Source organism: Amphiura filiformis, chromosome 1, assembly GCF_039555335.1.
Source record: "Amphiura filiformis chromosome 1, Afil_fr2py, whole genome shotgun sequence".
Classification (NCBI taxonomy): Eukaryota; Metazoa; Echinodermata; class Ophiuroidea; order Amphilepidida; family Amphiuridae; genus Amphiura; species Amphiura filiformis.
Window position 1 is genome coordinate 95,103,033 of NC_092628.1, and position 56,109 is coordinate 95,159,141.

The following is a 56,109-nucleotide window of genomic DNA, read 5'->3' on the forward strand; positions in this document are numbered from 1 at the left end:
ACCTGAGCAATGATACTCTTCTCTGTGAATCGAGTTTACGATTTTGGAACAACCATGCAATTATGGACACTATTGTTTATCTTGGATAATTTTGTGATGGAATCATTCCGAGGATATATATCGTTGATTCGCAGCAGAAGGACCAAAATCAGGTACGAAAAGGTACGAAAATTTTAAATGTACTACAACACATTTTACCTAGGCCTATTATTGTCCTTGAACTTTGTCGGCAAAAAACAAAACAAACTTCGCCGCCTTCGACGCGAAATAAAAGCCACCTCAACTTCCAGTCCCCTTCCGAAATCAAATGGAGCGTCCCTAACATTGTAATATTTAATTACCGTAAAATGGGGGTAACTTCGGTAAGCGGGGTAACTTTGGTCGTTCAAATATATCTTTTAAATGGTCATATTTCCGTACAGCAATATTGTTTTTAGTCATATTTGGTCTCAATTTGTTAAGAAATATATTTGGAAGAAGTCGCTCATGTCCAATTTCTTTGAAAGTTACGAAAATATTGGCATTTTTGACCAAAAATGAGCATTTTTTACATTTTTTTCAGACAAAATAAAAATCGATATTTGTGAGCAAGGATGCGTGCTTGCTTAATTTTGCATGGGGACAAATGTCACAAAAACAAAACCTTGCCCATATACAGCGAAGATCAATTTTTTCATTTTCTTTTCTTCATGGAATGTAATACTCTGACCAAAGTTGCCCCAAATGCGGGGTAACTTTGGTCAGGCTATTTTCAACCCCTATATAGGGCACCCTTTCAAAATTATTCAAAAATCTTTTTCAACTTCAAGGTGTAGAAGGGAACCCTAACGTCATAAAAAAGAGATAATTAGAAATATATTTGGTTTTGTTTGGAAGCAGTGGTTTAAAAACTCTGAAAAGTGCCCAAAGTTACCCGTTTTACGGTATCGGATAGGCCTACTGATCGATGTAAGTAAATATTCAAGCATGCCAAAATACCATCAGATGAAACATCAGATATACTAATGACAAATAAAAAATTATACAGAAAATAGACCTACTGTGGCTTTTATCATTATTAAACATGCCCGAAGAGAACGATTTGAAAATAAACAGATTCATAGGCCTAAATACATTGATACAGAATGTGTATTATGTATATGTAGCAATGTTGCCCAAAATATGACAAATTATATGTAGGGCCTAAGCCACTGAAAACGTATAAAAATATAAAGAAGGAAAAAAATGTTATAAAAAACAGTAAGCGTAGAAAGAAAGGTCCAAATAAATAAAAGTAAAGGCCTACGAAGTAAAGCCTAAGTGAGGGTAAAAACACATCTTGCATAATAAGTACAACGTACTTAGCCAACAATTTAACCTGCCCGTTTTGATCTTGACTTACTTTTCACAGATTGCATTGTAAGGGCTCGGATAGCGACGTTTTTACGTATTTTGTTTGTGGCACCTAAGAGCAAATCAGACACATCCTTCTGATATCAAATAATTTAGATTCGCGATACATATTACAATACACATTTTAAGGCAAATTATTAAAAATTGATATTTTTGAAATTTAAACAGTCCTCAAAGTAAATTGTATAAATCTAACGATATGCAGTAAATATTAGGAAGTTGGGTTGAACAGCCGTCAATCATATGAAAATTGTGACCTTCATTATTAAAGATATAGATTTTTTCCTCAAAACACTAAAAAAAAGTAGGTCTTTTTGGAAACAAATGTTTAGGTTCTATATGAAAGGTCAAATTTTCAATTGAGTCGGCTTTTCATCCCAGCTACATAGGCCTATAGTTTAATTACATATCATTAGATTTATAAAGTTTACTTCGAGGACTGTTAAATTTGGACAAATATAAAAAATATGAAATTTTAATAATTTGTATTACATCGCGAATTTCACAAAATCAAAATTATTATTATTAGGTATGTCACAGTGGCTGCACAATAATTCTGTCATACTGTGCACGCATACATAACAGTGAATCAAAAAGCGCGCGGATCAAAGTTGGCCAATTTTTTAAAACATACATGTCAAAAAAAACGATTTCCTCGTTATGTTTCATTGATCACAATAATTTGTCTTTTTAATATATGATAGGTGAAACATTTCCTAAATCACTATCAACTCCGCCGAAATTAAACACTGCCTAGTTTAAGAGTTAAGACCTGTTTTATGAATTTTTTTAGATCGTCCATAAATCAATAAATATAGGTCTCTCGAAATAGAGGACCTAGTACCACCGCGGTGCACCGGTCTGAAATACCAGTGTTTGTTATCATGTATTTTTTTCCTTGGACAATGAGTGAAACACTTCCCTATACCAATTGAAAACTCGGTGCACTTAGGCAATTAACTGCAGTTTCTTTATTCAACATCACAGCAGGTTCATATTTGACAAAATCATGCTGTATGGATAAAACATAAATAAAACATTGAAAAAAGTAAAAATTACATATGCCTAATTAACATAAGAATGGCATAAATATATAATTCGATGTAATTAGCTAATTTGCATAATTAATGACTTTTTGTGTATTTTTTGTTACCAAATGAAAGAACTTTGGGTACTTATGTGTGCAAAAAAAACCGCATCCTCATATCATGTACGGTTCTCTGTTGGCATTATTTTTGCATATTAATTCCGTTTTTTAAAGTTGCAAATCTTTTAAAAACTAGATTGTCTCAGCAGCAGGGGACATTAGGCTGTCATGTGCATCTAGGTGTAGAGGCTTATCCTCTTATTCCCACTTGAGCATTCTCAAGTACACTTAAAGTTTTTTGGTCTCCTGGTCAATTCAGTTTTAATGTAGGGGTTGTTGTTATGTTGTTATAGCAACAAGCTCAGTTTTTCTGTCCAGTCAGCTGTCACTTTAGTGGTGTGCAGCCATTCAGGTCTCCTGTCTTATTTTTTCATTCCTTTGTTATGTCCATAGTTCTCCTAGTGATGCACTTGCAATTGTTCCTTCGATCTTGATGGACCAAAAATCCCACCCACCCTCCCAAAAGCTGGAAGGGTGAATCAGTTAACTAAATATGGTTAAAGATACTCCAATAAAATGGTATGTCCAATTATGCTGCTTTATGCTTAAAATAGAGGCTTTGTATGGAATTTCTTCAAATCTTGAAGAATATCATTAGTAGATTGTCTCCACTTTCTACTGCGTTTTATAGAAGGGGAATGAATGCTTTGTATGGAGTTTCTTCAAAACCTGAAGAATCTCGTCAGTAGATTGTCTCCACTTTCTACTGCGTTTTTATAGAGGGTGGGGGAGTTTCTTCGAAACCTGAAGAATCTCGTCAGTAGATTGTCTCCACTTTCTACTGCGTTTTATGGTATTGATTGGTTTTATTGGGCTATCGAATGCTTTGTATGGAGTTTCTTCAAATCCTGAAGAATCTCGTCAGTAGATTGTCTCCACTTTCTACTGCGTTTTATGGTATTGGTTGGTTTTATTGGGCTATTGATTGCTTTGAATGGAGTTTCTTCAAAACCTGAAGAATCTCGTCAGTAGATTGTCTCCACTTTCTACTGCGTTTTATGGTATTGAATGGTTTTATTGGGCTATTGAAAGCTTTGTATGGAGTTTCTTCAAAACCTGAAGAATCTCGTCAGTAGATTGTCTCCACTTTCTACTGCGTTTTATGGTATTTGTTGGTTTTATTGGGCTATTGATTGCTTTGAATGGAGTTTCTTCAAAACCTGAAGAATCTCATAAGTAGATTGTCTCCACTTTCTACTGCGTTTTTATAGAGGGTGGTGGAGTTTCTTCAAAACCTGAAGAATCTCGTCAGTAGATTGTCTCCACTTTCTACTGCGTTTTTAGTGAGGGTGGTGGAGTTTCTTCAAAACCTGAAGAATCTTGTCAGTAGATTGTCTCCACTTTCTACTGCGTTTTATAGTGGGCTATTGGTTGCCTTCATGCTTTTCTCCCTTTCTACTGCGTTTTATACCAGGGTTATAAATGCTTTGTTGCTTATTTGGAGTATCTTTATTTACTTGGTTGTAAATAACCGTGGATTTAATATATTATATATCAGTAAATGGTTTAAGCATTGATGCCAGATCTGGCTGAATACAAAATGTTCGTTTGCTAGTGTTGGCATTGTTTATTCTTTTGGAGATTTCTAATTATTTAATTGCGGTTAAAAATGCTGTTTTCCAATCCAATCCTCTGTTTGATCCAAAGATGTATCTGTTTAAGATATGCTTAAGATTTGCTTAAGATGAAATTGGTTAAATGTGATTCAGAAGTCAACTTTTGTTTGTCCAGCCTGTATGGTTGGCTTGTACACATTTTCCAATAATTTGTGTGTTTATTGATTTATATGAAGATAATCAATAATTCCAAATGCTTGCTGCAATTAATTATCTCAATGTATATAATTTGTTTAATTGATATGAAATCTGTTATTATCTCAATATAGTCTTAATTTCTATGAGATTGTGAAATTATTATAAATAAGCTTATGTGTATTAAATGGTCCTCATGATCGTGGGGCAATGCGGAGTCTATTCTTTGCGTTGTTGTGCTTTCCTGCTGTCTCGAGACAATTAGCTGGACTAAGCTTTTATTTATCTGCAGATTGGTCAAAATGGCTAAAATTGTATATTTGGTGGATTTATTACATTTATTCGAGGAGAGATTTTTTAATCTTGTTTTCTTTAACGAAGTCCGGAAAGATATGCAATTAATCTGTGATACTTAAATCAATGCTACCTTTTCAAGTAAGTGTCCGAATAAGCATTACGAGTCGGAGAGAGTACCATTTTGGCATTTATGGCAATTTGTGGCAGGTTTTCACCCGATTTCCGGGTATCTTCAAGTTGACGTTACATCACTTTGCATTATCCGATTTCAATTCTGTTTTTTGTTTTTTGAAGCATTCATAACGATGATTCAATTAAAAGCGTCAAATAACATGTTTCTGCTGCGCTTATTTTTGGGGTGATATACCTATTATTATTATTAGATATAGGGACAATCCTCGTATTCAGCATGCAATTCGATATGTCTGATGTGCTCTCAGGTCCCATGACAATACTGTGCAAATGTTGCTATCCGCTTCCTCAATTTATTGTATTAATGAAAATCATTTTCTTCTTGTTTTTCGTATCATTGTTTTGCATGAATGAAGTGATGATAACAATACCGCACTTTTCGCAAATACTTGCTTTTCAAAAGTGCAATTGATATTAACATTACATTCGTAAATGCCAGTACTTTTTCCCTGAAAAGTATTTGCTTTTCAGAGAAAAGAGAAAGGCATTTACGAATGGCGTGTTATTGTGATCATCGCTCCATTCGTGGAAAATAATGGAGCGGTAAAACAATAGCGCGACGTCATAGGTGTGTATTAAATTCAATTAAGCAAAGACAAATTATCGTCACAACAATATAAGATTGAAATGGGTTGTGTTCAAATTTATATACATCATCATGTTAAAACTGTCATTCAAATGTTCATGAAAGTGTTCCAAATTAGTGTTAAAATGTTTTATGCATTAGAGTTGCCTTTTAGAGGTATGGTGGACACAATAGGATGGCGCTGCACAAAGTGGGTAAAGTCTTTTGAATTTGGCAGGTCTGGAATTTTGCGGGTTTTACCCATATTGCATACTGCCCTCCTATTGTGTACGCCGCGCCATGTTTCCAAAAGGCCAATTAAGTCTTACTCAAAAGTGTTTATAATAACATAAAGACCTCACATGTTCTCTAATAAACTTATTTATATGTGTAAGTTTTCCTAAAGTATTCCAAAGTCTAAATTTTTTGAAATATCTGGAAAAAAATCTGACAAATCCCAGAAATTGAGGAGGGAGGGGGTGAGAACCAAAACAGCAATTTTATACGGCCTTATTTTCGCGCTGGATTCAAATCAACACATAGCTTTTTTTAAATTCAGGGTTTTTACTTTAAATGTGTTGTTAATATTGAACGAAATTGGGCGAATGGGGTATCAAAATGCGTGTACATCACCTGCCTTATGTTAAAATATTGTGAATACAGTATGATTAATAATTCCGAAGGTAAAGACGTATTTGTCACGGCTGCGTGACTTTTTGTGCAGTCTTTTATAGCTCAATCCACACTTTTTGTGAGCATTAAAGACACCTTATCGCGGAAGTAAGAAACATCAAGCTAAAAACTCGGATTAAATAAAAACAACACGTATTCATAAAATGAAAACATTTTGACGTTTTTATAACATTTATACACCACTCTCAAGTTAATATACTTTTCCAATTTTGGGAAGCATGAACATGATGAAGACGGAAATAAAAAATCTTCATACACACATAATTGTATTTATATATTTGCATATGTTTCTTTGGTTAAACATCAATTAATAACGCCAAGCTGCAATGTCTCGGCATTTAGCTCCCTTTATAAGCTTTTATAGCTTTTATGTTTGCTCCCGAGTAGCTCAATAAATATGCTACCTGTACCTGAAATACATTTTGGTATAAAGCACCCCTGGTTTGAAAATGGCTTTGCCTATAATAGCTGATGCACGTGATTTATCATAAGTTTATCGAACTTGGTCTCCTGGTATCAGATATCGATATAAAACCAACCTATAGTTCGCTGATCTGCCCTTTTGGCTTCTAGTGGAGGCATACACAGCACCAATCATTCAATTTCTTAGATAATTCCGATATATTTATCAAAATGGTGGACAGATTTTGTGGAAAGTACAAGCTCGAAAAGAGCGAGAACTTCGATGAATTCATGAAAGCATTAGGTAAGTCGTTATACAGTATTCTACCGCTTCTGCATCTCCATCATTATCCAATCTTTTATACATGTTACTTTGGTATTCATAATGTTATTTGTGATGTGAAATATTCCCGGGGAAATATTTTAAATTTCTCATTCTCAGTATAAAGTACAAAAGTATCATGCTTAGCCTAATTGCTGCTTTTGAGGGTTTTGGAGGCATGGAATCATGTATACCACACCACAGATCCTGGAACGAACGAAGGATGACAGCGAGTCGGTCATGATTGAATAATTTCAAGTCTTACTAAACCATGCTACCATCACGTCACGGCTACCCATGCTGTGCCCAATTTATCTGTTATGCATTTTATGAATGATCAAGTTCAACGTCATGTTCAGTATGGTCTAGACATGCTTATTAAGGGTATAGAAAGCTATAGAAGCTTATAGACGAGGTATTGTTGGTCGAAGCAACCAAAAAATCGATTATTATTATCTAGATCAATATATTATTGAAAAATGACATCTTGATGTTTTGCAAAAGTTCATTCTACAAATCCTATACTTTGAAAACTTGCTTAATTTATTGTTGTTAATGAGTTATGTATGTTTTACAAAAGTGTTGTTGTTTCAGCCCACTTTACAACATAACTCAAGAACCACAGTACATACAAAAGTATATCTGTGATATTTGAATTCTTTTAAATGCTCGCTATGTAAATGAGTTATGCAGTTTTTGCCAAAGCTCACTACCATTCGCAAGATGATGTGAACTACCAAATCGCAACAGTTCAAAATAGTTATAACCTTAAAATAGCATGGTATAGCAGTATCACTGTAATATAGCTTATATCTGCTTATATCGTTATACCATACATTGTTTTCAACATGTCCAAAGAGGACATATATTTTCACTATCAAAAAGCAATGAGCACAGATAGGCCCTAGTCTTGACAATCATAATTTAAAAAAAAATTGCAACCCAAGTTTATAAATATGCCATACCCTATACCGCTCACATGCATGCATTTTTTTCTTATATTTATCCATCTTGAAGCTGCATAATTGATAATGATATAGCAAAATGGTAATAGACATAAATACTCAGCCAAATAATTATATTTTCCTTCAAACACAAAACTCGGTCGTATAAACCTGAATAAGGAGCAACATTCTTTAGGGTTTTGGGGTCAAGAAGAATAGTTGAACTCATGGTGACATAGAAAGCTTTAGAAAATCTCATTTTGACCTGTGCCTCAACTTACTCCCAAGTTGTTACTGCTGTGCACAGCAAGGCACTTTATTGGTTTTAATAATAATAACAACGATGTTTTAAAATACAGGGTGTCCCAGAAAAAATTACCGAGTGAATAAAATTGAGTGTAAGTCGAGAAATAGACATCAGAATCAAAAACTTCAAAATGTGGGGCATAGCCTATTTTATTGTGCATCACATACGAAAAGTTTATTTGATTCGATTGACTGGTTGCGAAGATATTAACGATTACATAATGCGCGCATCAATGCAGTTCATTCCAAGTTTGATCAACAGGCGCTTTTTCATATTCGCTCACCGCTTCCTAAAGTTTGTGTATCTTATTAAATTTAGTCCACATAATCTATTTTATAATCCGACGGTGTTATGTTTTCCATGCTTCACTGAAGATAAATAACAATTTGTCCGAGAAAACTTCGATTTCTGTAATTGGAAGCTTTCCATCTTCAATTCTTTATGTTGTGCAAATATGTTATATTTTAACTTTTCAAAGAACATTTGAGCCAAGAATGACAATAATCAACTGCTTACAGTTTTACGTGTGATTTTTTGATACTATACAACATTAATGTTTTGCATTACAATTTCTTGGAAATATTCCAAAAACATTAATGTGTGTGAGAAATGTTTTAATCCAGCTGGAATTCTTTTTACAATAATTCTTTATGCAACATTTATATCAACATTAACGAAAAAAAGTACCGAGCATCATGTTACATGCAAGCTTTCATTTTCAATATCGTGCAGGTTTTAAAATTTGAACAAAACCTAATCAGATGTTTTGAAAGAAACAGATTGTTTAAAAAGAACGAAAAGGATTTCATCGAACAAAATATGAAGCCCAAATGACAGTGTTAACCACTAGTGCGCATGGTGTTGAATGATCTTTCTTTCAAACTTGGAATGAAGTGAATTGAGGCATGTGTTATGTAATCGCTCATTTCTTCGCAATCAGTCAACCGATTCCAGTAAAATTAGCGTATAAGATGCAAAATAAGATGAGCTACACGCTGATGTTTAGAGTTTTGGATTCTGATGTCTATTTCTCGACTTACGTCCAAATTCATTCGCCCGGTAATTTTTTCTGGGACACCCTGTATGCCCAAAACGTCTTTGGCTGGGCATATAAATATGGGCACATACACGGACATTTTGAAGCATTATGTAAATGTTTGCTTTTGCCATCAAACATGAATTTATATGAACGATTTCTTGCTTTCATTAGCATTTAATAGATATACTATAGATATTTTATTGCTTTTCAATGTTATCAAACAACAAATAAACCCAAGTATATTCATGTTGGCATATTTACATATACTCATGTTTTCATATCAATAATGAATTAACATTCACCCTTTATCAATAGCCTCATCATCAGGATCTACAATACATTTTCTTCAGTCATTCCAGTAATTTCGTTTCCATTTTCTTCTTTTAACTTTTCACATCTTTATTTTTTATTCTTTTTGTTTAGATAAGATATTGCATCGATTGAAAACACATTTTCCCAATTATGGACTCTTTTCCAAGTGTAAAAATACTTTATGCTATGATAATGAAAATGTAGCCGGACGTCTAATTTAGCATTATATGTGTTTAGTTTCCTTTCTCATGTAGATATATTGTATCAATGAAATTATTAATAGTGTGGTATCAGATTAAACATTCTAGATGATCAAAAAGGTGCCCATTTTTTTCTATTATTTTTTTACCCAATACCGTCTCACAGTCATAATCTGATGAAGTCGGGCGCATGAGAGAACTGCTTACAAATTAATTTTACAATAATACTACCCATCTTCTCATTGCAGGTGTAAACATAGCCCTCCGTAAAATCGGGCAGGTTACCAAGCCTCAAATGACCATCTCGCAAGAAGGGGACCAGGTTACCTTCTTCTCAGAGTCTTCCTTCAAGAACATCAAAGTCACATTCAAACTTGGGGAGGACTTCAATGACACTTCACCTGACGGCAGGAAAGTTATTGTAAGTATTGAACAACGTGTAAGCATTTCAAAACAACATCAGGAAAATATCATTCCCATGACACTAAGGAAAATATGCTATTGATTGATTGATATATACTGTATGTGTGGGTCGGGGTGTGTACTGTAGGCCTATGTGAGAGGGATTTATAGGCCAAAAAATAGGGGACTGATGTGTGTGCAAAAATTGGCACATTTGTTCTTGTAAATCGTTTTGAAAGGAGACACAGGATCTGGAAAAAGGACACTGTTATCAGCTTTGTGAGAAGAGAAAACACGTAATAATTTAGTCTGCACGAAGTGGTTTTTGGAGTGTGGGGTTATAAAGCTAATTAATATATATTTGTTTATATTAAATCACAGAATAACATAACTTTGGACGGTAACAAATTAATCCAGATAGAGAAACCAGCAGCAGGGGAATCGGGCAAAGAGGTTACATACGTCAGGGATATCGATGCCAATGGCGACTTAGTAGTAGTAAGTAATATACGCAGTCTTAATATATTTTGATCCTATTTCCCCGCATATAGTTCATATTTTGTGTGTTTTGAGTCGTGAAACGCACATAAATACTCTTGTTCCATACGACAACAGCTATCATGCCTACCTGTTAAGTCTAATATAAACTTGTTTGTGCCTAAAGTTTCATTAAAAAAACCGACTGTAAACTGTTACGTATAAGTAAAAATGATTATAGTTCCATTAAAAATGTGATACTTTGCGAAGCGATCCTTAAAAAGTCATGAATTTATTAATCATAGGAGACGCTGAATGAGGAAAACAAGCATAATGCCAAATAAAATAAAAAACATGTTTCACGTCCGGGTTTTTAAAAAAAAAGGAGGAAGAGGGGTCTTTTTATTTTCTATTTTTATCACAAAATCGGTGTAAATACCCATAATTACAGCTGTTTAGCGGTATACAATAAATATGCCTGGAAAAAGGAGGAGGCCTCTTTTTATTTGTTGTTCTGAGAGGTAGCCCCCCCCCTCTAATCACAAAACCTTACAAAAGTGTTTCTTGTATATTAGCAAGGCTATAGAAAGCATCTCTAATTCCAAGACATATTTTTTGAAAAGTTATATAACCGAATTTCAAAAAATAAAAATATAATTGATGAAACCTCAAAAAAGGTAGCGGGAGGGGACATGAAACATGTTTATTTTTTTATTTGGCCGAAATTGTTGTATTTTGGCTGTTCAGACCATTACGGGATTTTTATTTTCACGTTTTAGAACAACCTCTCAACATGCTCAATAAGTTATAAGTTAAATCTGAGATATATTCGTCTGCAGGTTAAATACAAAACTTGCTGTGATTAAAATGCAGTACGGAATAAAATACAAAAGCTTTGTATATACCATGCGCACAACATAAATTTATCCAAATAAAAACTTTTTTTGAGGGGGTATCCTTAGTTTGTAGTTTGCGAATATCCGCGAATGCTCAATCATAAAAATAAAGAAAATTCTAATTTATTAAGACATTTTCTTAATATTTTGCTTTTATTTTCTCCAGGTCTGTACAACTGAAGGTATCACATGCACAAGACTCTACAAGAAGGTTTAAATCGAAGTGCATTCTGCCAAAGCACAAAATATTGCCAAATTTGTAAATAAGAACATTTATGAAGTGAACGACTGAGTATTCATGAACGAGTACTAGTATATCTGACTATCTGAGCTTGATCGACTATTTAAAGTCTAAAGATTGGTGGAAAGATAAAACAATCGGTAAAATAAGGTTTCAGTTGATGACATGACTTGTTTGCAAATTGATACTATAAAGCATTATCATATATAAACATGAAGACACAATTATAACGCATCGTTATCTTATCTCTATTTGATATTGCTAACGGTCCAGTGGCGTACCGTATACTTTTCCAATGCTATTTATCTTGTGACTGAATTATGGCCATGTATGCAAGTTCAACTTAAGAAAACGTGTCTTAAAATCCACCTAAATGTCTTTATTACGTCATACACTGTTGAAGACATGTCTGCATTAGAGACATAAACAAGACGCTATTATATTTTTGCAGTAGCAACTCAAAACAAAAGGGAATTTATGTTATTTGTCCCCTTACAGGTGGTTTGCAAACAGCAATAATTGAAACCTTATTTTTTTGACTGACATTAAGACAGTATTGCTCTATTTTTCTATCATATAACGTGACAATCAACATAAATGCATCAAGTATGTAACAAAAGAAGGAACTAATTGTACAATTTTGAATTGTTGTGAAATTGTAATATACAAAATGTAGGTGACTAATTATGGTGTATAGTAATTAGGCTTAGCCTAAAGGATATATATGGCCTATAGCTCACTGAGTATTCTGTTATTCTATATAAATTTATATTAAATGCTCTTAATTAGTGTATGACAAAATCCACAGAATACTGTGCGAATATCATAATCAGCCTGCAGTTCAAGGGGAGGGTGTCACATGCATTTGTGGGTTAAATATCGGCAGACTTAGGTTCTCGAGCAAGCAAGCTATTTTACTTTCAAAGTTATTTTGTATTAAGTAGACATGGTAGTTTAGTTTTAGAGTGCAATAAATATTGCAGCTGTAGCGAAAATTACAAAAAATACATCTCAATTGTGTCTAATTTGTTTGTCTGATTGGACCATATAGGAAAATACCCGTGGTGGCGCCAGGGAAGGGTATGAGGTTAGTCCTACACCCCTTTAATCTTGTGCTTTGAAACAAGAAGTCGGCAAAATTTCGGATCCCACCCGGGGGGGGGGGGCACTCAACTTTAGAAGTGACGGGTATGTGCCTACCGGCGTCGCGAAGGGGCCTATCGGGTACAAAGCGTTATTCTAAAAAGGGGGGTCATTGGGTACAACCAAAATCAAAAAGGGGGTCCTTGGGTGTAATATTTTGAAAAAAGGGGTCATTGAGTATAAGATTTAAAAAAAAAGGGTCATCGGGTAGAAAAGTTTGAAAAAATGGAGCAAAATTTTGAAAGTTTCGGCATAGTTTGGAAAAATGGAGCAAAATTGGACAATTTTGCATTGTTTTGTTGCAATTTTGATGATGCTATTCTAGAAAATCTAGAAAAAAGGGGGTCATTGGGTAGCCGCAACTATAAAAAAAAAGGGGGTCATCGGGTATAGGCGACTTCAAAAGAGGGGCCTATTGACAGGCACATACCGTCACTTCCAAAGTTGAGTGCCCCCCGATCCCACCAACAAAATCTTACCCCCACTGCCCCACAAAAAAACCAAAAAAAAACTGCCACGCCACTGGCAAATATACGCCATAAGCATGATAAGTAACGCAATGACGTCAACGATGATACGCAATGAGGTCAACGATGATGTGAACGATGATGATCAGGACCGTAACGCAGGATTTATTGGTACTCTAAAAAAAATGGCACCTTTTTCATCTGAAAAGTGCGCATGCATAGATTTTTGTGTGAAAAGTAGACATGCACCCCAGAAAAAGGCCGTTTTGGACTTATGGAACGTCTATTTAAAAAAAAGGACATTTCGTCAACTTTTCTCCCACTTTTGGACCCTTTAATGAAAAAAAAATAGCAAGAAGTAGGCCTTTCTGTCGCCCTCCTGCGCATTTGATACTGAACAAAGCAATACAGTGACCCAATCAAGTTAAAGGGGTTGTTTCTTGTTTAAAGGTGGGTGGGCAGATATTTTCATTTTTTGTATCTCACATTGAGGCCCGTACCTGTAGAGCTTTCTTCTGATGCTAAAATCTCCATGTTTATATGATACAGTGGGGATGGGGTTGTTGATCTGATCATACCCCTTTAATAAGAAAAAAACCAGTAAATAGCAAGAAGTAGGCCTTTCTGTCGCCCTCCTGCGCATGATGAAACATCAGCAGCTATTAATATTTGGTTGTCAATTTCACAAGACTACACGTAGATATCATTTGGATGTCCTTATAGAGACACGTGGAAGTATTTGTATTACTCCGTAGTCTACATCCCTGGTAGTCTAGACTCTGTGTGAACTGCTACATACGCCCCCTTTTTATCACCAATTATCGCAATCTCACCACCATTTGCCGATTTTTTATCATTAATTTATCAGGATCTCACGACCTTTTGCGCTTTTGAATAAATAGAATTGCTGGAAAACAAACGATCGTTACAAACGAAGATTGATACAATGTAGTCCCAACAAACTATAGGCCTACAAAAGACAAAAAAATCATATGTGCCATGCTCACTCACCAAGGCCTATAAAATGTGAGCAAAGTTAGGATCGGAGAAAAGTATCAATTTGCATCAATATGTAGGGAATAGATTTATTTACTTATGTATACAATTTTACACACTAATAGTGTCAAAAGCATCCATCAAATGACTTCGATTGGGCCTTTATTTTGCAAAATGGTCCAACTTTTGAGCTCTTTTGAGAGGGGACATGCCCCCCCCCCCTCAGACACCCCAGCGTATGGATAAACAAGTGACCTTTTTTGCCAACCATACACTTCATGTTTTAAGCAATAACTAAAATAATTAGGCACAAATGGCTTCAATTGGGCCTTCATTTTGCAAATTTTCACCCCCCCTGCGTATGTAAAAAAAAAAATATTTATTCATATGCATTTTCTTTAATTGTTTAATTACTTATTTACTTGATTTATTTCTTGTCATTTACTTTAACTTGTTTTAAATTTAATCGCCTTGTCTCCCAATTCATTCAAACGCAGCTATAAAGATTATCTGATTTCTTTATACTCATAAATTTATTGCTTCATAAATGCCCTGTATCATAACATTCTATTTTGTACTGTATAAAGTTAATGCATTTTTTTTTTATCAATCGACTTTTGTTTATATGTTATTGCCATTGCCAACGTCATTGTCTGTCTGCACTAGTCCTGTCAGTCTGCCGTTTTTCACCCCGTCCTTGTCTGTTGTCTGTAGGCGTCTTTTGTTTTTGCACCGAGGGCAATCATGTCTTACGAGCTTTGCTCTTGTGATTGTCCTACCATCCTTTTCTTGAATATTTTGTTATTGTATATAATATGATGGTGAAATAAACTTGAACTTGAATGTATAAAGAATTTTCGGCTTGTTCAAACTACAATAATATTAATGCCAAAATGGTCACCAAGTTGTCCACTTCTCAGGGGAAACATGGAAACATCATCCTTCGAAAACCGCCTGCTGCTTCTCGGCCATTTGATACATTTTCTACATCGTTTTTTCAAATCCCCCCACTGCTCTAGATCCATCACTGGGCCGCATAGTCTCTTTCTGAACAAATTTCGGCGAGGACAAAAATGGAAGCACATTTCTGACATTAAGCAATTCACTATATTCAGTATAATATTATATTATTACTAGTTTATTACAAATCACAACTGCCTTATAATTATGTGGTATAAAAATAAACCTAAAATTTACAAAAATGCTTTATATTACTCCAATAATGAGGGTGCACCAGAAGCAAATTTAATAACAACCTAAAAATATCTGCTCCTTTGATACTTATGAATACCATAAGCCACTACTTTTACTGGATGAGAAGCCTTTTCCAGATTTTTTTTTTTGTGAGCCAAAACTGAACAAAGCAATACAGTGAACCAATCAAGTTAAAGGAGTTGTTTCTTGTTTAAAGGTGGGTGGGCAGATATTTTCATTTTTTGTACCTCACATTGAGGCCCGTACCTGTAGAGTTTTCTTCTGATGCTGAAATCTCCATGTTTATATGATACAGTGGGGGATGGGGTTGTTGATCTGATCATACCCCTTTAATAAGATGAAAAAAAAATTCCTAGGTAGGTTGCACACCTTTCATTTTTACTACACAGCAAATATCCCAGCAAACACACGTTTCACAATAAAAATTAAATGTCTGGTTATATAAAGGGTATAAAAACGTTTGAATAATATTCATAAAACATTTTTGAAAACCAGATGCAAAACAATCTATTGACAACTGTTGACAATATTTTACAAAAATGTTTGCCCAAAATATTTTACAATAACGTTTTAAAAATGTATTCATGACCTTTATATAACCCAACATTTAAATATTATTAAAATGTTTTGCCGGGGTACCACATTTTCTACATGTATTTCTCTATTGAAAAAATCCAGTAAATTTTTTTTTTTTTACAAAGAAAAAGACTGATAAATTGTTTTTTGCTGTTGCCTGGAAAGCAACTTTTTACATTACAACCAACAAAGTGGTCAAATAATTTGTTTTTCTGAAATAATCATATAATACTTGTCCAATTTTGATGGAATTTTAACCTTACTGTTTTAAATGATAATCCTGAACTTGGCAACAACCCCATCTGGGTTGGATTAATACCTCAGTCTGGTCTATAATGTAAATCTAGCATCCTTTACTAAATCAGGTCTGCAAGCAAATCTGAAATTAGCTGCACGTTTCTACAAACTTTGTTGATGTTTTAAAGCAATGGTTTTTAACACAAGTCCCCACAAAGATAAATGGCAGCCAGTCAAAAACAAATCACTGACCATCTAGGATTTGAACATGGGACCTGTTTGTTCTTTTGTTTTTTGGGGCAGTGTGTGGGTTGATCAGCCCCATAGTTTTGTGGTGCAAGTGTAGTCTAGTGCAAGACGAACCTGAAGATAAAGGCAGAGATGATCTATGCACATAAAAAACCAGAAAACCAGCAAACTTCACACGGGCAAAATCGCAACAGAGGGCTCCTGCTGTCCACTAATCCCAACTACAAGAACTTATACAATAAGTAACACCCTGGGTGCCTCCACTGGAGCAGAGCTAATGTGAGCATCAAAAAACACCATAGCAAATTCAATTCAAAGCCCATATTTGTAATCATGGCACATCCTGATCGGTGGTACACTGGTACTGGTAACTCAACACACTTCTTCTGGTCCAGTTGTTCTTACACCTAGGGAAAAAAAGAAACAATCAAATATAAAATTTCACTTTCTTTCAAAGACACTTTTCAAAATGTATGAACAGTGGTGTACCTAGCCAAATGAACACCACAAGTCCACAACAATGTGTTGATTTTATTCTGCTATTTTGAGACAAGGGGGTAAATCTTCCCCTGTCTGGTACACCACTGGGTATTGACCTGGGTGTATAGATAGAAATACTGTGCTCTTCTCATAATAGTATGCATTTTCCCAAGACTTTCTTGCAATCATAATTTGATTTTAAGATGGGTGTATGTACCTCTTTGTTGCACACAGCTCCACTTATATGCACAACACTAGCCAAACAGTTATGAGGTGAAAAACACATTTATGTGATTGTGAGCTCATTTTTTTTAAAATGATAAGCTTAAACTTACATCAATTTCATCATATGGCGGTGGGGGTAGGTAGGGTTGAGACCAGGCACCAGATTTCTCTGTGAAAACAATCAAAATACATTGTTATGATTTTTGCAAAGTGATGAATAATAATTGACTATAAACCATCCCTACCTAACATGTGAAGGCAGTTCGTCCAGTATGAGCAAAGTACAGAATTTCTCTGGTAAAAGTCGGTAACATTGCCCTCTGTTGATCAATACAGACAGTTTACACTTGGATTCCATTCTGCAATATGTTGTGATCACAATAATTATGATATATTATTATTGATGTTATCATAAATTAGGACTTCTATACTGCACTTATTGAAGAGATCTTCCACCTGAAATCTTGAAAATCATATTAGCCAAGGAGGGCGGGGGAGGATGAATTGGAAATGCGTGATTAACCTTCTTACTGCCTCTCACAAAGCGGCATCATTTACATTTGTGACACGATCTGGTCCACGGGGGCCAAAGGTGGCAAATTTGAAATTGAGATAACGGTAAAAATATGGAGTAAAAAACAATAAAATACATAAGAAAATTGACATCAAAAAACTTCATAACTTAAGAACCAAGTATGCTAGACCTTTGGTGTTTTCAGTAAATGATAGCCTATTGTATGTATAATGTAATAATTACAATAACTCAATTGTCAAAAATGCCTCCTTTGGCCCCCATGGACCAGATAGTGTCACATTTACATTTGCCGATCGAATTACCACATTTGTCTTCTTCCAATGGCAGCATTTTCTTTTTCTTTCTGCTTCTGTCAAATTTTTATTGTTTGAAACAATTTGCTCATAATTTTTTTAACTTTCATCACATCAAAATGTGCTAAATAGTTTGCAATTTTTCAATGTAAATGGCACAAAATGTACAATATTTCACAAAGCTCTAGTTAGGAACTCCTAATCCAATATTTTATTATTAAATGCTCATTTCCAATTGCCTCTTTTGACTATTTTCTTCTGAGAAAACCATTTTTAAAGCCTGATATTAAGTGCATTTGATGTATAAAATAAAATCTCCCAGTGTATTTAACCAATAGTAAATAAGTTTCTCTGCCACATTTATAATTTGAACAAGAGTTAGATGAAATGAAGTAAATCAAGTAATAAAAGGTATCATACTGTAGGAAATATTTCACATACAAATCTTACCATTGTTATGTCCTGCAAACCCTCCTATGACTTGTATCATCTCATGATCCTCATTAACCATATTACTATGGTTACTGGAAACTCCTTGGTTACCGGATCCTCCTTGGTTAAGGCTATAGTAGGCCTGGTTGTCATAGTGACCCAGACCATCATCATAATCATCTGAATAAGTCCTGACTCTATCTACCTGATTCTTGGGAAGCTTGACGAAATCCATACGACGGAGATACTTGGCTAATTTGACAGCAAATATGAGGCTGACTGTCATCCAAAATACAATCCATCCAAGGGAAAACCAAAGTGTGTTCTGTAACATTAAGAACAAATTATACTGGTTTTCTTTAATGAACAGGTGATTATTACATTTACAATAAACTGAAAGGTTTCATGTTGATGGTATTTTTACCTGGGTTTGGTCATTTTCCAAGCCATCTGACAAAAATATTACATTGTCATTTAAATATTTCCAGTTGAGTTGTAGAAACAGATACATTCTACAGCAGATATGGATTTCTTATAAGAATTATCACTTCAGGAATGTTTTTGATGCAATGTTGGATTTAGAGGTGACAGAAGTAACTGAATGCTGAAGAGTACACCAAGCAAATACTGTGTCATATGCAGTAAGCAAGTGAATTCATGAGGTGTACTTCGTTTATATGCATGCTGCAATGAGAGTGCCCAATTTAGCCATATGACCCTTCAATTTATGATGTGTGGTTCTTCATTTTGCTATTATAAACATAATATTGATTGAGTCTGTAAAGCTTATGTAGGATAAAATCATCTCTCTGGCAGGTCATTCCTATAGTTTGATCAATTCGTAATAGGCTGGAAATGTTAGGCTTTTACCACTACGCAAGAAGACCCATGTTAAGAGTGCTATTAGTTGACCCGCCTAATATATATACTTTGTGTGTTAAAGAAAGTAGACAAAGTATAGGACTTGAATCAATCATTTGTGATGCTTCTGGCTAGATGTTAAAAGCTGATCAAAGTATAGCTTACATCATAATTAATAATGGTTCAGCTCTTTCAAGTACAATGAAATTGTGCATTTAAAAAGCTGATAACTGATATTTTCAAAAAACACATAACCATAACATTTACACCATTCAACCAAGTGTTAACTTACCAAAGATTCCAAGTCATAATGACACATAAGATTGATAGTTGCATCGTAGATGGCTCGTATTGGATAACATCTACCAAAGTCATCTAGCAACTGAAAAGTAATATATGATGATATTAATAATATGTGCATTGAAGACAAATAGGGACATACAAAATTAAACTGTGATAACATTCAACTTCTTGCCTGCACCAGTTTTTCCTCGTAGAACCAAAAGCTCTGATTTCATTTAATCAATATTACTTACCATGCAAAATATTGCATGTGAATATGCCAAATAAATCCTATTCAGAAAGTAGAAAATATAGCACAAACTATCTTCAACTTTTGACTTCAAGAACAAGACAGAAAGAAAGGGCCATTCAATGTGGAGGCACATTTGGGTCCTTATGGATCTAGGCTCAAACAAAATGCTCAAGCCAATCTAAAAAGCCTATAAGCATCCTGGCCTATGTGAAAAGAAAGAAATTTTATTGCAAATATAGAACAAAGAAAAGATGCTCACTCCTAACAAATCATGTTAACAATTTTACTGTTAGAATGAACACACAAAATGTCATACTTACCTGGTCTATTGCTACATCAACAAACTGCTCCATGTATCCGATGACAACATCCAGATAACTTGACAAAGACGTATCCAATACCTCCTCTAAGGCTTTGGTATCGTTCAAATTAGACTCTACCACAATCCCAGCTTTGCCAGTTTCATTAACAGCCAACTCTAATTGTGGTATAAGTGCTTGTAAGTGTTGTGAGTTGGAAAGCATGGATGCCTGCGATGAGACAAACATTTAAATAGCAAATATATTTTGGGGTAAAAATATCATATTAAAATGTACTTACAAATGTATGTATTCTTTGGATATTTAAGATAATAACAAAGGCAACTTAATTCTGCAAATGCATGATATGGAAAGGGGGAAAATGCTTCACAAAAAAAATCAAACACAAGCAAACCATATCAGAAAAAAAAAAGGAAATCTTCTTGAATGGCATTCAACGGAATAGAATATAATGAGTTGATTATTTTATTCCAGAAGCAATGGCTGGCATTAACAGTGGCCATTGTCTTGGTATCTCACAATCCATCAATGTATTTTTTAATACATTCATTCAGGGAGATCAAGCTCCCTTGTGCCCGTGTAAGACATTTTTTATGTGTAGCACAGGGTTGTGGCTATCCCAATTTGAGTATAGGCTAATTGTACTTTTCAGTTGGAGTGCTGGCTCAGAGCACAATCATTTTAGCAACTGCGAGGGTTCAGGGAATAAGCTACAGGGGTATCACTCCCATAAAAATAGGGTTTTTTTGCTTTTTAAGATGAAAAAATCATTTATTTAAAAAAAATTATAATTAATTTCTTTTTGGTGCCAGTTACACCCAACAAGTGTAGCTACAACCTTGGTGTAGTAAGTGTGATTTTGACATGTATCCTATGTGCCCACAAAGTGGTACATTATTGACTAATTTAAAGCTTTATTTGCTTTCCTTAAAAACAAGTATAATATATGGAAATGTTAAACTTACTCGCCTCATATTATCAAAATGACACATTTGTAGTGCAATATGTTGTACAGGGAGTACAGTGGCCAAGCGGAACAGGCTCTGACTCGTAATCGGAAGGTTGCAGGTTCGAGCCCAGGCGATGCCATCGTGTTGTGCCCTTGAGTAAGGCACTTGATCTCAAATACTCTTCTCCACTCAGGTGTACAAATGGTACCGCCATTCTTAAATACTGGGAAGGTAATCGACTCGCTGTGGAGGAGGTGTGGCGATCCCCTCACAGCAACATTTCCCAGTGGAGTCTGGCCTTATCGCTAACAAAAGAGAGATGGGCACTCCGTCCTGTAAATACAGGTTTGACTCCTTTACCTTTATGTTGCTAAATATGCCATCTAAATGGGATATGATTGATGTGTACCAAAAAGGCCAATACTTATAGTATTACTTGAATAATACAAATGGCATACTTGTTTTGGTTCTATTCTGACTGTCTGACATGCTGATTCACACACTGCTTGATTGCATAATATCTAAATAGTCACGCACATTCCATACTCACCATAGTATTCTCCATAACCTGCACAGTATTTTGCTGAATTTGTCTCAAATCCGATGCCACTTGCCTAAGATCATCTGCCACAAGAGCCTAAAATCAAGCAAACAGATACAAAAAAAACTGTATAAATAAAGTGTTGTTTTCTTCATTCTCTGATTTCTTTTTATGTAACAAGCCTTTGTGTCTTCAATAATGGGATGAATATGGGATCAAACAGCAAATAAGGCTGATGTCCGTAATTGTAGTTCTGATTTCATGATTTGATGAGTTGACATTTTACATCATTTTCTTCACATAAACTGCTCAACAGCTGTACAACTATGTAGCCTATGCATTTAAGATGATATAAATGGTGAAAAATATGGGGACATTCTGTGAGAACATGAATTTACCAAAAAATATGGCTGTTGGTGATAGCAGTCAGTGAAATCAGTGATAAATGAATGTTGCTGTTGAAATTAATCAATAAAGACCTTTGGGTGACAAATTAAATTGTTAAATAAGGGGTCTTTGTGTGAGAGCGGTGTTGAAAATGGGGCCCTTAACATCCCTTCTGAAATGAAAGTAACCCCCACCCCGGATTTAGGACTGACAATTCCTGTGGTAATGCATATGATGGGCAAACGTCACTTTCTAGATAGGACCACTGTCCTGTACCCATCATGCATGAGCTACTCTAACTATTATGAACATATATATTTTCCTGAACATATTTGAAAGAAATGTAAACTTTTCTTACATTGTTGTCTGCAGTTGTCTCCAGCTCTCTTGAATATGCATTCAGATCATCTGTTGTCACATTTTCTTGTAACTAAAAAGCAAAAATGGAACAAGTTATAAACACTGAATCAGTTGAAACTGAACTTATTAAGTCAGATATCAAAGATCGATTGATTAAAAAATGCAGACTGCCAGATTTTCTTTTTCATGTATCTTTGGACATAATTACTAGGGTTTAAAAAACAAAAACACATAATATAAATAAAAGTAACTGTCAAACCAAAACCTCTAATTACAACCTCTGTAGCAGTTGAGATTGGATTAATAATTTCCTCTCTCTTGGCTCAAAGGCTAACAGTAAAATTGTTGGGAGTGGCCTTCTTTTCCTTGTTCTTTATTTGCAATAAAGTTTCTTTCTTTTCACATAGGCCAGGATACTTTAGCTTTTTACCTTGGCTTGGGCATTGTGCTTGAGCCTGGTCCCATAAGGACCAAGTGTGCCTCTACACTGTCATGAGTGACCATTTAAACAAAAATAAATACAGAATTGAAGACCTCATAACTAAAAGACGGTTAAGTCAGATTGAGTGCATTTCAAGATAAATGGTAAAGAAGGTTGCTATGGCCATGTAGTTTCAATGCAAGGAGATGGTTTGTCCATGCAGTTTCAATACTTATTCTACTATGAAATTAGCATAAAAGGTGTATATAGCCCCATTGTAGCAGAAACAAACACTAACTCATTTTTCATGATTTTGTGACTTAGTTCTGAGGTCTTCAATTGTTTTTATCATGTTCATTCTCATATAACTTACCAGTGTTTCCATGACAACAAAATCAACCTGATCCAACTGAATCTGATCTACAGAATATTGAAGCAATGGTCCTAGATTATCTGGTACTAAATCACTCAAATCAACATCCCCTATGTCTATCTCATCTATCAGTTTAGCTGTCTGGTTTTTAACTTCAGAAATGATCTAAATATGAACAAATTATCATACCATTCATTATTTTGAACTAATGTAGAAAAGTACATGCACATTGGAAATCACAACAGCAGAAAGCAAGTTGAAAAATTTGCTCAAATTTGGCATTACAATGTATTAAAATCAAACAAAAATTTCACACAGAACAATTTTAATGACCTCAACATATTTTCACACTGCAACAATTGCTGAATGCTGAGACCTTATCATCACTTGCATGCCACAAGATACAAGCATGTACCATTGATCCCGGGCATTGATCATCTTCCTAGCAACTCAGTAAGTTAATATCTTGTAAGATTTCATTCAGTTCTCACCTTTTTCAAATCATTGACATCAATAACATTCTCCAATTGTAATGCACTGTAGATAGAAGAATTCTGCTCACAGTCTTCCAGAATAGATGTAGACGTTAGAGGGATAGAAGAATTGCCCAGGATGAGATCCCCTAGCCAGTAGCCTTCTGATAGCAAGTCTGGTTGGTCTATTGTCTGCAAACAAAAGAAAGAGATGAACATGATATTGATGTACGGTTCAGCCTAACTCAAACATGAGGTTTGTTAACTTGAAAATTCAATTTCCTGTGTGATTATAGATAGAGATTTATGTGCAAAATAAGCTAATTGTTGTAGTCCAGGCCCTAGCTAGAACCCGGCCTACACCGGATAGGGTAGAGATTTTGACACTTGATTTGGGTTATTGGACCTTTGAGGTTAAGAATCACGGAGGTGCTTTTATAAAGCGGCTGCGAATTCGAGAGTTCCAAGATGGCATGCGTGCCATTTTGAAAATTTTAAATTTTAGTTTTCACTCAATATTCATGTGTAATACATCATTCTATAGGTTTTTGCATACAAGGAATCAATTTCTGACATTATCTTTATGATTGAAGGTCAGTATAACATGTTTACATTCTAGGGGGTGGGCGTAGGTTGCCAAAAGATGGGGTTTTCATTAAAATGCATTTAGAATTCAATATTTTAACTTATTTGATGTTAAAAATAACCATGGGATGCTGATATTATGGTGACAACAAAGCATAAGTCGTCTATGTCATATCTATCATCTCCTGGATATGTTTAAAAATCAAAATGGCTGCCAAAATGGCCGCCAAAATAGTCTTTTTTTCATTAAAATGTGTTACAGGAGTATTATAAAGTACCAGATTTACAATGAAATGGTGCCAAACATTGTGTTCTTTTGTATTCAAAGTATCCCTCTGGTAAAGGGGTAACAATATGACATCGGCATCAATTAATATTATCTCTTATGGGCATGTAAACATTCAAAATGGCCGCCAAAATGGCTGCAAAACATGATTTTTTCATTAAAATGGTATTTAAAACAGCATTTTAATAGATGTTGTGTTAAATATTTCCATGGAACGCTGATATAATGTTAAAGGGATATTTCTATCCCAATTTCTTCCTGCTCATGTGTTTTTACATTCATAAAAGAATCTTAGATCCTAAATTTCATGCAAATCGGACATTCCGTTGGTGAATTATGGACTATAACATACCGTATATTTCAATGGTCCATAGGATTGTGTGTTATACTTTCGTTGGCGACAGAATAAAATTCAAAATCGAACATGTTGGCCGGTTTCTCTGGCAAGGGAATATATTTGCAAGATTCCTCTTGCACATGATCATTATGCACCTAGTATATAAGGGGTCCCGTTGGTATGAGCATGCCCGGCAGAATCATTTTACGACAGAATGTTAACCATATGCCATGAAGCTGAAAAATGACATCTCCTGTAAAAACTGGTATCTTGAAAGTTGGTGTAACAGTCATTTAAAAGAATATAATATACTCTTTTAAATGACTGTTACACCAACATCCAAAATATTATTTTGGTGGCCAAGTTGAATTTTAAACATGCCCAATTACCCATAAGTCCATGCTGTTTTCCTATTACTGCTATGCTATAATGATTATGTGGGAAAATACTCTCCTTTTATGGCACCATCGCCTTGAAAACCAGATACCTAGTGTCGCTGTAACAGATTTTGATGAAAAAATAATATTTTGGTGGCCATTTTGGGAGTCACTTTTATTTCTTTGAACTTACCCATGGGATAATTTTGAATGACATATTTTACGTTACCCTTCTGCCACAAAGATATTTTTGGATCTCAAGAAAGCACTCATGTGGCACCATTTCCTTAAAAAATCAGATAAATTACATGTTGTTGAGACATAATATTATCAATTTAAAAACTACTTGCATGGTCATTTTGGAGAGAAAAAAAAAAAGGAAAGAAAGCACTATTGTTGCACATAATACATTATGTAAATTGTAAGTTGCTGGAAGGTATGGGTCTTGCTTAAAATGCCATATAGTTGAAAGCTTTCCATCCTGTTTCTGTTTTGCGGGATTTGATGGAAAACAAAAAATAGACACTGGGGCAGGTTGGCCCACTTGTGCTGGGGCAGGTTGCCCCCATTGTGTTTATGGGCAAGAGTTATGCATACTTTCTCCATTTTCACCCATTTTGTGTCAAATGAAGCAAAATACAATTTACACACCAACACTAGTCAGTTCCATGGATAAAATTGTTCAAAGGCGGAGTATAGTACAAAAAAATCTATATTGTTGTCCTATTTGAGCACTTTTTGACTGGAAATAGCAATATTTCAATATCATATTTCTTTATAATTGGGAATTTGTACATAAAAAGTAATTCATCACTCAGAATAGTTAATAAAAAAAAAAAAAGTCAATTACAATTGTTATCCACAGCCTTTCAGTTTTTCGTTATGGGTTTTATAAGATGATTGGTTAACGTTATTTCCTTGATTGTAGCTATTTCCTCAAGAATGACCCATGATGGCGCAAAATGAATTTTATTTTTTGATTATCTTGGAACTATGATAGGTGATATCTTACCGCAGTTGTAACTTTAGAATGTTTTATTGGAAAGAAATATGGCAATAGCACACGGTTGTGCATAGAGGGCCAACCTGCCCTGCTTGGTGGGCCAACCTGCCCCGCCTGGTTAATTTTCTTTTCGCTCTCTCCTACAACTACTATAACTTTTGTATAAGTCACAGAGCCATATAAATTTGTTAGCATTTACCTAGAGTAAACAGCTCTCAAGTATCAAATTGAGAGCCTCCTAACCCACAAACTGAGCTCTCCAGATAAGTGGGGAAAAAGGGGCCAACCTGCCCCGGTCTCCTTACTAGGTGCATAATGATCATGTGCAAAAGGAATCTTGCAAATTTATCTTATAAATTTATAATTTATATCTAGAGAAACGGGCGAAATGTTCGATTTTGAATTTCATTCTGTCGACAACGAAAGTATCACACACAATCCTATGGACCATTGAAATATATGTTATAGCCCATAATTCGCCAACTGAATGTCCGATTTGCATGAAAATTTGGGTTTAGGTTTCTTTCATGAATGTAAAAACACATGAGCAGGAAGAAATTTGGATAGAAATATTCCTTTAACATTATATCAGCGTTCAATGAAAATATTTAACACAACATCTATTAAAATGCTGTTTTAAATATCATTTTAATGAAAAAATCATGTTTTTGCAGCCATTTTGGCGGCCATTTTGAATGTTTACATGCCCATGAGATCATATTAATTGATGCTGATGTCATATTGTTACCCTTTACCAGAGAGATACTTTGAATACAAAAAGAACACAATGTTTGGCACCATTTCATTGTAAATCTGGTACTTCATAATACTCCTGTAACACATTTTAATGAAAAAAGACGATTTTATGGCCATTTTGATTTTTAAACATATCCAGGAGATGATAGAAATGACATAGACAACTGACCATAATATCAGCAACCCATGGTTATTTTTAACATCAAATAAGTTAAAATATTGAATTCTAAATACATTTTAATGAAAACCCCATCTTTTGGCAACCATTTGGCGGCCATTTTGAATGTAAACATGTTATACTGACCTTCAATCATAAAAATAATGTCAGAAATTGATTCCTTGTATGCAAAAACCTATAGAATGATGTATTACACATGAATATTGAGTGAAAACTAAAATTTAAAATTTTCAAAATGGCCGACGGCGGCCATCTTGGATTTCTCGAATTGGCAGCCACTTTCGCAAAAGCACCTCTGTTATTCGTTAACCTCAAAGGTCCAATAACCCAAATCAAGTGTCAAAATCTCTACCCTATCCGGTGTAGGCCGGGTTCTAGCTAGGGCCAGGACTATTGAGAGGAATCACAATTACTACTGTTCCAAGTTTTATCATCCTTGTCCATAATGTCTTCGAATTAAAGGAGTATTTTATGGTTCTAGCATCACCTTTTTCAAACCAAAAAAGACACAATTATCTTGTCCCCCATTCCCCCACCCCTTGTCAGATTTTCAGAGCTTGGGAAAAAGCGATGGAGTGATCAATATACCGTATTGGTCCGAGTATAGTCCCACCTGTTTTTTAGGTGAAAATTTTTCACAATTGGGGGTGGGATTATACTCGAATTTGAAAAAAATTTTCATTGAATTTGAATGCATTTTGAAATCATTAATAGAGTATGACATGAATACAAATTATCAATTTTCATATTAAAAATACAAAACATCTTGAATTTTTAAATATTTTTTTTAGGTCAACCATGAATGATCCTAGCATCTAGGTCTAGGTCCAGGGACACTCCAAAACCGAAAAAAAAAAACTTAAAAAAAAAAAAATTCTGGAATTTTTCGAAAAATGGGGGGGTGGGACTATACTCGGACGAATACGGTAGTAACTTGCCACAGGTCACCACTAGCATTTCTGGTGCAACTGCTTAGTGAAGCAAAATCATCGTCAGAACGGCAAAGTGGCAGGAAATTATGAATTCAGCAATAGCGGTCATTTTTCCATCTGATTCTGAGTTTTGTAAGAACGGTATTGTTTCTAACCCTCATGTACAATTTATTTATAGCATGTTATTGTTAACACGTTTGTTTGTTATCTAACATACCTCATTGAGGAGTTGTAAACTTTTGAGTGGTTTACATGTTAAGGTGATAGGAGCAAGAACACCAAAGAAGACAGAGGTACATAACATCAGTAGTGGGGTTAGTAGGAATGTTAGTACTACACCACTGTAATACAAAAATATGAAATATTGATTACAATAAATAAGTGTTACGTTTAAGGAAAACACACTATTAAGGAAAGTTTACCTTCAGTTGGAATCAGGAGAATTTCATGGGGTAATAAAGAAAATATATGGTGAAAAAGGTGGTTCATTGTTATGTCAACTTCTATAATAGATGTACTTTATGAGTGTATATTCCCCTCCATTTTGGCAATTTTAAGATAAAGACAATTCAAGATTTGCTCCTACTTATACTTTTATACTCGCATGATGAGGCCTTGCTACTTATACACTGGCTTATAACTTTGAAATGGGTGTGTTCTGGAGATAAGGCTTTGTGTTACTGCAAAAAGAATTTCATTCTAACTAAGGATTTTAGGCGCTAGCGCCCTAAAAGCAATGTATAGTACCATTTTTTTCACAGTTCTTCAAATTTTTTCGCCCTTCTCCCCCCCCCAAAATACGTGCATGCTCACAACTTTGAAACATAAATATGCTAGGGGTGTAAGCATTTCAGTAATATCCCACATGGTACTTATACAAGTTGATAACGATGATATTTACTGGATTGTTTTCAAAAAATGCCTCCTGTGGCCTGGTTAGATCAGAGCCTGCCCTTAGAGTTGCAATGGGGCACTTTGAACACTTATAAGATGGAAAAGCATATGTGAATAAACTATTGAATTGAATTGAATTGACCAAACTAGTTTACGAATATTTGAGAGAAATCAGTGGGTGACAGCAAAACAAAAGAAAGCTAAAACAAAACAGGATCACTTGGTGAGAGGGAGTTTAAAAAAAGGTTGATGAATTAACCACAACAGAATCATATACTGAGTGGGTTTACTCCACTTTCTTCTGACATAAACCTCTTTTTGTCTTATTTTTGTCTACAGTCCAATCAACTTACAGCATAAGGAAGTTACCACAAAAGTTAGCAGCAGACGACCTTTCCCTTGGATCTATGTCTTTAGAAACAATAGATCCTAATATAAGTCCAATGGTAAATATACCAAAGATGAGAAAACATAGCAAGATGAGACCAAGCATTGTGTAATCTCTGCAAGAAAGAAATATAGCAATAATAAAGCATTTCAAATAGTGAATCAGATCAGTAGTCCCCAGTTGGACTCAAATCATTGTCTTATAAATATACCCACAAATTACCAATGCAAAACCAATTAAGTTAAAAGAGTATTTCGTGATCCTAGCATCCACTTTTTATGACATTTTCAGTACATATCCACGAAAAAAGCATATTCCCAAAATTTCAGTTGATCGATTCCGATTTTGCTTTTTGCAAGTTATGCATGATTATGTGTATATTACACTGCTCCATAGGCCACTGTGTTGAACTGCGTTCAAATTCAAATTTGACGATATCTTTGTTAAACGAATTAATCTGCAAGAAATATTTTGTACATAAATATTTTGTAGCCAGAGGTTTCCAGTGGTATAAAAATCTCAACTTTTTTTGAGAAATGTGGGGGATGAGGCTGTGGATCATAAAATGCCCTTTAAAGTGGACATTAATGGAATTGGCAGAGATTCTGAGTCTGTTTTTCCAGAATCATGTGTTGTTAAATCCTCAGCTTGAGATCAGCCCACTGAATCCCATTAACATTCTTGGTTCACTAAAATATGACATTTATTTGAAAACAAAACCTTGACACAGTGGCAGGCAAAATTTATGTGGCATAATTATATGTGAATGCCATGATATTTGGAATATTTACCTGTACAGAAGGTAGTCATCTGCCACATCAAATCTGTCATGTATGCGGTTTTCATATTCCCCCATTTCATCTGAAATCTGGTTACAAAAAATATTCAAATGGTGTTTTCACTCCATGATATTTGATATACATGTACTATACTGGAAAAAGAACCTCAAAGGCATTGGGCTATATGCTAGCTGAATGCCATACACACCCTTTTGAAGATATAACCTTAATCTTCCACACACAGGGAGCATGAATCTCAAATAGAGTTACCTGAATGGGGGACTCCATTTGCATTTGCATATTTTTGAAGTTGCATAATCATAAAAAATAGGGACGACAATCAAAGATAGGTCGTCCAAAGATATGGGCAGTGAACACCATGCATAGTACTGTAAAAGTAAATATTTTCGCGATTTTGAAGATTTTGTCAATTGCGCGAGAATTAAATTTCACGGTTTTGATATTGATAAAATAGAAACCTAATGCAAAAGGTTATTTTTGTGAGTTTTTATTTTCGCGATTTTATGTCCACTCGCGAAATTCGCGAAAATAAAAAACCCGCGAAAATTTCTACTTTTACAGTAAATATTTGTGAGCCTATTAATTGGCAACTACTTTTCTTAAAATCAAAGTAATCAAAATGAATCAAAAACCAATTCAAGAGTTATCAACTTACCGCTGACAGCCTGTCATCAATGGTTGTGTACACATTGGCAATATTGTTACTGGTTTCAAGAAGAATATTTTCTACGTCAGTAATGGGGTCTTTGGCAACGTCATTGATGGTCTGTGCTATTTGATCTAATGCAGCAACACCCTGGAAAGAAAATAAGGGGGTTAATACCATTTATTATAAATTCTACAAATTTAGCTCTATTATTTATGTTCACAGGACACAAATTCTTTGAATTTTGAATATCATGATTTTATGAAATAAGGCAAAAAAAGTTGTTATTTATCCTCCAATTTCAATGTCAAATTTTGAAAGTAAAAGATTTTTTGTTGTTGTCTTTACTGTACAAAAGAATACCTACTCTAATTTTGTACATCTCATAAAAAGTGTTTTTCCTTTCATAGTAATTGTATTTTAAATTACTAGAGATTTAAAAAAAGTCAGTTCACACTTCTAGTTTGGTTCAAAACATGAATGAAGTGATGTAATTATGATATATCCATATTCACATCTAATTAGGTTTCATTGGAAAGTTCCATGCAGTTTGGACTATGAAATTTACAAACACAAATTTTGAAAAACATAAAAAAAAAGTTTTTTTATGCCTATCTACTCCTACCCCAGACTATTTGTGGAGGACAAACAAACATCAGGCTATTCCAGTTGAAATCCATATGCCCCCTATGGAAGACATGACTTTAATTTCCCCCACATGGAGTGAGAATTTCAAATGGAGTCATCCATTCAGGAAATCCCATTTGAAATTCACACCCCCTGTGTTAAAAATTAAGATCATGTCTTCCATAGGGGGTGTATGGATTTCAACTTGACTAGCCCATTTTATTTTCTTGTCCACAACAAATTTGTTCTATCTCAAGGATTCACATTTGACTGACAAAATAAGACTTTATTTTCATATCTTATGCAATAACATACAGATATATTATCAGGAAATCTTTTTTTTAGAAAGAAAATAACACAATGAAATATGCAACTTTAATTAACTCCAGAATTTGTGGAAATATCTATCTACATTTTAAGAGAATCCCAAAAATATGATAAATAAATTCATTTTGTACCTGGTTGTAGATATTAGTAATATTTGCTTCCGCTCTCTCAGCTCCATGGATTTGATCATCAAATTCTGGAAGCTACAAGAATCAAATTGGAAAACAAAGCAAAAATGTGATTTTGTAAGGTATAATCACAACTAAGAGAATCAATCAAATGAACTTTTATTTTCAAATCACAACAACAACAAAACACTAAAACAGGTGATAGGGAAAATATTAAGGGCTGGGGTATGAGCGTTTGGACAGTATTTATTTTGGGACATCAGAGCACATCAGACATATCGATTGCATTCTGAATACGAAGAATGTCATTCTGATATCAAATAATTTTGATTTTTGAAAATCGCAATTTAATACACATTTTATGGCAAATCATTAAAATTGATATTTTTGATATTTAACAGTACTTGAAGTAAACTTTATAAATCTGATGATTTATACTTAAAGTGTATGTAGGTGGGATGAAAAGCCGACGATCAATTGAAAATTTTGACCTTTCAGATTGAAGATATGGATTTTTTTTCCCAAAACACCAAAAAAATTAGGTCTTTTGGGAAAAAAATCCATATCTTCAATATGAAAGGTCAAAATGTTCAATTGACCGTCGGCTTTTCCTCCCTGCTACATACACTTTAAGAATATATCATTAGATTTATATAATTTACTTCGAGGACTGTTATATATCAAAAATTTGAAAAATATCAAATTTTTATAATTTGTCATAAATTTTTTATTATATTGTGATTTTCAAAAAATGAAAATTATTTGATATCAGAAAGACATGCTTTGTATTCAGAATGCAATTCGATAGGTCCGAGGTGCTCTCATGTCCCACAAAAAATACTGTCGAAACGCAATAAACGCTCATTTTAGATCCCTTAAGGCCTTATTGCTTCAATTTTATCATGTATCTGGAGGTACCAATATATACTGGGAATTTCAATTGAATGAACACAGCTGCACAATGTGACGAGCGTCCTGTGTGATGGATGCTTGCGTGTGTGTGACGCAAAAGTAAATCAGACCATTCCAACTCACTTGTGATTGGTGAGTATTGTATCCAATGTCGTGCGTTCGCGTTATAGTTTGAAATATGCGATATATGATCACAGTTGGGTCGAATAGAGCTGTTGATAGCTGTGTTCATTCAATCGAAATTCAGAGTATAAGTGAATACTTTGTGACACAAATTGATCCAAGCAAAACAAAGTCAGCAACAATGGCAATGAAATATAGGCAAAAATAAGGAGCCAAAACAATAAAAACATTACACAAATTGACACACACCAAGTTGATAACTTTGCAACCAAGTATGCCTGGTACTTACAGATTTCAACATCAGCAATAGGTACTGAGTAAGTTAGAAAATAAAACAATAACTAAATTGATAAATGTCTGACTTTGGTGTGAGTGGATCAGATTATCTCACATATCATATTATATTTTACTTATTTACAGTGGTGTAACCAGGATTTTGGAACCGAGGGGGCACAACTTGTAAATTTACCGACGGAAATATTTTTTCCCAATGGAAGTTGTGAATTGTTGCCCCCATTTTTTTTTGGATGGCTTGAAAAATGAAGAGCAAAAAAAAAAAAGGAAAAAAAAAAAAGGATAACAGGTGCTTGTATAATTCAATTGCTTTCACAATTTTCACACTTTTTAAAGATTTTGTTACGATCTTTCCCTTTTTTCTTTTACCACCATGCATAAGCAAAGTAAAAAATTAGTCCATTGATGACCCAAATTTTTTTCATCAACACCTTACGTCTACTGACGGCCTCACGTGAACCGACGGCCATCATGGCCCCCACTGGCTACGCCACTGCTTATTTACTTCATTGATAACTTACTTGAAACTTCTTCTTCATAGTTACTGTGCAACGTTCCTTGTGCAACAAGATGCATAGGATTGTGGTGTGCATGGTGAGAATGTATTTAGTCCTTACTGTTCTAATTCTGGGCACTGATGAAATCACCTAAGGTGATTTTGAAGTGTTCAGGATCTGGGATGCCAGTAATGTTTGATGGAATGCTATTCCATTCCCTGACTGTTTTTGAGGGCAAGAGAGTACTTATGCTTACCTGTGTATAGTCAGAAGAGTACTTATGACTTATGCTTACCTGTGTATAGTCAATATTACTTGTCAGTCCATAATTAGATGGCACACAGCCGGTACATGTAGTATTGATACTATCTAACATGTCTGTAACATTCTTAAGCTGACTGTTCAAATTCTCTCCATTATTTAGCAAGAAGTTGCGAGAAATGTTCATGTTGTGAAGAGTAGAGCTGGTATCACTCAAATCTGAAATAATAATTATTGAAAATTATGCACAGTCATTCTTTTGACATCTTCTTGACAGGTACAAGTCATATATTCCTAGAGAAGAAAAATTATGAACATGTCTATGCATTGTGCAAGAATTTGACATGGAATTTAAATTTTATGCTCAGTTATGTCTTCTTCCAAAGGTAAATAAACTATGTTTTTCATACTTTGACACATCTTTCAAAAACTAAATAATTTCTACAAAAAGTTTCATGCATAATGCTACTATGAAATTTAAAAGAACAGAAGAAAAAAAAAGAGATCCTCCTTACAAATAATCAAATAGCCATATAGTACAGAAAACAGTAATAGTTGAGTTCATTCTTTTAGTCAAGCAGAATTTTGGCTCATATTATGGAAAAGTTTTGTAGTATCCGAGTTCATTCAGTCTGCACAGAGTATGACTTGTTGCTAATAACTGTCCCAAAATAAAACTGGCTCTTATGCTGAACAATATATGAGATATAGGTAGGGGCGTAGCCAGCTTTTTTGGTCAGGGGGGGTGCAAAATAAAATTTTGGGGCACAGACAAAAAAATTTACAGTTGCATCATACAATACATAGAGACTGCATGTCTTCAAGCTTTAAAAAAAGGCCTTATTGGGAAAAAAGGCCTTACCTTGCCCCTTTTCTTTTCCTTTGCCCTCCTGATTTTCTCTTTCATTTTTTATCAGAGGGGCACTTTTTTCTTTCATTTTTTGTCAGGGGGGACTCTGCCCCCCACACTACTGGATATAGGCAATATATATATGGTCAAACATAGAGAAAACATTTTTAAAGTAGGGTGTCAATTTAAATATACCATTAGAGCACATGCTGGTGGTCTTAACTAAAAAAGTTTGAAAATGGCAGTTATTGGCTTTTGAATCGGAAATCTTCAAATGTCAAAAAACCACGATACAACAACAGCAACAAACATCATGCCATTATAATTCACTGATGATGTAGGCAGTTTGAAATTCTTGACATATATATCAACTTGTCAACTTACTATTAATTAACTTTTCAAGCTCATTAAACAATGACTGGACTTTGACCTCCTCCAATAAATAAGTCTGAATTGGTTCTGCAATTAGTGTGCCTGCATCTGTGTAGAAAACAAAAGAAATAATTAGTATATGCATAAAGCCTCACCTCTAGATAGTTGCAGTCTTTCCCGGTACTCACGTTTTTGATGTCATAGTTTTTTAGCCTATTTCTCTGGTCTGTTAAATAGTTAATGGAACATGCAGAACACAGATATTGAGTATTTCACAACTTTTTTCATTGGTAGATAAATTATCATCAAACATTTGACTTCATCTTAAGTTAACATCATAATCCAATAATAATCATATATCCAAGAAGGGGTTTAGTGGTTACCAAGTTGATCTTATGAGCTAGTTTGCAATGTTTCTATGTTTGTATGTTCCAGTGAATGGTGCATAAGCATCTTCCCTGGTAAGTGTGGATAGGCCATGCTAGTTATCCATATTAATACCTCACTTATATTCAAAAGCAGCAACAGTAAACCAATTAAGTTAAATAAACGTAAATTATAAATATTATATGGACTCACTTTCTAGATCCCCTAGTGTCAAGTTTTCTGCATATTTATATTCATCTTCCAAGATATGACCAGCTTGCTATAAAGAAACAAGGAGATGCTAAATACCTCATGGTTTTGCATAATACAAAATATCTAACTGATATCTATTAAATTTACCCATGATGCATATCTTCTTGTACAGTACCTGACAGGTTATGATGTTTTTCTCATCTCTGAGCAAATTGGGAAATTTGCTTCAGCATGTGTTTTGAACTTTTATAGAATTAGAGAGACATACACCACCATACACCTTTTAATAGAGTCTATTAATGAGCATTGCACACCAAACTATTTGAATTAATTAATTCTTGATAGTACTTACTGCAATAGTGCCATTGATAAATGTCTGTAGATCCTGTAGGATATCCAATGAGGTTTGGAAAGATGAGTCTTTGGCAGTAGTCATGAATTTATTGGAAGTATCCATGCACACCACACCAGCACTACAAACAGAGAAACAACATGACTTGAGACATCATGCAATAGTGTATGGTATTGGATGTATCCATACACACCACACCAGCACTACAAACAGAGAAACAACATGACTTGTGACATCATGCAATAGTGTATGGTATTGGATGTATCCATACACGCCACACCAGCACTACAAACAGAGAAACAACATGACTTGAGACATCATGCAATAGTGTATGGTATTGGATGTATCCATACACACCACACCAGCACTACAAACTGAGAAACAACATGACTTGTGACATCATGCAATAGTGTCATGAATTTATTGGATGTATCCATACACACCACACCAGCACTACAAACAGAGAAACAACATGACTTGAGACATCATGCAATAGTGTATGGTATTGGATGTATCCATACACACCACACCAGCACTACAAACAGAGAAACAACATGACTTGTGACATCATGCAATAGTGTATGGTATTGGATGTATCCATACACGCCACACCAGCACTACAAACAGAGAAACAACATGACTTGAGACATCCTGCAATAGTGTATGGTATTGGATGTATCCATACACACCACACCAGCACTACAAACAGAGAAACAACATGACTTGTGACATCATGCAATAGTGTCATGAATTTATTGGATGTATCCATACACACCACACCAGCACTACAAACAGAAAAACAACATGACTTGAGACATCATGCAATAGTGTATGGTATTGGATGTATCCATACACACCACACCAGCACTACAAACAGAGAAACAACATGACTTGAGACATCATGCAATAGTGTATGGTATTGGATGTATCCATACACACCACACCAGCACTACAAACAGAGAAACAACATGACTTGAGACATCATGCAATAGTGTATGGTATTCGATGTATCCATACACACCACACCAGCACTACAAACAGAGAAACAACATGACTTGTGACATCATGTAATAGTGTATCATTGATACAAATCTACATCAAAATTACAGTTCTTGCTCTGGACTAATTTCTTCTCCTAAAATATGCAGAAAATTGTGGAATTTACCAAAAGGTGGTGCTGCACTTAATTAAATGGGGACAATGCAAAACTACTTACCATAACACAGCTAATGAGGATGCCAGACAAACACTAAGACAGACCTGTTTGCAACATAAACTAGAGTTTTCTTGTTCACGTTTACCTCCGCAGTTATCACAGCAACGACAACAAAAGAAGATGAGAGCAATCCATGGCAACAGGAGGAAGAACAGGATACCAATGATGAGGCAGATGATGATGCCTAGAAAATTCTCCATGCCCTATGTAGAAAAGATAACACATTGTATTATATTCTACTCACAGTATCTACCTTACTTGAATTGCAGACCCTCCTGTCTTGAGAACAATTTTGATTTGATTTGATTTGTTCGGGTTTTGACAACACTGGATAACCCAAGAAAGCCTCTATTGAAGCTTATTTCTATTGGGGTCCATTTGAACACCGGGACGGGTTGGGAACAGTCAGGGGTTAACACCCTACTCTTTTCAAAACTGGCTGCGAGATACATGTACAGGTATGGCTCTCTGCAAACGGAACCGACGGCTTAACGCCCCTCCGAAGGATTTGAGTACTTTCATGATTCATTTACCCAATTCTAAATGAACCATGGGAGAGTGGAAGTCTGAATTTAATCTACAGAGGTTGCAAATTAATTTCAGACTTTTTTTTCCCCAAGTCAATATCCCAGCAAATCGCCACCGTCGGGAATTGAACCCTGGGACCTCATGCAAGTACCCTAACCATTGCACCACACACTCCCCATGAACAGGCTTAACCTTAATAGGCTTAACCTGATGTACTCATGTTTCTTGAGTTCAGGCCAAAAAGTGTGTCTGAAACTTGTTCTCATGTTACATATTTTGGGAACTACATGATCTGTTTAGCTGAAAATGTCAGTGCTTGATTTCTTTAGAATCTCTGGATCAATCCATGCATTATTCTTCACATTGCTAAGGTATATTTAAAAAGATCACAAAACTCAAGAGAAAAAAAGATTTATGCTGATGCCCTTAATAAATGTTCTCACAATATTCACAGTACCTTTTCATTTAGGGCCAAAATTTGGAACCAAAATGTTTCATCTGCATGATAGAACTGTGACACACAGATCCTTGGCTTTGGTATATGTGGTAAAGCATTGCAGTGGATAAGTTCGTATCTTAAATGTAGAACTAGCCAGGTTCACATTGATGGTATTTACTCAGATTCCCATATTTTGGATTATGGTGTGCCGCACGGCTCTGTTAAGGGCCCTTAGATTTTGTTGTTTACACTACTCCTGTTGGCTCAATCATCTGCAGGCATGAATTAAACTATCACGTGTATGCAGATGACACACAAATTGATGTGTCATTTGACCCAAATGTTTCGGGTTCATGTAAAACTGCTCTTTCAAAACTTGAAAATGCAACTGTGAGCTTAAAGATTGGATGGGAAACAACAAACTTAAACTAAACCCAGGTAAAACTGAATTTTTCATCGCCGGAACTTATCAGAGTCTGAACAAAATACCACCAGTGACACTCAAAGTCGATAATAACATCATTGTTCCTTCAGATACAGTCCGAAATCTCACAATTGTTTTTGATAAGCATATGTCCATGACTCTACACATTAACAGTTTAGTATCTTCTTTAAATTTTCATTTGCGTAACGTAAGACGTATCAGTAGATATCTGGACAAAGAGACCAAACATAGTGTAGTTCGAGCTCTGATTCTATCACGGCTAGACTATGGAAATGCCTTGCTCTATGGTGCGAATGCTAGAGATCTTGACCGCTTGCAATCACTCCAGCATAAAGCTGTCAAGCTGATTCACTCAGTTGGTAGACGTGAAAGCCCTTCACCTCAAATGCATAACCTCCATTGGCTGCCTATCCGTGATAGAATCAAGTTCAAGATTTGTATGTATGTCTATAAATGTTTACAAGGTAATACTCCTCAATATTTATGTGTTTTACTCTCTCATAGAGAAATACCTTCAACTGGTTGTAGGACAAGATCTTCCACAGACACCACATTACTAAAAGCTCGTGTTGGTAAAAAATGCATCGGTGACAAATCGTTTTGTGTTGCAGCACCTTCATTATGGAACAGCCTCCCACGTAACATCAGGGAGGCTTCATCACTTCACTCTTTCAAAAAATGCTTAAATGTCATTTGTATCCAGAATGTTGATATTTTTTGCTTATTTTTTTTTGTGTGCGCTCTGATCGCTCTGTAAGAAGCGCCTTATAAGAAATGTTGTGTATGTTCACAAAAACATGAAGTGTTTCATTTTGGAAGTAACTTGTCCTTTCGATGCTTTCATTGAGGAAAGTTACAACACAAAGTTCCAAAAGTATACTCCTCTTTGTAACTTGCTCACATTGTGCGGATTTGATTGCAAAATCCTTGTCTTTGTGATTGGGTCACTCGGTCATATTCATCACCGTTTCCGAAGTGGGTTGAAGAAACTTGGCTTCCCTAAACGTGTTTCCAAGGCTGTTGCCAAGTATGCTTCTGTCAGTTCCATGATTGGAACCAACATCATTTGGAGACTCAAGTAAATCGGCTCACCAAAATCAATTAATTCTTCCTATTCATTTTCATGTTGTTTGTAATTTATTCATGTAATGATTTATAATGCCGCTTTGGTGGCCCAAATGTATTTGTTCATTATTGAATAAAAAAATGTATCCTGATCTTAAGTAATGGCATGTCCTGTGGAATTACATCTAGAATTTCTCAGTTCTGTTTAATGCATATACCTACCAATAGAACTTCATCCATTACATCTGGAGGGTTTGTTACAAGATCTGAATTGGTAAGATCTATCAGATGTACGATGTAATCTAAGAAAGAAAGAACAAGTCATTGGGTATATGGTTTGTGAATAGATGAATTGGGTTTTTAAGTTTTGTTTGTCAGGTCAAAGTTCATTTTACTTGTAACCATATTTTGTCCACCTTGACTTGAATATTACAATCTTATTAACTTTTCTGGGAAACTGGAAAGAGGACAAGGGGTCAGAGGAGGCCTGCCCTGAGGCTGGTTTTTAACAAGTTAAGTATGAAACAAGTTATCAAAATGGCAAAAGTAAAACGTGACATCCAGTGTAAATATTACATAATTATAACTTATAAATATTACTTATAGATATTAAGAGTTGGAAAGATAATTTCAAATGCAATATTATTCACCTGATGTTATTACAAATACAAATTTTTCCAAACCAAAAGCTTACCTATAGGAAATCCCTTTGGCTGTAGAAAATCCACCCAGCCAGTTGACATATCTGCCAGTGTTGCCGGTCTGTTTCCATCTGTCTTGTATTGTTCAGGATCCACAACAAATGATCCAAGCGAAGGAAGAGGGTCCCATATAATTGACCCATTAGAACTCTTAGATGGCTCCCCCTGGCAAGACTTGCCAGATAATTCTATTACCAATAGGGTAAATACCACCAAGATAATTTGGCTGAGTTTCATTTTGCTTGGAGCTGACTACTTATTCGATGTCTACGCAATCACGCAGTAGTTTAGACTGGTGAAGTTACGCTGTAATTTACAAAGCAAAATAATATTATTATAGAGTATAGGTATATATAGCATAGAATGTACAGTATGCCACCACTATAATACTCACAGAGATGTAGCCTCATAGGTGCAGAGTATGGTGGGGTGGGGGCATGCCCCCTGTTAAACTTAACATTGTGTCGGAAACATCCCATTAAAAATTGCCAAGGAATGACTGGTGACTCCCAATGGAATGGCTCATGCTCATTCATACAGGAAAAAACATTGTTATAAAGGGATGCCTGCCATAAAGGTGTATAACATGCCATATATTTTTCAACCAAAGATCTGTTATTTGTATAGAATATACATTATTCATCATGACAACTACTTTGATTTTGACAGACTACCTCTAGTCAGTTTATAGCCAATATTTACCAAGACGTTTGTACAAATAGTCAGTGTGCTATGCCAAGTATCACCCGACCACAAGTTTTGGCAAAATGTCACCCTAAAAAGCTACAATTCTGCCAAATATTTACCCAGACGTAAAAGGCCCATAAAACATTCTCTAATATTGAGGCCTTGCTGTATTAAAATTGTAACAATTGTATTTTAAAACATAGTTGAAAAGAGAAGAGAAACACTCACCTGATTGCTAGAATTCATGTATACAAATACGACAAATGTTGACGGTCATAAGAGCTGCTAATAATAATCCAAGAAAGGTGCATCACATGGTGTACACCGATCCCATATACCAAGAATGGTGACTCATGATAGTTGAATTCATCTTCACCTTACGATGACAACATCATTTGCATTTCTTTGTAACCTGGTTTCACAAAACCAGCAACATGTTAATACCCTTTTTAAACATTTGATAGTTTTTGTAGCTATTATACTTTGCTGATATAGACTTGAACAATTTATCAATGGTTCATAGATATTAGCATTAATGTAAACCTGCGTAATAAAGCAATTAATTCCCCCATTTACAGTTACACATCAATGAATGGAGATACAGTCAACTATTCTCAACAATACTTTTCTTAAATATTTTTATGCATTGATAAGTAATAATATGGGTACTACTGCATCCAAAAACCACTCAAAACTCACTTTCAGAATGTTGATAATTTGTTATGTTATGTATCTTTTCAAGCTTTTCAGGGAATTTATCTCAAAATAAGATATAGGCCTATTTACCAACAAGTTCCTGATTTCGTAGGCACTGGTCGCACTTTGTGTGATGGACTATTTGCACAGTGATTGTATCTTAGTTACAGCATGTGTAACTAGTAACTGAGTAACAGAATGGTGGGTTTTTTTAAGAGTAAGTTTTGCCAGATTTCCCAAGTTTTATCAAATTTCCATGACACTAACACATCTATTGTATCAGTATTCTAAATTAAATAGGAATTCACCCTGTTGAATCTTTATCATCTTTCGAATGTAGCGTAAACAGTATAGAAATAAGAACTAGAATCATTTACAAAACATTTGTAATGTGTTCCATTATTTATATATCATTGTTGAATGAGAAGCCCCATGAGTGCCATTTGTTTTACCCAATACACCTAAAATGAGTGTCCATATTAATTCATTATTGTTTTGATGAATCCAAGTGTGTGAAAATATTGGATCCAAAACATAATAATGATAAAATTGGATGCTTTACACCCCATATTTATTGGTCTCGCTAGGAGTTTAAAATATTGGACTCGACTAGGTCTCGTCAAATATTTTTAAATCTCATAGCTCGAACAATAAATATGGGCTCAATCGATCCAATTTTATATCAATATTTTACCAATCAATCTTTGTGATGCAACTGATTTGTCAAGTAATCTTGAATAAGTTTTCTGTACAGTTACGAGCGTACACATAGTAATGGATATCAAAACTATTCTTTCAGTTTTCTATCCAAAGTAGCCCAATTGGGCTGGAAAACAACTGTAATGGCAATCCTGACCTTTGGACAGCTCAAGTGTAAATACCGCACTATGGATGAATCAAAATTAATTGCTCAATTCTTAATGTAAATAGAGGGCTTGAGCTTAAGAACTGGTTACATAAATTAATAAAATTTATTTGCTATAAATGATTATTTATCTTTATAATTAACAAATTTATTTGCTATAAATGATTATTAATCTTTATTTGGTAATTAGATGTTCATCTCTAATAGCAATAACAGATCCGTGTATCATGGTATATCTTCAATTATAGCGAAATTATATTTTTTCAATATGATATCAGCGACTGTTTAGCCTGGACTTTTTAGACTTGGGAAAAAACATAGCAAAGAGTGATTTCAAACAAATTTAGAAAAAGAAAAAGTTGATAGAACATTTACGGTACAAATCAATCAATCTGATCATGTCAGGTAATTAAAAGAGACATTTAATTTGGTTAACTTTTGACGTTTATTGGGCTATTCCATTTGAAATACATAAACCCTGTATGGAAGACATGACCTTAATCTCCTACAAAGGGGGTGTAGATTTCAAGTGTAGTCATCCATTCAGGTAACCCCATTTGAAATTCAAACTCTCTGTGTAGGAGATTAAGGTAATGTCTTCAATAGGGTATATGGATTTCAATTGGAATAGCACATTTGCAAAGACAGTAAACACCCTCCTGCTCTATACTAGTCCGATAAGTAGGACCTTTTTTTCTAAGTTACCAGACTATACTCAGCTTATATCACTATCTCATATGGCGCAAGAAAGACAAATCGCAGAGTATAGTTGGTAACTAAGAAAACAAACAGGTCCTACTCGTCAGACTACTCTATACATCTAAAATAAATAAAAGTGTACACCACTGCCTGTCTCTCTCTTAACAGTGGCTGACTGGAGTGACAGCCTCATCCCCCTACTTTACCCTATCAAATACAGATTTGGGTATCAGGTGAAAGTGCATATTTTTCTCATACCTCTAGTGGAATTTTAGGCTTTAAATATGAGAATCCAAACCACATCCAAAGCAATTCAACCCAAAAAACTCAGAATAAGAATGTTTGGGTGATGGGCTCAATGTGAGGTAGAAATTATCATGTTTTAGAATTGAACCACATACCTTTTGCAATATCAGACCAGACCATGAGTTACAATATGCAAAATGAGATCAGATCATTTTATAATTTTGTCTGGTTTCATATATATAACCTTCAATTTATTTATACAATTATTAGCAAAAAAGAAAAACTTTATATATTCCCAAAATACTTCTTTAAAATTGCACGCAAATATAAAATAATTCCCTTTTTACAAATATCTAGCATTATATATATTACATATACATGGAAACAAACCAAAATGTTGACAACATTTAAAAAATGAAAGTGCTTTCATTAGGAGGCTGACCCCCTCCTTCCCTCCCTCCCTCCCTGAGATCCCTTCCTGAAATGTATTTTGTGAAATGTAGAAAATGTCAACCCGAAAGATCAACTTTGACCAATATTTAAACTAGTTTTTATCATAATCTAACTTCCCCAAAGGAATTTCATTTCTAGGACATCATCAATCTTTTAGTTTGTTCCCTAAGGCACTCTTATGAGTTTACAAAGACAATGTGCATTTTTAGCACATACATACTGCAGCTTGAGTTAAGTCAATGAGTGTATATTATGCCTACTCACTAATTATGCTAGTTGGTGTAGGCCCTATATTATACATGTACATCTAAAGTCTGTACAAAAAGTACCACAGGTGTTATAAATATGCCTATAGCTTCAGAACTAATAATTGTTTTCACAATATTTCAACATAGAGAGAAGCATGATTTATTTACGCGCATTTTGATACCCCATTTGTCAAATGTCGTTCAAGATTAACAACGCAGTAGTGCTTTTAAAGAAAAATACCTAAATTTAAAAGTTGCAGTTTACAGCGATCAATGGTTTTTATGCCATCACTGTAGCACATAGCTGCACGTAAAGCCTGCCATTATCTTCACGCTTACTTAAAATCAATACAAATAGCTGCAACTTTTAAATTCGGGTATATTTGTTTCAAAACACTGCTGTATTGTTAATATTGAACAAAACTGAACAAATTGGGTATCAAAATGCGCGTAAATAAATTATCCTGTATTGTGCCAAGGCTAGACGTTGTGCCTGTGCGTAGCGTGCTATAAATCACTGCGCTTTAAAAATTTTTATTTATTTATTAACAAGTCGCTCGGACAAGAACAAATTTTTAGGGTCGTTTGTTGAAATTTTTCATTTTTTCTTTAAATTTTTTTAAAACTTCCATAAAATTTGTTCTTGTCAGAGCAACTCCTTAATAGGCACATAATGTGTATTATTGATTTTTTTCAATATTAGGACAAAATATTCTGTCCTTTGCAGACTCTCTTGACTGTTTTCTATAAATATTATCAAAATTCATTCACACAGCATGAGGTTTTGTCATCTCAGCACCTCAAGATGCACTGCCATATTTAGGATATCTCTGCTTCTGTGCTTTAAAAAAAAAGAAAAGTCTGTCAACTTATTAGGTTGATGTTTTGATCATTTGTGCTCTAAATCATAGTTCAGGGCCGTAGCAAGCAGGGCAGCCGGGGATGCCATGGCCGCCCCACTTTTTGAGAAATTTGTTATGTTTTTCTTTATATCTTTATTTCAATTTGGTGATATATTTGTATTTTGGCCGCCCCACATTTGTCATGGCCGCCCCACATTTTACAACCTTGCTACAGCACTGTCATAATTTCATATGCTATTGTTGACTTTTTTTACAGTGAAAGTTCTTAATTTTAGAAAATTAGTAATCGTTTCATTTAAATCTGTGCAATAGGCACTAAGTCAGGAAAAGTATTTGGGGACTTGAGCCCCCTTCCCCAGATCCAACAATTTAAAACATGTACAATAAACCATGGGGCTACCTATAGAGTGTCAGACCCCAAACCAACCCTACAATATAATAATCTGAGTACTTGCTTCACCAACATTATTTGACACACTAAGCTGCTTGGCTGTATTTACACTAAACTGCTTGGCTGTATTTTCTTATGTTCTTAATCCAATGATACATTTACACATAGACTTCAGTACACTGAAGATATGCCAAAGTAACACATACAAGCAGAATCATTTTACTGAAACCACCAGCAAGTAACAATTAATAACTTATTAAGCAATTTTAAGCATAGATATGAAAACACACAAAAAAAAGTATATTCTGTCGCTTCGGTCTGTGATGGTGCGGCTCACGGTCAAGTGAAAAAAGTCCTTGGTTCCATTTTTTGTTGATGATTTCTGTCATTGGTGTTGTGTGTATTTCGATCGCAAATAGTCAGTGGAATCAAACAAGTTTCTAAGTTTTCAGAGTGGAAGTTACTTGATTTATTGTTAAATATAGTGAAAAACTGACAATTAAAATCCATGGTCGAGTGTTGGTTTTTCCGAAATTGAATTTGGACATCGATATGTAGCCTCCTTCACAACCGGTTTCTGTTGTTCATAACAAACCATGAGCCACATGAAGCTTGGGCCCAAGCTACTAGAAGTAGCCCGGATGTTGGACTGAAAGAATATACTTATAACATATGAAACATCTGACTACTGTTCCAATAAATTAAAAGGTTAATAACAGTCAATTGCATCTCCAAGTAAGTTGATGCTGATGTATATTTCAATGTTTTTAACTGATCTCCTGCCCTCATAACCATCTTTGTCTTTCAGCAAATTCCTTAACAGCTGAAAAAGCAAAAAGTAAAAACAAAATTGTTACAATGTTCAGTTTCACATGTTTCACTGTTAAGAGGATGACCAATGCAAGCCTTATTGGCCTTTCTACAGGTGGACAGACCTTTGGCTTTAAGTTTCAGTTTAGTTTATTTCACCATGATGAAGAAGAGAAGATCAGAAGATTGGCTGTAAGTAGACATTGTCCAATTTTAACCCATCATGTGACTTTTTATGTTTGTGTCAACCATACCAAAAAAAGTTTATTGGCATTATTTGTTTCATGGTAGGGAGAATACCCACATTACCTCTATAACACTTTTTTTCACAAATCAGAAATGGGCAACAGGTGTACCCATAAATGGGTACAGGTTGACATCTACAGAACATATCACTTACCTTCTTCATATGAAGGTGGTGGGTGTGGTGGTGGATGCGGTGGTGGGTGGGTTGGTCGCGTAGGTGGCGCTTGAGATGGTGCACTCGGCGACACTGAAAACAATTGTAAAGATAAAGATAATGAGTGATTTGTACACTTGATTTTTTATTTGTACACAATATGTACTCTATGTTTGTGATGTTGACAATCATCAGGGGAAATAGAATCAAAATTAATTGTGTAAATTAATATGTACTGTATTTGTCCAAATTTGGGCCATTTACCTAATAAGTCCTCTGTAGAACATTTTAGAATATGCAATATCTGTCCACCCACCATAAAAAAATTATTAAAAAAAAACAAAGAATAAAAAACAAAGAATAAAAAAAAAAGAATAAAAAAAAGTAAGAAAAAGAAATAAAAAATCAAATTAAAATCTCACCATTTGAATGAGGTGTTTGTAAATTGACCATTTCCTGATCATCATGTTGGTAGTCATAGTAATCTTGGCAAGCCTGGTTATCATAGTTATCTAGCTGTTGACTTCTAATTGTATCCGTGTGAGGACGGCTAATATAGCTCCCTGGACGGCCTAGCATGTCGGGAGTGGCACGTTCTTCAGGAATCGTATACATGATACGTAGGTACTTGGCTAATTTAACTGCAAATATTAGACTGATTATCATCCACACAGTGCACCAGCCAAGCGAGAACCACACAGTATTCTATAAACAAAAGGAATAATAAACACAATTTGAGATTTGGATGAGAACCATTAGATAATCCTGTCCTTTGAAGGGGTAATTATATCTTTTCTCATTAATAGTCAATCACACTTTAAAAAAAAATTAATTACTGAAGCAAATGTGTCCAACACATACATTTTGTGCAACACAATCAGTGAAATGGGTAGTATCAAAGACCACAAGATGTCACTAAGAAATGTTCCAATTTTTAAATCTGGTGATAAGAATAATGTAAACAATTACAGGCCAATATCTGTCTTACCAATTATTTCAAAGATTATTGAAAGAACTGTTCATCACCAATTATATGATTATCTTTGTAGTAGAAATATCCTTTCGGATTCTCAATCTGGTTTTAGATCCAATCAGTGAAATGGGTAGTATCAAAGACCACAAGATGTCACTAAGAAATGTTTCAATTTGGATCAGAAACCTTGTTCAATCTGGTCTACTGTTTATACTAAATATTCATTTCAGCACTTTTAATGCCACTAAGCTCATTTTGGAATTAGGTTGTCCCAGATTTTAACCAGTTTATAAGCCCCCTCATCCTTATTCAAGATGTTTGAAGTACTCATGAAACCAATAAGTAATCTTATCTGATTCTTGGTCATGAATTGGGCAAACAAGAGTTCAATGAGATCGTCTAAACCAGACAAGGGGTATAATTACTGAAATCAACTTTCAGAAAAAGCGAACCAGAGGACAAGATTCCGGATTAGAATCCAATGAAATGTTTGTGAATGAGATCGGATCTGCATGAGAACCGTATCATTTTTACTCCATGGGCATTACTTACTTTCTTTCAGCTCGCCTCATTGGTTAATCACATGATATAATCATCTGAGTAATTAATAAAAATACACCTTTCTGATATCTTAGCAATTGTAAGCTTAATCCCCTTCAGGCCTACTGACTATTCTTACCACATCTCTGATTGGTTCAGTACATGATATAATAACAGCCCAATTGTAACCAATCAAAAAATAGTTTTTAGACGTCGATAATTTGGCTAGTAGTACCCATGGGGTTAATGATGATGATGATGATGATGATGATGATGATGATGATGATGATGATGATGTAACATGATGAAACTATGGAAAGAGGAGAAAAGAAGTAGTATTTAAATTCCCTACACGTTTTTCAGGTACTAAAAACTTTCTAGCCGTACATACCAGTGAGTCAAGGTCGTAATGACATACAACATTAACAGCTGCATCATATATGGCTCGTATTGGGTGACATCTACCAAATTCATCTGAAAACTGAAAGGAAATAATATTGAAAATTACATACTTCCATTTTTCTCCACATTTGAAAAAAGACTGAGATCGCATATTTGTGAATATGCGACTCTTTAAGTTCTCACTATCCAGGGTGCGGACTGACCCTGCGCCTCCAACTGCAGTCATTGTTTATAATGTGTTTTTATGTTGTAGTTACACACATGCATATTGCTCATGTGTATGTCCTTGTTTGCCAGGGTTTACAAACACACACACCTCAGGTATTCACTGTTCCACAGGGACTGTCCTGGATGCTAAATTTCTTTTTGTAACCATAATGGGCTGCTGTCGGCAGACGGAAGGTGTTGGTGAAAAAATAATTTGGGTGATCAATGGACTAATATTTTACTTTGCTTATGTACGGTGGTGAAAGAAAAAATGGAAAATTGTATAAAAAAAAATGTGAAACCAATATACATAAAATTAGTTGTTTTTCACAGTTGCTCGCACCTGATATCCTTTTTTTTTGCTCTTCACTCTTTCAAACCATAGAAAAAAAATTGGGGCAACCATTCACAACTTCTATAGGCAAAAAATATTTCTGTCGTTACATTTACAAGTTGTGCCCCCCCCTCCACTGGTTCCCAAATCCTGGCTATGCCACTGTACATATGCAAACTCCCTCCCCACATATCCACCCCCTGACAGAGACACACCCCACAAACAGACACACACCCCAACACATAATTTCTGAAGTCTCTCTTGAATTTTCTTCACATTGAATAGAGATGAAGGTACATATCAACTATGCCTAATTAAATCCAATACCTGTTCTATGGCTACATCAATAAACTGATCCAGGTATCCTATTATGACATCAATGTAATCCTCAACAGATTTATCCAATTCAGCTTCAAGGGCTTGTGTATCTGATAAACCACTCTCGACTACAAGTCCTGCCTTACTTGTCTCATTCACATCCCTATCAAGTAGAGGTATGAGAGCCTGAATATGATGTGTGTCAGAGAGCATAGATGCCTGTTGTAGTGATACAAACAGAAAGAAATCAGGGTTACAGTATATAATTTTCAAAAGAACAGGGATAAATCCAGGGTCTACATTCTGGAAAGTATTTTATTTATTTTGAGGGTGCAAATCCAGATTTTGGGATATCTTAAATGAAAAATGTATTCTGTAAGCACTCCTAAGATTATACAAGAAATGCAATCTATATTTATTTATTCTTTCTTTATCCAGTGTAACCTCTTCAGTATCTTGTACTGATCTCCAAGAAGGCCCAGCACTTACAATTACAAAATATACAATACTTAATAAATAACATAGATAATCAAAACAAAGCTTATACTTTATTTTCAAGGAAACAAGGAAAACATTAATATAACAACAAAACCCAAAAAACAGTGGTATAAAATGGATCTGAAAATACACATACCAGACTAAAGATTAAACTGTCTCTCTTGATCTCTCTCTCTCCCTCCCCCCTCTTTCTGACTCTCCCTGACTATAGTTCTAATTCCTCCATTCCTCAAGAAAACTAGTTTCATTTCAAAGCTTTTTATGCTTTGTTTTTGGTCAAAGCCATAATGTATGATTCTTTCAAACAAGATTTTTTGCTATGCTTGTATAATATTTACGGATGTCCCAACTTACACCTAAATGGAATCAGCCAAATTTGATGTGTTTGTAGGTTAACAGAGCAAATCGTATTAATCCTTCCTGACAGTTATAACTATAATAATATTTCAGCCTTTTGGGTAAATACTAACAAAATTAAAATTTGATGGAAATCATATATTATGGATTTAAATTGACATCAAGTCTGTAAAGGCAATAAGATAGCATAGTATATCAGTTTATCCTTACCATACTGTGTTCTGTTGGTAATACTACAGATTGTTGTATATCTTGCAGATCTGATGCAGCTTGCCTCAACTCAGTTGCAACATCAGGCTGTATAGAACATAACAAAAATACACTAATACTCGTACTATGTTTGAAGAAAAAAGAAACAGTGGCAAGTAATAATTTCATGAGTGGATTTCAGCTACATTTACAGCTACTTAAAAATTACAATGCATTGTAAATTTGATTTCACAATTAGTAGTACACAGGTGCCCCCAGAAAGGGCCTAAAAAAGTTATATTGCCCTTAAAGTGCCACAATCGGGGTTGACCATTATTTAATTTTTTTTGCTTTTTTGGCCAGTAAATAAATAAGGAAAATTCTCCATAAAATACAACATAAACAATAATTTAAATGTTTTACCAGGCTTGATTTTAGAATTTATCAGACCTGTATAGTACAAATTACAAACAGGAAAAACATTTTGTGAATTTTATACCAAATTTATTTCCACTCATTTCCACCAGTTTCCAGTTTACTTTTGAGAAAAATGCATAATCACAATTTCATAAACCCTATCCGAGACTCACTGGCTGAATTTTTGAAACCCCTTTTCGAAAGTCCCGGGACCGCAACTGGTTTCATGTTTTATGAACGAGCTTGGTTACTTGACCAGTATATATATACCAAGGGACACTGCTGTGCAGACAAGTAATTTTCATAGACGAAATTGATCCACATGAATTGATCTTACATTATTATCTGCAGCCGTGTGCAGCTCTATGGAGTAAGCTAACAAGTCATCTGTTAACAGATCTTCTTGTAACTGCAGATGAAACAAATGAATAAAAGAAAGGATTAATTTAGATTTCAACTTCTAATATCAGTTATATATTTAAATAACACAAATCGTTGTGTCAGTGCAAGAACATTATAAGTGATATTTAGGGCAAAATTGAGTTATTAATGGATAATGAAAATTACATAAATGCAACTATGCTACAAATCTTAAAAGCAATTAAAATATCAATTAAATAATTAAACATTATAAAATAAGAAACAGATTGAAACACAAAAATGCTTCTCCTGAAAATAAATGTCACTTTAATGCAACATTGTTATGTTAAAAGAAGTCTACATTTTCAGTTCAAATCCATACATCCCCTGTGTAAGACATGACGCTAATCTCTGGCTGCTAACACAGCAAGTGTAGATTTCAAATGGAGTCACCCATTTAGGTAAGCCCATTTGAAATTCACACTCCTAGTATAGGAGAGTAAAATTATCTTCCATAGGGGTATGTTGATTTTAACTGGAATAGCCCATTTTTCCCAAAGTTTTTACTATTCACTGGATATGATTTCAAGGAGTCCTCCCTGATACTTTTTGAGATACAAAGTCACCCAGAAACCCATTTTTTGCCAACAGTTTCATCTGGAGGGAGACTTTTCTTTCCACAATGCTTAAACCAAAGTTTTTAGTTGGAGAATTCTGGAATACAATTTCTGGAAATACTCAGTCATCCCAAATAGTGATATTTTCTGGGAGACCACCAGACATCCTGGTAAATGGGCATGGTAATCCAGAAATGTCTTGCTAACGAGAGACTTTGGGAAACCTCTCAAGATGGGTTGAAAAGGTTCCTGGAGGTCTTCAGGAGACCTCCAGGATATCTCCTGAAACCGTTTCTTTTTGCTATTGGTACTGTGTGTGATTCCAACATACTACAAACAAGGTATAGAGACTCACCCATGGTAATATAACATCGACAAGTCTGACACTATTCAATTTCCTTTTTCTTTACCTTGCTCACCACAACTTTTCCTCTACAATTTTAAGCGCTTTGAAACCACTCAATGTTGATCACCTTTTTCTTTTCATATTTTTTCTTCTTTTTTTCAGTTTTACTTTTACAAGGGCATCTTGAACTTGAAGCAAGAGCCCCATTTCAGGCCACATCTTTTTAAATCAACTTACCAGTGTTTCCATGGCATCAAAATCAACCTTATCTAATTGGATCTGATCTACAGAATATTGAAGCAATGGTCCAAGATTATCTGGCACTAAGTCACTCAAATCCACATCCCCTATGTCTATCTCATCTATCAGTTTAGCTGTCTGGTTTCTTAGCTCTGGTATAAGCTGTAAAAATAACATAACATAATAAGTCACCAAATTATGATATAAAACTGTCATGGATTTCAGGAACACTCTTTCACAAAAAGAAACAAACTCTGTAGCATAAACAAGAAGGGGGTGGGTACTGCTTCCTAAATCCCAACAAAATATATCAACATGATTGCCAGAAGAACAACATATACCCCAAGACTATCTGCAGAATATTGAAGCAATGGTCCAAGATTGTCTGGTATAAACTCCCTGAAATAAACATCACCTATGTCAATCTCATCTAACTGCAAGGGATGGGAGGAGCCCAGAGGGTCACTCACTCAGTGAATTGCTACACATCAACAGCCACAGGCCTCAGGACATGACCATACAGGCACTCAGGCAGTCTACTCTGAAGTACGAAGTACCGACGCGGACGCACACATTGTGCCGACCTTGAAGGCACGCATACCTGCAGCAGAGACACAGCTGTATACGCATGCGTTGTCAGAGTGGACAAACTGTAGATGTTTAGAGTTGCTTATTTTCAACGTGATTTGAAATATAAAAAAATTGAATGGTGATATTTGCCCAATTTATGTTTTGTGTATTTTTGTGTTCTTGTGGTTTCTCTTAATCATGTGCATCAAAAATTGAAGGTCTAAAGTAAAAGTCAATACTTTGTTATATGCCATTTTGGGTAGCTTTTGCATATATTAATCCATTTAGGGGTACAAAAGAGATTGTGTGCAATTGACCCTTTCAAAACGAGGTTCTACTCACAAAGTGTGTGTTGTGTGTGCATACACCTGTCAAATGTGTGCTTCAATTTCTGTGTTTGCAGGGAGAACCTTGTTTTGGTAGTTACATGGTGGATCCATGGAAAGGGCAAATACATCACTTACAGGGTGCATTTCAAAGGTTGCCAGACTCAGACATGGGTGGGTAGCACTTGTGGGTGAGAGTGAGAAGGAGAAAGAATGGAAGGAAGAAAGGAGGGGGAAGAGGAGAAAAAGAAAACCACATTACAGGCTAACATCACTCATGCTCAGACCAGGAAGGATTATAGTTGTTTGGATACATTTGTCTGATTTCAAATAACCACCGATGGTAAATTTATTTGAAACTGATGTAAATTGTGGACTATTTAATACCACTTGACATAAGATATGATTCTCTTCTTACCTTTTTCAAATCGTTGACATTGATAATGTGCTCCAATTGTAGTGTGTTGTAAATAGTAGAATTCTTCTCACAGTCTTCCAGAATAGATGTAAATGTTAGAGGAATAGAGGAATTACCCAGGATGAGATCCCCTAGCCAGTAGCCTTCTGATATCAAGTCTGGTTGGTCTATTGTCTGTCACAGGATAAAAAATTACAGCACTGCATTTCCATTTGGACTGTTAAGTCAGTATGCACAAAAGTGGTTTGAAGTTGAACCAATTTGAGTTAAAGCTGGGTGTAACTTTACAGACAGTCTAAGGCTATTTAGACTAGGGGTTACAATAAAAAATCTCTCATGCATATGTTTAAGTTTAGAGCGCAATGGGGGCACCATGTGCAGGAGGAATGAAGTTTAGGGAGAGAAACAATTTGAAAAATTGCCCAAAATTTGTTGTTTTGTTTGACAGGGGCACAAATCTAGCCCAAATGTTTTTTTTGTAAACTTCCCATACTCTTGCATTGTGGTGCTACCACTGTTAGACCAGGTCTACATGCTATTTAGACCAGGTCTGAAGTCAAAACACAGCAACCATTTAAACCTATAATTTTCAAATTGTTATGTGCAGTGGCAATGTGGTTCAGAACAAGTTCACATATTTTCTTCTTCATGAAATACTTTGAATACTGTTGAATTAAATCAGTGTCTACAAATTCCAGATCAATTTCTTCCTATCTTTAAACACATACCTCATTTATGAGTTTGAGATTTTTGAGTGGTTTGCATGTCAATGTAGTAGGAGCCAGGCTAGCAAAGATGGTTGATGTTAGTAGCATCAGTAGCGGGGTTAGTAGGAATGTTAGTACTACACCACTGTAAAAACAGAAGAATCAGTAGTGGGGTTACTCAGTCAATACCAAAAATGTTCTTAAAATGTTATAATTGTGCTATAAACATGTTTGTACATGTTCCTCATTCCTCTTACTAAATAAAAATACAGTGTACAAACTGTATTCTATAGTAAATTGATGTGCTTAGATCATTATTGGCTGCTGTATGTACCCCAAGTCCCCATTGTTTGTGACATATTGTCCATTTGTGCATTTGAAGAGCTTTGTTGCAAAACCCCTTACATCCACTTGAGCAATTTTGAGAAAACATCAAATAATCAAGTACTGATATAGGGTTTGCAGCAAAAGCATTTTTCAGCGGGATGCTTGGGTAGGATGAGCATCCCGCCAAAAACTGCTTTTGTTTCAAAACCCCCTTATATCAGTGATTTTAATGATGATTTTTTGATGTGTTCTCAAAGTTGCTCAAGTGGATGTAAGGGGTTTTGCAACAAACCGCTTCATTTGTACATTCAATAGTTTTGTAGATGAAAGTACAGTGATCAACTTACACCATAAGGAAGTTTCCACAGCAGTTAGAGCTGATTGATCTGTATCTTGGGTCAACATTTTTGGCGAAGATAGATCCCATGATGAGTCCAACAGCAAATACACCAAAGATAAAAAAACAAGCCAGAGATAGAGCAAGCATGGTAAAATCCCTGCAGGAGAATTAACATACAAAAGTATATTAGTACTTTGTTATACTTTTTAAGTTCTTTGTGAAAATCCGGGGGAAAGGGATGAGGGCGGGGCACTCAGGACAAACTCAATTGTAATGATATACATGTAAGTGCACAAAACTACAAATTATGTGTCCTTTTTTTAGCTATAATCAGTGTGCATCCACATGAAGGTTATCAAATTTGCCAATTTTTGGGATAGGAAGAATGTTTTAGAAGCCATCATGAGAGTGATGTTTTTACTTCTTAAAGGACTTTCCTTGTTAAGGGTTGTTTTGTAAATCCTTGGGCTATGATTTTTTTAAGGTCAAACTTGACATTTCTTTTTTAATTTACTACATAAAATCATACAAAAATTCCTTGTTAGGATATTTTAAAGATATAGTGCATCCTCCACTTCTTTGTTTTGATTCCTTTAAAACATTTTTATTCATTTCATATTTGTTGATTTACAAAGACTCATCAAAATATTGTTAAGCACTTGGATATACAGGGTGTCCCAGAATGATTTATACCGAGAAAGATGGAATTTTTTAGCTTT

The 56,109-nt window shown here is 34.9% G+C and overlaps 3 protein-coding genes across 3 annotated transcripts; 1 reads left to right on the forward strand and 2 right to left on the reverse strand.

The window, feature by feature from the left end:
• Nucleotides 1-6,553: 6,553 nt before the first annotated feature.
• Nucleotides 6,554-11,921, forward strand: LOC140158587 (myelin P2 protein-like). The gene is made up of 4 exons (XM_072181733.1): nt 6,554-6,743; nt 9,812-9,984; nt 10,347-10,463; nt 11,505-11,921. The coding sequence occupies exons 1-4, from the start codon at nt 6,671-6,673 to the stop codon at nt 11,553-11,555; spliced, it is 414 nt and encodes a 137-aa protein (XP_072037834.1). The 5' UTR covers nt 6,554-6,670; the 3' UTR covers nt 11,556-11,921.
• An 11,303-nt stretch (nt 11,922-23,224) lies between these two features.
• On the reverse strand, nt 23,225-36,258 carry LOC140167609 (uncharacterized). The gene is made up of 10 exons (XM_072190908.1): nt 36,153-36,258; nt 35,801-35,867; nt 35,234-35,329; nt 34,034-34,218; nt 31,916-31,987; nt 30,840-30,980; nt 30,176-30,252; nt 29,350-29,499; nt 23,667-23,840; nt 23,225-23,340 (listed from the first exon to the last, which is right to left on the reverse strand). The coding sequence occupies exons 1-9, from the start codon at nt 36,255-36,257 to the stop codon at nt 23,834-23,836; spliced, it is 900 nt and encodes a 299-aa protein (XP_072047009.1). The 5' UTR covers nt 36,258; the 3' UTR covers nt 23,225-23,340; nt 23,667-23,833.
• Nucleotides 36,259-46,336: 10,078 nt separating this feature from the next.
• On the reverse strand, nt 46,337-55,402 carry LOC140164580 (prominin-1-like). Its single transcript, XM_072187889.1, has 11 exons — nt 55,398-55,402; nt 54,745-54,868; nt 54,017-54,190; nt 52,700-52,864; nt 51,477-51,548; nt 50,744-50,830; nt 49,688-49,897; nt 48,809-48,898; nt 47,327-47,609; nt 46,905-46,997; nt 46,337-46,517 (listed from the first exon to the last, which is right to left on the reverse strand). Exons 1-11 carry the CDS (start codon nt 55,400-55,402, stop codon nt 46,480-46,482), a joined length of 1,341 nt encoding a protein of 446 aa, XP_072043990.1. The 3' UTR covers nt 46,337-46,479.
• Between the last annotated feature and the right edge of the window lie 707 nt (nt 55,403-56,109).

Coding starts and splice junctions, on each gene's coding strand:
- LOC140167609 (XM_072190908.1), bottom strand. CDS start 36,257: ATGGATACTTCCAATAAATTCATGACTACTGCCAAAGACTCATCTTTC. Junction 35,868..36,152: donor TTATCAATGGCACTATTGCA/GTAAGTACTATC, acceptor GTTTCTTTATAG/CAAGCTGGTCATATCTTGGA. Junction 31,988..34,033: donor GTAATATTGACTATACACAG/GTAAGCATAAGT, acceptor TGATTCTTGTAG/CTTCCAGAATTTGATGATCA.
- LOC140158587 (XM_072181733.1), top strand. CDS start 6,671: ATGGTGGACAGATTTTGTGGAAAGTACAAGCTCGAAAAGAGCGAGAAC. Junction 6,744..9,811: donor TGAATTCATGAAAGCATTAG/GTAAGTCGTTAT, acceptor TTCTCATTGCAG/GTGTAAACATAGCCCTCCGT. Junction 10,464..11,504: donor CCAATGGCGACTTAGTAGTA/GTAAGTAATATA, acceptor TATTTTCTCCAG/GTCTGTACAACTGAAGGTAT.
- LOC140164580 (XM_072187889.1), bottom strand. Junction 51,549..52,699: donor TTGATGCCATGGAAACACTG/GTAAGTTGATTT, acceptor TTTCATCTGCAG/TTACAAGAAGATCTGTTAAC. Junction 46,518..46,904: donor ACCACCTTCATATGAAGAAG/GTAAGTGATATG, acceptor TTGCTTTTTCAG/CTGTTAAGGAATTTGCTGAA.